Genomic DNA, 60,948 nt, shown 5'->3' with positions numbered 1-60,948 from the left:
ACATTATATATATATATATATATATATATATATATATATATATATATATATATATATATATATATATATATATATATATATATATATATAATTCAATTAACACCATGCATGCTTTCAATTCACCGGATCTTTTTTCTCGTAAAAGTGGGATCTGAGGCAAGAACAGGGGAACAACTACTGCAGGATACCTATGTTTGCGAGTTCATCATGGCGTACTAAAAAAGAACTCCTGAAGAGAACCTCAAAGTACGTTATATAAATATATTCATATATTCATAATTTCTTTTATTGCTCATATATATAAGTAATCACGTGACCAACACATATTTATATATATTAATACTTTTCCTTTAACTTTTATTGAAGACTCTATGGTTGAAGGAAAAAGTCATACGGCGTGACCAACTGAAAGCAATTCAAGAGACCATAGTACAATTTCTTAATGACCAGGTCCTAAACCCCGCCGACGAGTTCTACAATGACGTGAACAAAACATGGAAGCCAAACCAGATGGAGTGAATTTGTTATGCTAAGAATATGATAGAATATACAATGCAAGCTTTATTTGTAATATATATATACATATTATATGTACATAAAATAACGTATAATATATATATATGCATGTAATATATACGTTAGTTTCATACTTTAGTTTGTACAAAATGTTCAAACATTATAAACGTGTAGAATACGTATATTATTAGCAGCGTAGAATGCGTATTCGAAAACCTATTCGAAAACCAAAACAAATCATCAATTGAAAATAGAAACAAAAAAATGAAAAAAAGAAAACCTTTAGTCCCGGTTGGTAATACCAACCGAGACTAAAGGGCCGGCCCACGTGGCCAGGCCAGGAGGCCTCTTTAGTCCCTGACGCGAAACCGAGACTAAAGGTGGGGCCCTTTAGTCCAGGATTCGTTCTCCCGGTTCCAAAACCGGGACTGAAGGGGGTTGAGAACCTGGGAGTACAACCTGTTTCTCTACTAGTGCTTATTCGCCTTGATATACTTCATTCTGAATGATAAACGTTTCGTCTTTTTTCGATACATATTTTTTGTCATACACTTATCAACTCATGCTGGGAAGGACCGAGAGTTATCTTTTTCCATGGGTGTTGGTACATTTATAACTGGGAGGATAACTCTCTATCTTAACAGTCAACTAGCGATATGATACTAATTAATGTTGCATGTTTCATCTTCAATCATGAGCTTTAAAGCGGTCCCTTATTAAAAGCTCATTAGTACTATACTAATGGATTATGTTTTAGCCCACTTCTGTAATGGTCAATTTTTTTGTGAGGTGTTCATAGGTTCATAGAGGGTGTGTACAGCTTAGAGCGTATGTGTCTAGTCTAAAAAAAATATGCAAATATAGTCAGGAGCGGACACAGCGGTGGGGCGGGGGGGCTTAAGCCCTCCTACCTATATCGCAGCAGTGGAACCCCTATAAATTTTTAGGGCAATGTTCTATAGTGTAGGAGGGCTGAGACTTAAGATCGAACAGCAGTGTTGTTCAGCCCCCTGAAATATTTTCTGGGTCCGCCGCTGAATATAGTAGATTAAGCTAAAACGTATGTATTTTGGACGGAGAGAGTATTACGCAGTCATCGCACTAGCAAATAACCGGTGCATGTTGATACTGCTTGGCACTGGCAGCAGCCGGAACATGCAATTTTTGCTAAAGAAAAGAACAACTGAATGCGCAGAACAAAACACATTGCGTGCTGTAGCACAACATCAACAAACATTGCTATAGATACGATTAGGTCACTGCTATCTGCACACCGTCATGCATGCAGATGCAGGCTTGTTATTCCCACAGCCCACAGGAAGGACATTGCGTCCCCCGGCCGCCGCCGCCCGGTGGCGGTCGGCGAGCTAGCACCTGCAATGACATCCCTGCACTAGCGCGAGCCGCCCAGGGGACACGCACCGCCCGCCTCGCCGCCCTCCGTAGTGGCACATGTCCCGGCACGCGGCGTTCGCCGCGGCGACCGCCGGGTCGCACTGCTCCACGGGGATGGTCACCCCTGCACGGCACGCTCGACGGGTAGTCCGAGTCCACCCACGCCGCCCTCGCCGGAGGAGGAGGCGCCGCCGCGAGGAGGAGGACCGCTGCATGCAAAGCCAGCACGCGCGGATCAGATACTCGGATCGATCGGATGAGTGGGTGAGTGCATGCATGCATGCCGCGCCACGCGAGACGGCACTGGCGAGCTCTCGCACGACGGGCTTACCGGTGAGCGTGGCCACGAGGACGAAGTCGACGACGACGCGCGCCATGCGATCTCTGTTGATCCTCTGCTCCGGCGCGCTGGGAATCTGGGAGGCGAGGCGGCGACAACGATGTCGTCTGGCTGGGCGGCCCTGTGGCGTTCGGTCCGCCAAGGAGGATTGGAAAGCGGCGCGGCGAAGGCATGGTGGCATTGGTGGGGACCGGGGGTGGGGCAAGTACACGTGACACGACGTGGGGGTACTGTTCACTCGTATATAACATATACTAGTATGCATATACATACAAATATATATGATCCGACTGTCAACTAATAATTATATGTAGTAGTATCAATTAATTGGCTGGCTAATTAGGACGCGCGTATCACGGCAGGCCTTTTTTTTTGCAAGATATGAGTACGTATCACCACCGATTATTGACTGCTATAAGAATACACATACAGCTGATAAATGGCTGAATTTGTTATACTTATCAAATGTGAGCTACATCACGTTAATTAATAAGTTCCATTTCCGGTGTAATGCATGTACTACTCCCTCAGCCCCGGAGCGAGGGTTAAGATTTATTCTGAACTAGCAAATATGCTGGGAACCACCCGATACGTCTTGGAATTGTAATTGTACTTCGTACTATCGTTGCACGCAAGTTCTAATCTAACCCATATGAGCACGGATCATGAGTCGGGGTCACATATGGAATACATAGGGTGTAAGGGTATGGTAGGGTTATTATATCGGATTGGATTAGGTTTATTGACACGTGGAGGATGAACTCAAGCCCTAAGATTAGTTTCTAGAAGAGGCGGAAATTTCTTTCTCCCTCTTAGACATATATAGAGGGATTAGATTGGATGACAATTGATGGGCCGGCCAGTGAAAAACCCTGTAAATACACTACTCTGCGGACTGTCCGCAGCTCTGAGGTCAGCCCAGAATCTTGCACCTGTACAAGCGGCGAACCGTGGAATTTTGTCCGCATCCACATTCAGTAGTTATATTCAGAAGTCAGAACAGCCTAGCTGACACTCAGCTCCAGAGATGTACATTTGTGGTTGATGAGCAGAAGGTGCTGGGTGGGTGCTATTTATCCAGATGTAAAGCCAAAGCCTATCTCAAACAGCAGCTTGTTGCGCACCTCTTGCTTTTGCCTTTTTCTCGTCCGATAGAATACATTGTACTTGCTCCAGAACATAGTGTCCACCTCCACCCCCGGGTGTGTTTGGAGGTCCCTGATGCCGGCCACTTATACTCATTACCCCCTATTATAGGGACAACACACCAGTGCTGTGTCCTTGATCAGTTTGTTGTGTTTGCAAAGTGTGAATAAGACTATAGGACTGTTGCATTACCAGTACAGCGTAGGGTTTCAGCAGAAAGGGATGGACGATATTTTGTGGCGATGCTGCCTCTTTTTTCACTAGTGTAATTCTTGTTCTTTGTGATTTGTGAACTGTGATGATGTATGAGCTGTGTACTAATTTGTAAACATTGCCTGCCATACGAGTGTTTCTGAGATGTGGTATTATCTGCTGGGGAATAAGCAGCGTAGCTTCAGGGAGGCGCTCTCATCACTCGTTTCGTATGCACTAGGAACATGTTACCATGAGGCAAATTCTCGGTTGGGGTTGAGGAAGATTGCGGCAGATGTTCATGTACCTGCCCTGGCTGGCTCTGGTTGAGAAAGATTGCGGTAGCTGTTCATGTACCTGGCCTGCCTGGAGCCCTAGACCTTGCCTGGCCTGCCCTGATTTGGCTCTCTCAAGCATGCAAGGAAAAACTGGAGTGCACAAGGCGTCAAGGCCCAAGATAGGCAAGAAATTACAAACAAGCAGCATGCTTGATATGCTCGCTCGGTAAGGCTACACAGTGATAATGAGAGAACAGACATTCAGTAAGCACTCTCCAGACAGATGAGGACTTTGGCAACAGGTTGGTTGTGTAAAAGTGAGGGAACAAGATGACCCCTTGGGTCTCTCTTGGTTACGTGTATAGACACGGGAACAACCCCCGTGGTGGCAAGTCCATGATTCACGGAATTACAACAAATCTCAACCTATCAACTCTAACTACCATCTATGACCAAGTACATGGTTTACAATGGTTCATTGAACCTGGAACATGACTAAGTCTAACACCCCTCCTCAATCTCAGCCACTAACAAGGTTGAGATTGTCTCTAAAACTCTTCATCTTTGATACAACAAGTGGTTTTGTGAATCCATCGGCAAGTTGATCATTGGTATGAATATACCTGATATCAAGTAACTTTTGAGCCACTCGTTCTCGAACAAAATGGAAGTCTATCTCAATATGTTTTGTTCTCGTATGAAACACAGGATTAGCAGACAAGTACTGAGCACCAATATTGTCACACCATAATCTTGCAACCGGTTGATGAGGAACCTTAAGTTCACTAAGCATTTTTTGAATCCACATAAGTTCTGCCATTGCATTAGCCAAGGCTTTGTATTCTGCCTCAGTGCTCGACCTGTGAAACCGTGGGTTGCTTCTTGGCACTTCAGGAGATCAAATTCGGCCCTAAGAACACGGCGAATCCCCTCGTGGGTCTCCTGTCATCGACACATCCTGCCCAATCCGCATCAGAAAATGCACTTACTAACATAGAGTTTGACTTCCTAATTTTCAAGCCCAGATGCAAAGTCCCTTTGACATACCGAAGAATTCTTTTCACTGCTGACCAATGTAGTGTGGTAGGTGCATGCAAATATTGACATACCTTGTTCACAGCATAGGAAATGTCTGATCTTGTAAGTGTAAGATACTGCAAGGCTCCAACGAGACTTCTGTACCTCGTGGAATCATCAGATCCTAGACTTGTGCCCTCTGTTGCACTAAGCTTCTCCGAGACCGCAAGTGGTGTATCAACCGCCTTGCTCTTGTCCATTCTGGCCCGTTTCAAAACATCAGTGGCATACCGTGTTTGTGACATCACCAGCCCATCATCAAGTCTCTTCACCTCTATCCCAAGAAAGTAGTGTAGATTGCCAAGATCCTTCAAGGCAAAATCTTTTTCTAAATCTTTGAGAAGAGCATTGGTAGCTGCATCAGATGAACTTGCGACAATCATATCATCAACATAGATGAGCACAAAAATAGTGTAACCATTCTTGTTGTAGAAAAACAATGACGTGTCTCCTTTGGATGGAGTAAACTCAAGTTTAACAAGCTTGCTGCACAACCTTGCATACCAGGCCCTCGGCGCTTACTTTAACCCATATATTGCCTTGTCGAGCTTGCACACATATGTGGGATGTTGACTGTCCTTGTAGCCTGGAGGTTGATGCATAAACACTTCTTCTTCTAGGAGACCATGCAAAAATGCATTCTGAACATCAAGTTGACGAAGAGACCATCCCTTGGAAACAGCTAGAGACAACACAAGTCTGATGGTTGCAGCTTTCACTACTGGACTGAAGGTATCTTCATAATCAATGCCATAGTGTTGCTTGTACCCTTTGGCTACTAATCGGGCTTTGTACCGATCTATAGAGCCATCTGCCTTTCTCTTGATTTTGTACACCCATTTACACCCTATTATGTTCTTGCCTTTTGGTAAAGGTACCAAGTGCCAAGTCTTGTTACTCATCAGCGCAGAATATTCATTGTTCATGGCGGCAACCCACCTTTGATCACTGAGTGCCTCTTGCACGGTAGACGGCTCCTCCGTGTCTACACCAACCACACCAGCCATTCCCCAACGAACCGTGCCATCGGTATGTATTTTTGGTTTGGAGATACCTCGTTGAAGCCGTGTGGTAGGGCATTGAGGTTCTAGAGCTGGAGCAGAGACTGGATTTGCTTGCGGTGGAGAAACCACCACACCGGAGTCAACAGGCGCACCGCTCGTAGCAGATCCAAGCTGAAGATTGCGTGGGTCCACCACCCCCAGTAGCCGGATCTGGCTGTGAAGCCGCACCGGAGCCCGACATGGAGGAAGCAGCTGAGGGCGGTGTAGACGATCCCGAGCTGTTGATTGACTCTGCGTTCACATCCGACAGGAGCGGGGAGCCGATGGCAGGCAATGCCGATCCCGAGGATGCTGGCGTCGTAGGTTTCGGCAGAAGGCAAGGGCGGATCAATCTCGACACCCGCGCCATTTTCATCGTTTGGTACCGGGAGCATGAAGGATGGCCTGTTTAGGCCGATTTGAGCATCATTTTCGTCCAAATTTGAACCTGCAGAGTTGGGATCACCACTAGAACTTGGCATAGCATTAGTAGACGAGCAATCAACCGATGTTTGGTCATGAAGTGTTGCATCCCCAAAAGAAGAATCCAGATTTTTAAGGATGTCCAACAAGAGGGAGAGCTCCACACGAAGACGAGCCCCGGCATTTGGATGCATCTCAGAGAAAGGAAAAATGTGTTCATAAAAAACAACATCCCTGGAGATATAGACACGTCCTTCGGAGAGATCTAAGCATTTGAAACCCTTATGCAAGTTACTATAGCCAAGAAACACACAACGTTTAGATCTAAATTGAAGCTTTCTGGAGTTAAAGGGCCTAAGATTAGGCCAAACAGCACATCCAAAAGAGCGAAGGAAAGTGTAGTCTGGTGGAGAGCCATGAAGGCGTTCATAGGGTGTAGTGTTGTTGATAATTTTGGACGGCAGCCTATTGATCAGAAACACAGCGGTGAGGAAGGACTCGTCCCAATATTTTAGTGGCATAGATGCATGTGCTAAGAGGGAGAGCCCGACTTCGACAATGTGTCGATGTTTGCGCTCTGCAGCACCATTTTGCTGATGAGAGTGAGGACATGAAACACGATGGGAGATCCCAAGACGCTTGAAAAAGGTATTTAGTGTTTGATACTCCCCACCCCAATCAGATTGTACATCAATAATTGTGCGATCAAATTGTCGTTCAACCACACTTTGGAAGTCTTTAAAACACTGAAAAACTTCAGATTTATATCGCAAAAGATAAATCCAAGTAAACTTGGTGAAATCATCTATGAAACTGACATAGTAATTATGCCGGCCAACAGAGGTAGGCGCCGGTCCCCAAACATCAGAAAACACAAGTTCAAATGGACTCGAGGAAACACTAGATGACTTGGGATAGGGCAATTGGTGACTTTTCCCTTTTTGACAAGCATCACACACTACATTATGACTAGAATGTTTGACAAAAGGTAAATTGTGGCGGCTAAGAATCTGCTCGACAACATGCGATGAGGCATGACCTAGCCTATGATGCCACAAGGATGCAGTAGGTTTGAAAGCACCAAGGACTTCTTTATTCTGGATGGTCTTCAAAGGATAGAGGCTGCCCTCACATGGACCTCTGAGAAGTGTTTTCCTCGTGTCCTGTTCCTTAATAGCAAAGTGATCGGGGTGAAACTCAAGAAAGGCATTGTTATCTCGTGCAAGACGATTAACAGAAAGTAAATTTTTGCTAGAGTGAGGAACATGAAGAATGTGATTCAGATTTAAATTGTGTGTGGGGGTTTGCAAAACACTATGACCAACATGATTGATTGCCATACCTGAACCATTGGCAGCATGGACTTGATCATTGCCGTAGTACCGGTCCCTCACGGTGAGCTTCTTGAGTTCACCAGTGATATGGTCCATGGTGCTGGAGTCCACGTACCAATTGGTGTCCACACCATAGGACGAAGTAGTTGCTGAAGAGACGCTCTTCTGGGGGGGACCCGTGACCGAGGCATCAAACCGCTTGAAACAGCGATCCGCTCCATGGCCCTCAATGCCACAGATTTGACAGAACACACCATGAAGAAAGTTGCGGCCACGTTCGCCGCGTCCACGGCCGCCATTGCGACCACGTCCATATCCGCCCCGGCCGCCACCGCCGCGGCGACCTCCACCACGGTTGTTGTTGGAGGAAGGACCGCCACCACGGCCGCCCTTCGCGGCGATGTTGGCAGAGGAGTGCGAGCCACCATCGCGGATCTCCCGGCGTTGTTCATGGCTCACGAGTTGAGCCTGCAGCTCCTGAAGAGTTATGGGTTCAGCACGATTGGACACGCCAGTTACAACCGAGTCGAAGCCCTCCCCAAGCCCCATGAGGATGTAGGAGGCGACTTCATCGTCGTCGAGCTTCTTGCCTGCTGACGCCATCTCGTCAGCGAGGCCCTTCATCTTGGTGAAGAACTCTGCCACCATGGACGAGCCCTTCTGTGCGGTGGAGAGGGCCATCCTGGTGGACATGATGCGTGCGCGAGACTGGGACGCTTGCAGATTCTGGATCGCGGCCCAGAGCTCCGCCGCAGTGGTCTTGTCGGCCACCTAGGAGAAGACATCCTTGGACAAGGAGGAGAAGAGGTAGCTGCGGACTTGGCTGTCCTTAGCGAACCACTTCTCGTGATCCGGATTGGGTACCGGTGCAGCCTTCTTGCCGGCGGCGGTGCTGCCGGCGTCGTCAGCCAGGAATTCTGACGGGGGTTGGGAGGTGGGTTTGGTGAAGGACCAAAGCTGGGCGCCCTGGAGGGTGGCTACAACCTGGGCTTTCCACATCGTGTAGTTCCCCCGGGTTAACTTCTCCATCACCGAAGGAAGAAAACCAAAGGAGAAAGCGGCGGCGGCGTCAGACGGTGTCGCCATGGATCGATCTACTCCGCGAGGAGGTTGGAGGCGTCTGATACCATGTAAAAGTGAGGGAACAAGATGACCCCTTGGGTCTCTCTTGGTTACGTGTTATAGACACGGGAACAGCCCCCGTGGTGGCAAGTCCATGATTCACGGAATTACAACAAATCTCAACCTATCAACTCTAACTACCATCTATGACCAAGTACATGGTTTACAATGGTTCATTGAACCTGGAACATGACTAAGTCTAACAGGTTGGACACTGAGCAAGGCGGCCGTTGTCAACTCAGACCTATCTAGTACTGCTCGGCGTGATGGAGGCGCGGGTTAGTGCCTCTATTTCCTTGGGACTGTTGCTGTGTGAAACAGTGTTCGCTGAGTGGCACTTCATGTAATATATAAGCTTATTCGCCTTGATATACTTCATTCTGAATGACAAACGTTTCGTCTTTTTTCGATACATAATTTTTGTCATACACTTAGCAACTCATGCTGGGAAGGACCGAGAGTTATCTTTTTCCATGGGTGTTGGTACATTTATATAGGGAGGAGAACTCTCTATCTCAGCGTCAACTAGTGATATGATACTAATTAATGTTGCATGTTTCATCTCCAATCAAGGGCTTTCAAGCCATCCCTTATTAAAAGCCCATTAGTACTATACTATGGATTATGTTTTAGCCCACTTCTGTAACGGCCAAATTTTTTTTTGAGGTGTTCATAGGTTCATAGGGGGTGTGTACGCTCAGAGCGTATGTGTCTGGTCTAAAAAAAATGCAAATAGAGTAGATTAAGCTAAAACGTATGTATTTTGGACGGAGAGAGTATTACGCAGTCATCGCACTAGCAAATAACCGGTGCATGTTGATAATGTTGCACTGCATAGCAATTTTGCTTGGCAACTGACGCTGTTAGTTCCATCCCAATTTCAAAAGTGCACGACCTTAACATGAATTTGCAGCCCGTGCATGAGCTTATGTAATGAAAAAAAAACTAATGCACAGTTCGGTGGAAATCGAGCGAACGTTTTGAGAATTACAATGAACACTAATTGCAAATAAAACGCGTGTTACGGTAGCCCCAAATTCCAATTTCTAAACTAAAACCGCGCAGAACAAAACATTGCGGCGTAGCACATCAAACCGAGCTATAGATACGATTAGGTCACTGCTATCTGCACACACGTCATGCATGCAGATGCAGGCTTGTTATTCCCACAGCCCACAGGAAGGACATTGCGTCCCCCGGCCGCCGCCGCCCGGTGGCGGGCGGTCGGTCGGCGAGCTAGCACCTGCAATGACATCCCTGCACTAGTGCGAGCCGCCCAGGGGACACGCACCGCCCGCCTCGCCGCCCTCCGTAGTGGCACATGTCCCGGCACGCGGCGTTCGCCGCGGCGACCGCCGGGTCGCACTGCTCCACGGGGATGGTCACCCCGCACGGCACGCTCGACGGGTAGTCCGAGTCCACCCACGCCGCCCTCGCCAGAGGAGGAGGCGCCGCGAGGAGGAGGACCGCTGCATGCAAAGCCAGCACGCGCGGATCAGATACTCGGATCGATAGGATGAGTGAGTGAGTGCATGCATGCAGCGGCGGATCCAAGGGGGGGGGGGGGGGGGCTGGGGGCTCCAGCCCCCCTAATGACTTGATTTCAAGCATAACCACTGTAGCAAAAGCTTGATTTCACCATTAAATCTTCATGCAAATTAACATATCCATTGTTTTAGCCCCCCTTATTCCACATCGTGCATCCGCCACTGCATGCACGCATGCCGCGCCACGCGAGACGGCACTGGCGAGCTCTCGCACGACGGGCTTACCGGTGAGCGTGGCCACGAGGACGAAGTTGAGGACGCGCGCCATGCGATCTCTGTTGATACTCTGCTCCGGCGCGCTGGGACTTGGGAATTGGGATGCGAGCGGGCGACAACGATGTCGTCTGACTGGGCGGCCCTGTGGCGTTAGGTGCGAACTACGAATATAGGGGGGGTGGTCACGGCCTCAGCGGGTACCCGGTACCGCCGCCAAGCAGGATTGGAAAGCGGCGCGGCGAAGGCATGGTGGTTGGTGGGGACTGGGGGTGGGGCAAGTACACGTGACACGACGTGGGGGTACTGTTCACCTCGTACATAACATATACTAGTATGCATATACATACAAATATATATGATCCGACTGTCAACTAATAATTATATGTAGTAGTATCAATTAATTGGCTGGCTAATTAGGACGCGCGTATCACGGCAGGCCTTTTTTTTTTCAAGATATGAGTACGTATCACCACCGATTATTGACTGCTATAAGAATACACATACAGCTGATAAATGGCTGAATTTATTGTACTTATCAAATGTGAGCTACATCACGTTAATTAATAAGTTCCATGTCCGGTGTAATGCATGTACTACTCCCTCAGCCCCGGAGCACAGGGTATGGAAGGTTCAAGATTTATTCTGAACTAGTAAATATGCTGGGAACCACCCGATACGTCTTGGAATTGTAATTGTACTTTGTACTGTCGTTGGACGCAAGTTCTAAAATACTCATACGACGGATCATGAGTCAGGGTCACATATGGAACACGTAGGGTGTAAGGGCATGGTAGGGTTATTATATCGGATTGGATTAGGTTTATTGACACGTGGAGAATGAACTCAAGCCCTGAGATTAGTTTCTAGAAGCGGCGGAAATTTCTTTCTCCCTCTTAGACATATATAGAGGGATTAGATTGGATGACAAATTGCTTAAGGTATCAGTCATGGTTTGTTTATTAGGCAAGAATAAAAGTTTGAAGATCCACAATACTATATTTAATAGTTATTATTTATTTTCTATTTATAAGAAAACAAGAAGCAAAAAAGTGAAATGGAAAAAGGTCATTGAACCATAAGTAAATAGATATAAATTATTTAAGATTTTAGTCACTTATTATTTATTCTTTCTATTTATAAGAGTAAGAAAAAACATAAACGAAAAGAAAAAACACAAAAGGGCACATAACCATAGCTATATAGATATAGATTTGATTAGATGATAAATATTTAAGATTTCAGTCACGGATTATTTATTAGATTAGAGAAGGATAAATAGTTCATAGACCCATAATACTATATTTGTTATTTATTATTTTATTTATAAGAAAATGGAAAAAGAGAAAAAAAGTCACGTACACAAAGCGAATGTGGGGTTTCCATTAACGGACAAAAAACCGGAAAAACAAAAAAGGAAACGGAAAAAGACACGGAAATGTCTCCCACGTATAAAACTAACGGTTCCGTCTGGAGCAAAAATGGAACCGGAACTTTTGCGGAGCAGATGGTGAGATCGAGCCACTTTAGGATTATTAGGTTGGGCGAAAAAATATTAGTGCCAAAAATTTTGTCCCTTTAGTATTAAGGTATAGATATAAATATAGATATAGATATAGATATAGATATAGATATAGATATAGATATAGAATAGATATAGAGGTATAGATATAGGTTATAAAGTACAATCCAATCCATGTGTGATAGCCTTTTAAACCCCATCCATGCATACATGTCTTTTAAATATGATCTTGCCTAAAATGACTCAATGGAATTGGTAACCAAAATTAATGACATGCATATAATCTTTTTGAAATTACTGTGTCTTATTAGGAAATTATAAGCAAGTTAATCTTTGAGGGATGGTGTTAAATCTGTGATCTTTATGTATAAGAGGTTGCCATATATGTTGCCTCTCTCTATAGTAGTACTAGTATGTATATCAAGTGTATAAATATTTGTCTCCAGACTATAGGTATCGGGCTGGGTCATACGGGCGCATTCAGAACTTCAGAGAGCTCGATCGGGGTCCATCCCGCTGATGCTGTTTGGAGGAAGAAGCTACCTGTCACAAGATTTTGACGTGCCAAGAACATCGCACCGATGAAAGTGTTACTTCCTCTCCTTAGAAGGATGCCATTATGGGAACTCTGCAAGTCAAATTATTCTAAGTTTGATTAAATTTATAGCAAATAATATTAATATTTATGTCTCCAAATAAATTTATTATAAAAATATATTCTATAACCAATTTAATGATACTTATTTTGTATCATGAATATTAGTATTTTTAATATAAATTTAGTCAAAAGTTTAAATTGCTTGACTTTTTAAAAAACAAGAATTGTATTTTTTTTGAACGGATGGAGTACTTAAAAACATCAACTCGATTGATCGCAATAAGCTTAACGTACTACTACGCCTCAGCCCTCAACAAGCATCACCTTTTTTTAATAAAAAATAAAAACCAAGAGGCAGACAGGCAAGCGAGCGAGCGAAAAAGCATCTGACGATTCTCTGTTTCTCTGTACAATCTCTCTCTGAAAACTCGCTTGCAGCAGGCTGTGAACACCAACTAAAGGCAGAATAAGAACAAACAGAACTTACAAAAGAAAGTGATACCCAGCGTAACCGGCTCCGTCACCTACCATACCATATACGACTAGTCGGCTAGTGTATATAAAAAAGCGCACCACCAAGTTCCCTCTGCCGCTGGCCGCTGCATGATCATGCCAAGTGCCAACACAACGTCTCAATCGGGGGCATTTACATATTTACTATTATTACGGATGACATCTTATACTGTGTCACTGACACATGAGTCACTAACATGATACTTTATATACCACTCATATCATAATGATGGTAAACATATAAAAAAATCCCTCGATCGGCCAGCTAGCCTAGCACTTGGAGTGGCATCCCTGGCCCCTAGACCCCGCCCCCCCCCCCCCCCTTCTGTTTGCTTCTCTTGTAATCCGTACTTTTCAGCTTGTTTTTTTTAGCCAGAATAGTATTTCTCTCTCACAATAAATCAGTTAGAACACTATGTCGACTTGTTTTTTCAGCAAAGCGAACGGAGTTTTAACATTTTTAAACTATTTTTAAAACTGACACTGTTTTTTCTTTCTTCAAAACTAACACTTTTGGACGCGCCAACTGACATAGCGCGACCAAACCACTCTACCGCGTCATGCATTGCGGCACGGCCAGGCTGCCACCGTGGCAGCGACCGGTGACGTGGCTCAGCTCTGCCGCGCCACAGATCACGGCGCGACACCGACGTGATATCGCGCACGGCGCGGCAGGCCCCAGTAAAGGCCCACGACGTGACTCTCTCTTCCCTTTCTCTGTCTCTCTCACTCGGCCCTAGTAAAGGCACGTCCGCCGCCACCACCCTCCCCGCCACGCCACGCCACTACCACGCCCGCGACTACCGCCGCCGCGCCACGCACGCCGCCGCCCGCCGCAGCGCCACGCACGGCCACCGCCCCACGCACGCCGCCGCGCCACTACCGTGCCACACACGCCCACCGCCCACCACCACCCTCACTGCCGCGTCGTCGCCCTCACTTCCTCGCTGCCGCTGTACACCGCTCCCCACTGTCGCGCGCCCCTCCATCTATCTCGCGTCCACCCGTCGCCGTCGAGGCCAACGCCCACGCCTCCCCCCCCCCCCGCGGCACCCGCCTCCCGGCGTGGTCTAGCACGCCGCCCCCATGAGAACAAGCGCACGCTGTTGCCGCGAGGATGAGCGCAACCGCCGTGAGGACGAGAGCACGCTGCTCCCAGTAGGACGAGCGCTGCCGCCGCGAGGACGAGCGTACGCTGCTGCCGCGAGGACGAGCGCCGCCGCCGCGAGGATGAGAGCACGCTGCTGCCGTGAGGTACTCCCCTTGTGTATTTGTTGATTGAATCAAAATTGTTGTAACTTAGGGTTAAGATGCAAATTTAGTTTGAATGATTAGTTAGTATAGTAAGTTAGTACAATAAGTAAAGTTAGTATAGTTAGTAAAGTATAGTTAGTATAGTTAGTAAAATTAGTTAGTTTAGTTAGTATAGTAAGTTAGTAAAGTTAGAATAGGTATTAATATTACTATGGATAGTACGTACGACAATTTCAACGTCTTGATGAAGTTTCTTCAAATGCTTTTATAGATGGATTGTTGTGTTAAGAGATTTTTACGGAGGAAGTGTTAGGAGAGAAGATGGCATGTTTGAGGATATGAAAGAAGAATTGGAATGGTTTGATAAACCTCCTAGTTTCAATGACCTTTGTGTCCGTTTGAATGCAAAGGTTGGCGGTGATTTAACACTGAAGGGGAGGTTTGATACTAGGAAGACTAGGGCACACTCTGTCCTGATGCCCTTGCGTGACCCTGCTCACTGGTCCCGCTACAATATGGTGCTCCAAGGTTCCAATGTGCCCATGGCTGAGGTGGTGGTGGAGAATGGGTATGGGATGCAGGGTGTCCTGGACGGACCGTCCATTGACAGTGTTGGAGGCAATGAGCAAGAATTGGGGGTCAAAGGGGAAGCAACTCAGGGTAACATGGATTTGGACAGTCAGTTGACGCATGAGCAGTTTCATTCAAATCAAGTAGGTTGTATAAGCAATGACTTCGATGTGAACAAGTTTGAACTGGAAGAGGAGCAGGAGGAGGACAGGATCGGTGATGTAGTTAGCAGTGATTCAGACGATTCAGATGATGACCAGGGAGGTAGACATGCTATGCCCACACCGGTTGATGCCATGCCAGTACTTGTTCATGGTATGCCATTATCAGTACCAACTGAGGTTTTGCATGCTATCCAGGCTCAGGGTAGACTAGTCACAGATTTACCAGCAAATGATACCCCTATGATTCATGGGGCAGAATTAGCGAAGCATAGCAGTATGTTCCACCACCACCTTACACAGCGACTAAGCTTGAGCAACTATGGTCGATGAACGTACCTTTTAGGGGCGTTTTCGAACTATAGGAATGTCAGCATGATGGATATGGTAGTTTGTGACACCGGTCTCTAGATGTGTAGGAAATCATTATATGACCATGAGAAAGAAATCCTTAGTAAGGGGATGATATTCAATACAATGTCAGAGATGAAGCTCTTCCTTCAGGACTATGCTGTGTATCACCATAGGTCGTACAACTGTCACTCATTCAGACCAGGAGTTGAGGTACCATGTGATATGCAAAAATAGTTGTATGTGGAGGTTAAATACACGAAAGAGACAGAGTGATGGCAAGTGAAGGATAAGTAAAGTGGTCGAACCCCACACTTGCCTAACAAATAGGGGAAGGAAAATCATCAGCAGCTCACTGCGCGTTACCTTGCCCGTCGTACATTGGGGCTCGTTGATGACAATAATGACATTTCGGTGTCTTCGTTACAATAGTCCATATCTAGATTCAGTTAAGTATGATGTGAAGTACGAAAAGGCTTGGCGTGCTAAGCAAATTGCCCAAACGATTCGTTGGGGTAGTTGGGAGGAAGCGTACAACAGGGTGCCCCGCATCTTATGTGCAATGCATTACTACAACTCTAGCTTGAAATGGTTTGTGGACACTGGAGGGATGTATTTTCAGAACCTATTGTGGAATGTCCTCTATCATGTGTTCTGGTCATTCGCACAAACAGAACATGCATTCCAGTTTTGTTGGCCAATCGTACTTGTTGATGGCACTTTCCTGACAGAAAAGTACTGGGGCACCTTGGTGATGGTGGCTGTTATTGATCCTAAGGACCAGATAGTACCTATGGCTTTTGCTTTGGCAGAGGGAGAGAACAATGAATCATGGTCATGGTTCATGCAGCTTCTATGTGTACAAGTGCTTGGCCCATCTCGCACTATATGTTTGATCTTTGACCGTCACCTAGGGCTTCTTAATGCTGCAGCTGAGCAAATAGATGGGTTCCCGCCTCTAGTGCATAGATGGTGCATGAGACACTTTGTCGCTAATTTCTAGCTGACATCAGAGGAAGAAGGAAGTATGTGACAAGGTAAAGGCTCTATGTTGTGTATGTACAGAGCACCAGTTCAAGGAGACAAAGAGAGAACTAGACAAGATGCTAAATGAAGCGTGAAAGGCCTGGTTAGAGGCATAGATAGAACAGAAGGCTAAGTGGGTGTTAGCATATGATGAGGGGGTTTCAAGTATGACATCATGACCACTAATTCCCCGGAGTCTTTCAACCAGTGTATTCACCGGAGTTCGATCATTGCCTATGTCTAGAATTGTTGAGTTCTCCTTTTATAAGTGCAACAAATATTTTGTCAAGAGATGGGAACTTGCACAGAGGAATATAGCTGAGTAGGGGCGTTTTGGAAAGGTTGGAGCAGAACATTTGAAAGAGGCTGAGGAATTGGCCAAGCAGCACACCGTCGAGCCGTATGGACCCCACCACCATATCTTTAGTGTACGGGGCAAGGGTGGCACAAGCTTGGGTGGCGAACGTTATGGTGGACGAAACTACTGAGTTGATCTTAAAAAAGTAGAGTGCAGTTGCAACATCCCTCAGATCATGCATGCCCCTTGCTCTCATATGATCACGGCCTGCAGGGTTCGTGGTTATAACTATGAGGATCTGCCATATATGTCACCCTTGTATATCTGTTCAAACACCGTTAGTATTTGGGAGAGGAGCTTCGAGCCATACCTTGACCTGACACAGTGGCCACCTTATCATGGTTATGACTACGTGCCGCATCCAGATCTAATGAAGGCAGGCAAGGGTAGGAGGAAGAAGAAGCGACTCAAGGGGGACATGGACGCTATGAGAGGGTACGACAAAGACATGTACTGAGGGGGAGACTTCAACGAGACCCATGGCAGGAATCTTTGCTTCATTTGCAAAGAACCTAGTCACGAGGCTAGCAGGCATAGAAGACAAGGGCAACAGGTGCATATAGCGTACATTTTATTACATTAATGTTAATTGTTTGCTATGTTATTTAAAACTACTATGTTAGTACATTGGAACCTTGGAGCTATGTTTATTATGATATATGTTTATTCTCTAATTTTACATAATAGTTTATTCCTTTTACATTTACTTTGTTTTTATGCACTAATGTTCCATCATATTATAGTACTCTTAATGTTTGTTCTAACATATCCATTTGAAATTTGAACCATGATGGGGGATCATCATCCGTAGTACCCCATTCTTGAGGTGCACTATGACAAGGACCACCGAGCCATGCACCTGTTGGAGCTTCAGGAGGACTTGGTACCTCTTAGACTACGCACGCACTAGTTGCACCGCTAGGATGAGCGATATCGACTGTACATACAGCGTGCCGGCTTCCTTGAGATCGTTCGGGTCTTCCACACTGGGCTACCGATCCTCGACCCTGCACTTCTCACTGCTGTTGTCGATAGGTATGATTTGATACACGTTTATGACAGTACAAAGCATTGATTTGTCTCATTGTTTGAATTAAAAAACTTCTTGTATTGAATTAAAAACCAACAGGTGGAGGCCAGAGACCCACACCTTCCACCTTCCATGCGGTGAGATGACTATCATGATGCAGGACATGAAGATGATTCTGTGTCTGTGGTTGGGGGGGTCTTCTAGTGACTCGGGATCCTTGATAACGATCACTGGATGGACTTGGTGGAGCTGTTCTATGGCAGAAGACCACCCGAGGACGAGGATGCTAAGAGAGCAAAGTAAGAATTTCTACGTTCCAAATATTTACTATTTTGACACCAGCACATATTCTGCAAATTATTTTTCTATTTAGATGGAGGGTGTAGTACATAACTTTTATGATGCGTATTGTCTTTGTCTAATTTAATGTTTTTTTGTTCCCTCAGCTCTCATGTAACATCCGATGTTAAATGTTTGCAAAATATTTCAGGAAAACATCCGGTGTCAGTTCGGTCTAGATAACAGAAAACTTCGGGGCGCCGCTGCACCAAAATGCTCCAGAGCAGGAGATCAAGAGGTATGCTAGGGTGTGGCTGTGGCACTTCTTAGGCGCCTTCCTATTCCCCAACGCTTTGGGTAACACCATCAGCTGGGCCTTCCTCAACATACTAAGCCAGTCATACACGAGGGGAGACTAAGTGGAAAGGGGACCCTAGGGAAAAACATATATTGGTACGTAGGACAATTATTTTAATAAAGCACACTACACAGTTCTGCAAAACTCCTCCTTGGTGGATCCGTATATCGAGACACATAAAGGTTGCTCCAATCCGAGTTTCCAGGGAAGTTTGAAGCTTGGATTACGCGTCAACACTGGAAACTTTCAGCGACTGGTTGCGAAAAGAATGTCAGGGTGATGAGAGTATTGATGAGCAACTGTATTTTTTTGTATTTTTTTGCTAATATTTTATATTTTTTTGTATTTTTTTTATATTTCATCTCTACCAGGTCTCAGAATTCTTTTTGTATTTTTTGCTAATATTTTATTTACTAGGCAATTAACAACTCTCTGCATATTTATATAAAATAAATAATAAAAAGGAAAAACTTCTACAAACTGGCGGGAAGCCAAACTATAGCCCACCTTTACTCCCGGGTGGACCAACCACCCGGGACTAAAGGTCAGACCTTTAGTCCCGGTTCTAACCATCACCCGGGACTAAAGAGCCTTTAGTCCCGTTCTAACCATCACCCGAGACTACTAAAGATGGGCTGCATTTTCGTGGGCCGCCAAAATCCCCTTTACTCCCGGGCCGTGGCTACACCCGGGACTAAAGGTCAGACCTTTAGTCCTGGTTCTAACCATCACCCGGGACTAAAGAACCTTTAGTCCTGGTTCTTACAATCACCCGGGACTACAGGTCCCCCTTTATAAACCATGCCCTTCTCCCTTAGTTCTCTTCCTCTCTGTCTCCGACGCCTTCTTCTCCAACCGGATCCAGTAGCCGCCAAGCCTTCTTCTCCGTCGCCTCATCTTCTCCAACCAGATCCACAGCGCCGCCGCCCCCACCGGCCCCACATGCACGCGCGCTTCTTCTTTGGCCAGCCAGCGCACGCCTCGTGTCGTCCTCGTCCCCGGCCCACCTCGCCCCCAAGCGGTTCAAGGTTCTTCGAGGTGTCTATCTCCTCCAATTCATCCCCTTCTTCATTCATCCTCCTCTCCGTGCTATGTTTGAACTTTGAAGACATCGTTCTTGTGTTAGATCCATGAGACGCAGTCTTCTCCAAGATCCACAGCAGGCCACAACATCTGTATTACGGCACGTCTTCTTCAGGTTTGGCCCGGTCTCCCTCTTCCTCTGCACTCTCTTGCTGCTCAATGAATGTATCAGTGCCATTGATCAGTGCCATTGCTCAATGAATGGCCAACTCGTTGATCAGTGTTGTTGCTGAATGAATGTATCGCTTCGATTTGGTGCTAGCTAGTAGCCTTTGCAATTGGTGCATACTTCTGTTTATATGTTAGGCTCCTTGGTGCTAGAATTTGGGCGACTGAGGCCATGAATCATACTGATATTTATGCTTGTGTCTGGCCCTATGTAATATGTATTTGCATGTGCATGTCGATGATCAAATTAAATGGCAAAGATGTGTACCACTGTTATTACCGGTCAATCACCCATGCCACTTGAGGTTGAGGGTAACAATTTAGCTAGTCTGCTACTTTTGCATGGCGATATTTGATTTCACCTAACCATACTTACTGCTCTTAAGAGGCAAAGCTCGGCAAAGCTCGAATGGATGGGCTTTCCTGCAGCCATATGTACCATCGGCCTGTAATGAAATAGATCATTACTGTTTTTTTAGTAAAGTCTAAGTCTCTAACATGTTTTTTGGCTGCAGGAGCTGGACCTCGCGTTTGATACCTTGGATGTGAGCCACCGCTGCCACCATATATAATCCGTTTATGATGGATTAATTGCTCCAACCTTTTGTAATTGGATGGATACGTGTGCCGAGCCCTCATGCCGGCAATCTTGTAATGCGATTTTGCGCTGAGCCATCGAGCTCAGTGGAGCACGGGCACGGCACGGTGTCTCGTTGTTTCCTCCTTTTTGCGCGGTAGCTTATGATGACGCCGGCCTCTAGATCCGAGACGTTCAATGACGTCCATGATGTTGTAGTAGCAAGTCACGTAGTTCTCGTACTCGGGCGGGCATACCTCCGCCTCCTTGGCGCGGACTAGTTAGAAAATTGTAGAAAATCCATACTAGTTGAACTTGCGGACCGTGTTCATCTTGGCTAGCATGTTCTCTATCGAGCGGTAACAGACGTCAAGGAGGAGCTTTGATTCTACGAGGGAGAGCGGCAACAGTCATGGAAGACCGTGTTCCCTTCCTCATAGAATCGGAGCTCTTCCGTGGCCAAGTACGGTGCCGTCCGGTGGAGAAATGCCTGCCGAGATGATCACGTAAGCAAGGTCAACTAGTACGAAAGCTTACGTGATCTTAGAAGATGTGTGAGGTCATGAGAGCATGTGTTTTTTTCTCAATTTTGTTGAGCAGGTCACTTAGAATTAATTTTTCCATGAAACGCCCGTGAGCTCGCCGATGTCGAGCAGGTCACTTAGAATTAATTTTTCCATGAAATGAAATACTTAGAAATCATGCTTTTTATTTTTTAGAATTAATTTTTCCATGAAATGAAAAACTTAGAAAATAGTTAGAAAATTATAGAAAATCCATACTAGTTGATCACGTAGGCGGACCGTGTTCATCTCGGCAAGCATGTTCTCTGCCAAGTGGTAACGGACATCAAGGAGGAGCTTTGATTCTACGAGGGAGAGCGGCAACGGTCGTGGAAGACCGTGTTCCCTTCCTCATAGAATCAGAGCTCTTCTGTGGCCAAGTACGGTGCCATCCGGTGGAGAAATGCTCACCGAGATGATCACGTAAGCAAGGTCAACTAGTACGGATGGTTATTTATTTAAACATGTTTTTGAGCTAGAATTTGATGGATATTTGATAGATATAGTTTTTATTTTTTATAGATATATCTAGTGGTGTAAAAGCTAGATGGCTGCCCCGAGAGACAACATGGATGAAGAAATGATGGATATTATCAACACCGGCACTCAATTGGCCGATGGTGACCAGCAGGATGTAGATGACGGGAGTCAATACATGGCTCTTGAAGATAACCAAGAAAATATTGTGCAAGAAAACACTGGCGAGGTATATATATTTATATATATATTTGAATATTATATATATATATATATTTGAATATCTATCATCTATTATGTGTACACATGATATTTATTTATTCTTTTTTGTACGTAGCCCTCTGGATCGACGACCACAACAGCGAAAAGCAAAAATATTCGAGGCCCAAAAAAGCCATTGGAGGGGCGCTACATAATATCGGAATTCAATATCGAGACAGGCGAACCACTTGGTCCACATGTAAGGAAATTTGTCAACACTGTGGGTGCCTTGTAAGGGACAGACTTCCGATCAGTGCCCGTGAATGGAAGCAAAAGATCAACGAGACTCATGTTAGTTTTGTCTCTGATCTTGATAAGAATTTAATTTGGGATGATATCCTTCAACATTTCACGTTGCAAGAGGATGATTATGATGCTATCAACGATGATGAATTGAAGGAACTAGTTCGAAAGTGGGCTATGAAGAAGATGGCCACACAATTTCAGACTTGGAAGAAATCCCCATACATGAAATACGTCAAGAAGAACCTAACGCCCAATTTCAATACTAGTGGCCCTCTCGCAAAGTTGAGGCCCTACTGGAATGATTTTGTATAGTACAAGACATCGGAAGAGGGTGAGGAACGGGTGAGAAGGAACCAAGAGAATGCCCGACAGAAGGTATACCACCATGGCATGTGATCAGGTGGCTATGCGACTACCATTCCTAAGTGGGAAAAATGGAAGCGGACATTCTTGCCAAGGGTATCACACCAGAATCACTCAATTGGCCCAAACGCGTGAAGAATTGTTTTTTCGCTCATGGGGGAAGACTGGACCTAGAGACCAGGAAGTTGGTTCATGGCCCAAAACTCGAAAGAGCAACACAAAGATTTTCTTATGCTCTACAAGCTAAAGCTATTGGTGCGTTCAGGCCCAATAGAGAGAAGGATGAACTGACGTATGCCATCGGGACTGCTGAACACAGTGGTCGAACGAGAGGTTTAGGACAGAACATTTCTTGGGAGCATGATTTCCCTAACGACAGAGATACCTACAGAAGCCGGCAGAGAAGGAAGGATGAGGAAGCAGCGCGGATCAGCAGGTTGGAGGAATATGTTCGTGAGTCACGGGAGGCGTTGCTTCAAGCACAGGAGCGCGAAAAAGACATGCAAGCTAGAATGCAGGACGAAATCATAAAGCAAGTGCAAATAGCAATGAGTGCTCAAAGATAAGCATTAGATCTAGGAATCAACATTAATATTAGCCCCCCTGATCAGTTGAAAAGCAGTTGCGCTTCGACGGAGTTGCCAAATCAAGATGACACAATGCTACGTTTTCCCATGAATGACATCACTGCACCGTTTACATCATGTGAGCTACATATTCCAAAAGGGAATGCCACAATTATGGTGGCTCTCGGTGTTTTTTCTCCTCTAGATCCTACCAAGACACCAAGAATCCATGGGGCTATAATATCACCTGGATATGTTAGCGTCTCAGTGGATAGAGTTAACAAAGGTTTTAGTGATCTGGCTCTTGACATTCCAGGAGGTAATGGGAAGAAGACTCTAGGAGAAACAGAGAAGACATTCATACTATGGCGCAAGCGCTACATCATTATTCCTAGGGTCTCTAGTCCACCGCCGCTTCCTCAACTGCCAGACAATAGGCGCAGACAAAAGTGAACGAAACAATTTTTTCACTAATTTTCTATTGACATGCAAGATTAATAATAACAATTTCTTATACCTAATTATTTTTTTTGTACTCACACAGCAGGGCCTCCGCCAACCTAAGTCCAATTATTCAATCTCCAGATCATCATAGTGCTTCGGGCAATGATTATGCAACGCCGCCACCGCCGCCACCTCCAAGGAGGTCTCCAACGCCTCCAAGGAGGTCTCCAACGGCTGCCCCTGCCTCCCTTCATGACCAAGAAGCAGCCAGCTCCTAAGAGGTCCGCCCCACAAACGAAGCCGTTGGCCCACCAGCCGGCAAAGAAGAAAGCCTCCTCTAATCCAGTTATTCCCCAAAAACTGGCTTACGAAAAAAGTGAAAAGGAATTAAATGCTGCAGTACAAAAAGATGTGAGCAGTTTCTTAAAAAAAGTAAGAAAGCAATGAGAAGCGAGGGAGAACCCGGAGAAACCGTACTTTTACCTACCTCCAGATCTTCTAAGAAAGAAGGTGGACCAGAAAAAGCGGGAATCTCAAAAGACCCTGCCAAAATAGGACTACGACCGCTCTCTCACTAAGTCATTTGAGGCGAAGCAGAAAAAGACTAGAGCAGGGAAAGGTGTTGCACAACTCGGACAATAATCGCAACAATCAGTCCCCCCTCTTGTCATTCGTAATGAATATGGTTCAAACTTAGACGTACTGGACGTCGATTTTGAGGACCTAGCTCGGTTTTATGAGGATACCGGTTTGGACCTTGCCCAAGTGCTCGCTGAAGGACCATCTGCTCCGAAATTGGATCCTTGGAAGAAATTTAAACATGAAAAGAGTCTATACAACCCTGAGGCTTTAGGTGAACTGGGTACGCAAATGTACCTGCTAAACAAGTGGTACATGGCAGCGTGTGAACGGGGAGAGACCTTTGTTTCTGTCAGAGTTAGAAACCAACATTACTTCTGTGGCGATGACGTTATATATGTCGAGTTTTCAGAATTACACCAACTATGCCACCTGGACTCTCTCGACAAAAGTCTCATTAGCTGCTATTGTCTGTAAGTGTGATTATTTTCTACTATTAAAGTGTGTATATATAAATCTATATGTATATATATAAATTATATATCCTCACACTATATTTTTATATATGCAGATATGAGATGACAGAACTCAGAAAGAGAAAGGATAATGATGTTGGTTTCATTGATCCAAATGTCGTATTCAAGCACCCTAATCCCCCGCCTCAATGGAAAGCTGAACTCGAGAAAAATCTCATGAGGTTCTTAGTGAACCAACAAAACAAGGACATACTCTTCCCCTACAACTTCAAGTGAGTGTTAAATAATTAATGTCGATCATATGGATATTTGTTTAGTTATTTGCTTACTAGCTAAGCTATCTCTCATATATATATATATATGTTGACTCTAGTTAATGTCGATCATATTTGTGTATAAAAACATATGCAACAATCACTGGATATTGATGTTCATCGATATGTGCAATGGTCGGTTGAGCATCTTAGACTCATTAAGAAAAGAGCAAACAGAGTACCAAGACATGATAGATATTATCCAAGGGTAATTTGGTCTCTCTAGCAACTATATATACCCCGATCTCTTAACTGCAACAATTATTAAAGGCCAAATTAATTTTTTATTTTATTGGGCGTAGTGTTTGGAAAAGTTTCATTGAGGAACACCACATGAAACATTGCAAAGCGCCACTGGATGTAATCGCACACAAAGTAAGTACTAGCTATATATATATATATATATATATATATATATATATATATATATATATATATATATATATATATATATATATATATATATATATATATAATTCAATTAACACCATGCATGCTTTCAATTCACCGGATCTTTTTTCTCGTAAAAGTGGGTTCTGAGGCAAGAACAGGGAACAACTACTGCGGATACCATGTTTGCGAGTTCATCATGGCGTACTAAAAAAGAACTCCTGAAGAGAACCTCAAAGTACGTTATATAAATATATTCATATATTCATAATTTCTTTTATTGCTCATATATATAAGTAATCACGTGACCAACACAGATTTATATATATTAATACTTTTCCTTTAACTTTTATTGAAGACTCTATGGTTGAAGGAAAAAGTCATACGGCGTGACCAACTGAAAGCAATTCAAGAGACCATAGTACAATTTCTTAATGACCAGGTCCTAAACCCCGCCGACGAGTTCTACAATGACGTGAACAAAACATGGAAGCCAAACCAGATGGAGTGAATTTGTTATGCTAAGAATATGATAGAATATACAATGCAAGCTTTATTTGTAATATATATATACATATTATATGTACATAAAATAACGTATAATATATATATATGCATGTAATATATACGTTAGTTTCATACTTTAGTTTGTACAAAATGTTCAAACATTATAAACGTGTAGAATACGTATATTATTAGCAGCGTAGAATGCGTATTCGAAAACCTATTCGAAAACCAAAACAAATCATCAATTGAAAATAGAAACAAAAAAATGAAAAAAAGAAAACCTTTAGTCCCGGTTGGTAATACCAACCGAGACTAAAGGGCCGGCCCACGTGGCCAGGCCAGGAGGCCTCTTTAGTCCCTGACGCGAAACCGAGACTAAAGGTGGGGCCCTTTAGTCCAGGATTCGTGCTCCCGGTTCCAAAACCGAGACTAAAGGGGGTTGAGAACTGGGAGTACAACCTGTTTCTCTACTAGTGCTTATTCGCCTTGATATACTTCATTCTGAATGATAAACGTTTCGTCTTTTTTCGATACATATTTTTTGTCATACACTTAGCAACTCATGCTGGGAAGGACCGAGAGTTATCTTTTTCCATGGGTGTTGGTACATTTATAATGGGAGGAGAACTCTCTATCTTAACATCAACTAGTGATATGATACTAATTAATGTTGCATGTTTCATCTTCCATCATGAGCTTTAAAGCGGCCCCTTATTAAAAGCTCATTAGTACTATACTAATGGATTATGTTTTAGCCCACTTCTGTAATGGTCAATTTTTTTGTGAGGTGTTCATAGGTTCATAGAGGGTGTGTACACTTAGAGCGTATGTGTCTGGTCTAAAAAAATATGCAAATATAGTCAGGAGCGGACACAGCGGTGGGGCGGGGGGCTTAAGCCCCCCTACCTATATCGCAGCAGTGGAACCCCTATAAATTTTTAGGCAAAGTTCTATAATGTAGGAGGGCTGAGACTTAAGATCGAACAGCAGTGTTGTTCAGCCCCTGAAATATTTTCTGGGTCCGCCGCTGAATATAGTAGATTAAGCTAAAACGTATGTATTTTGGACGGAGAGAGTATTACGCAGTCATCGCACTAGCAAATAACCGGTGCATGTTGATACTGCTTGGCACTGGCAGCAGCCGGAACATGCAATTTTTGCTAAAGAAAAGAACAACTGAATGCGCAGAACAAAACACATTGCGTGCTGTAGCACAACATCAACAAACATTGCTATAGATACGATTAGGTCACTGCTATCTGCACACCGTCATGCATGCAGATGCAAGCTTGTTATTCCCACAGCCCACAGGAAGGACATTGCGTCCCCCGGCCGCCGCCGCCCGGTGGCGGTCGGCGAGCTAGCACCTGCAATGACATCCCTGCACTAGCGCGAGCCGCCCAGGGGACACGCACCGCCCGCCTCGCCGCCCTCCGTAGTGGCACATGTCCCGGCACGCGGCGTTCGCCGCGGCGACCGCCGGGTCGCACTGCTCCACGGGGATGGTCACCCCGCACGGCACGCTCGACGGGTAGTCCGAGTCCACCCACGCCGCCCTCGCCGGAGGAGGAGGCGCCGCCGCGAGGAGGAGGACCGCTGCATGCAAAGCCAGCACGCGCGGATCAGATACTCGGATCGATCGGATGAGTGGGTGAGTGCATGCATGCATGCCGCGCCACGCGAGACGGCACTGGCGAGCTCTCGCACGACGGGCTTACCGGTGAGCGTGGCCACGAGGACGAAGTCGACGACGACGCGCGCCATGCGATCTCTGTTGATCCTCTGCTCCGGCGCGCTGGGAATCTGGGAGGCGAGGCGGCGACAACGATGTCGTCTGGCTGGGCGGCCCTGTGGCGTTCGGTCCGCCAAGGAGGATTGGAAAGCGGCGCGGCGAAGGCATGGTGGCATTGGTGGGGACCGGGGGTGGGGCAAGTACACGTGACACGACGTGGGGGTACTGTTCACTCGTATATAACATATACTAGTATGCATATACATACAAATATATATGATCCGACTGTCAACTAATAATTATATGTAGTAGTATCAATTAATTGGCTGGCTAATTAGGACGCGCGTATCACGGCAGGCCTTTTTTTTTGCAAGATATGAGTACGTATCACCACCGATTATTGACTGCTATAAGAATACACATACAGCTGATAAATGGCTGAATTTGTTATACTTATCAAATGTGAGCTACATCACGTTAATTAATAAGTTCCATTTCCGGTGTAATGCATGTACTACTCCCTCAGCCCCGGAGCGAGGGTTAAGATTTATTCTGAACTAGCAAATATGCTGGGAACCACCCGATACGTCTTGGAATTGTAATTGTACTTCGTACTATCGTTGCACGCAAGTTCTAATCTAACCCATATGAGCACGGATCATGAGTCGGGGTCACATATGGAATACATAGGGTGTAAGGGTATGGTAGGGTTATTATATCGGATTGGATTAGGTTTATTGACACGTGGAGGATGAACTCAAGCCCTAAGATTAGTTTCTAGAAGCGGCGGAAATTTCTTTCTCCCTCTTAGACATATATAGAGGGATTAGATTGGATGACAATTGATGGGCCGGCCAGTGAAAAACCCTGTAAATACACTACTCTGCGGACTGTCCGCAGCTCTGAGGTCAGCCCAGAATCTTGCACCTGTACAAGCGGCGAACCGTGGAATTTTGTCCGCATCCACATTCAGTAGTTATATTCAGAAGTCAGAACAGCCTAGCTGACACTCAGCTCCAGAGATGTACATTTGTGGTTGATGAGCAGAAGGTGCTGGGTGGGTGCTATTTATCCAGATGTAAAGCCAAAGCCTATCTCAAACAGCAGCTTGTTGCGCACCTCTTGCTTTTGCCTTTTTCTCGTCCGATAGAATACATTGTACTTGCTCCAGAACATAGTGTCCACCTCCACCCCCGGGTGTGTTTGGAGGTCCCTGATGCCGGCCACTTATACTCATTACCCCCTATTATAGGGACAACACACCAGTGCTGTGTCCTTGATCAGTTTGTTGTGTTTGCAAAGTGTGAATAAGACTATAGGACTGTTGCATTACCAGTACAGCGTAGGGTTTCAGCAGAAAGGGATGGACGATATTTTGTGGCGATGCTGCCTCTTTTTTCACTAGTGTAATTCTTGTTCTTTGTGATTTGTGAACTGTGATGATGTATGAGCTGTGTACTAATTTGTAAACATTGCCTGCCATACGAGTGTTTCTGAGATGTGGTGTTATCTGCTGGGGAATAAGCAGCGTAGCTTCAGGGAGGCGCTCTCATCACTCGTTTCGTATGCACTAGGAACATGTTACCATGAGGCAAATTTTCGGTTGGGGTTGAGGAAGATTGCGGCAGATGTTCATGTACCTGCCCTGGCTGGCTCTGGTTGAGAAAGATTGCGGTAGCTGTTCATGTACCTGGCCTGCCTGGAGCCCTAGACCTTGCCTGGCCTGCCCTGATTTGGCTCTCTCAAGCATGCAAGGAAAAACTGGAGTGCACAAGGCGTCAAGGCCCAAGATAGGCAAGAAATTACAAACAAGCAGCATGCTTGATATGCTCGCTCGGTAAGGCTACACAGTGATAATGAGAGAACAGACATTCAGTAAGCACTCTCCAGACAGATGAGGACTTTGGCAACAGGTTGGTTGTGTAAAAGTGAGGGAACAAGATGACCCCTTGGGTCTCTCTTGGTTACGTGTAATAGACACGGGAACAACCCCCGTGGTGGCAAGTCCATGATTCACGGAATTACAACAAATCTCAACCTATCAACTCTAACTACCATCTATGACCAAGTACATGGTTTACAATGGTTCATTGAACCTGGAACATGACTAAGTCTAACACCCCTCCTCAATCTCAGCCACTAACAAGGTTGAGATTGTCTCTAAAACTCTTCATCTTTGATACAACAAGTGGTTTTGTGAATCCATCGGCAAGTTGATCATTGGTATGAATATACCTGATATCAAGTAACTTTTGAGCCACTCGTTCTCGAACAAAATGGAAGTCTATCTCAATATGTTTTGTTCTTGCATGAAACACAGGATTAGCAGACAAGTACCTGAGCACCAATATTGTCACACCATAATCTTGCAACCGGTTGATGAGGAACCTTAAGTTCACTAAGCATTTTTTGAATCCACATAAGTTCTGCCGTTGCATTAGCCAAGGCTTTGTATTCTGCCTCAGTGCTCGACCGTGAAACCGTGGGTTGCTTCTTGGCACTCCAGGAGATCAAATTCGGCCCTAAGAACACGGCGAATCCCCCTCGTGGATCTCCTGTCATCGACACATCCTGCCCAATCCGCATCAGAAAATGCACTTACTAACATAGAGTTTGACTTCCTAATTTTCAAGCCCAGATGCAAAGTCCCTTTGACATACCGAAGAATTCTTTTCACTTGCTGACCAATGTAGTGTGGTAGGTGCATGCAAATATTGACATACCTTGTTCACAGCATAGGAAATGTCTGATCTTGTAAGGGTAAGATACTGCAAGGCTCCAACGAGACTTCTGTACCTTCGTGGAATCATCAGATCCTAGACTTGTGCCCTCTGTTGCACTAAGCTTCTCCGAGACCGCAAGTGGTGTATCAACCGCCTTGCTCTTGTCCATTCTGGCCCGTTTCAAAACATCAGTGGCATACCGTGTTTGTGACATCACCAGCCCATCATCAAGTCTCTTCACCTCTATCCCAAGAAAGTAATGTAGATTGCCAAGATCCTTCAAGGCAAAATCTTTTTCTAAATCTTTGAGAAGAGCATTGGTAGCTGCATCAGATGAACTTGCGACAATCATATCATCAACATAGATGAGCACAAAAATAGTGTAACCATTCTTGTTGTAGAAAAACAATGACGTGTCTCCTTTGGATGGAGTAAACTCAAGTTTAACAAGCTTGCTGCACAACCTTGCATACCAGGCCCTCGGCGCTTACTTTAACCCATATATTGCCTTGTCGAGCTTGCACACATATGTGGGATGTTGACTGTCCTTGTAGCCTGGAGGTTGATGCATAAACACTTCTTCTTCTAGGAGACCATGCAAAAATGCATTCTGAACATCAAGTTGACGAAGAGACCATCCCTTGGAAACAGCTAGAGACAACACAAGTCTGATGGTTGCAGCTTTCACTACTGGACTGAAGGTATCTTCATAATCGATGCCATAGTGTTGCTTGTACCCTTTGGCTACTAATCGGGCTTTGTACCGATCTATAGAGCCATCTGCCTTTCTCTTGATTTTGTACACCCATTTACACCCTATTATGTTCTTGCCTTTTGGTAAAGGTACCAAGTGCCAAGTCTTGTTACTCATCAGCGCAGAATATTCATTGTTCATGGCGGCAACCCACCTTTGATCACTGAGTGCCTCTTGCACGGTAGACGGCTCCTCCGTGTCTACACCAACCACACCAGCCATTCCCCAACGAACCGTGCCATCGGTATGTATTTTTGGTTTGGAGATACCTCGTTGAAGCCGTGTGGTAGGGCATTGAGGTTCTAGAGCTGGAGCAGAGACTGGATTTGCTTGCGGTGGAGAAACCACCACACCGGAGTCAACAGGCGCACCGCTCGTAGCAGATCCAAGCTGAAGATTGCGTGGGTCCACCACCCCCAGTAGCCGGATCTGGCTGTGAAGCCGCACCGGAGCCCGACATGGAGGAAGCAGCTGAGGGCGGTGTAGACGATCCCGAGCTGTTGATTGACTCTGCGTTCACATCCGACAGGAGCGGGGAGCCGATGGCAGGCAATGCCGATCCCGAGGATGCTGGCGTCGTAGGTTCGGCAGAAGGCAAGGGCGGATCAATCTCGACACCCGCGCCATTTTCATCGTTTGGTACCGGGAGCATGAAGGATGGCCTGTTTAGGCCGATTTGAGCATCATTTTCGTCCAAATTTGAACCTGCAGAGTTGGGATCACCACTAGAACTTGGCATAGCATTAGTAGACGAGCAATCAACCGATGTTTGGTCATGAAGTGTTGCATCCCCAAAAGAAGAATCCAGATTTTTAAGGATGTCCAACAAGAGGGAGAGCTCCACACGAAGACGAGCCCCGGCATTTGGATGCATCTCAGAGAAAGGAAAAATGTGTTCATAAAAAACAACATCCCTGGAGATATAGACACGTCCTTCGGAGAGATCTAAGCATTTGAAACCCTTATGCAAGTTACTATAGCCAAGAAACACACAACGTTTAGATCTAAATTGAAGCTTTCTGGAGTTAAGGGCCTAAGATTAGGCCAAACAGCACATCCAAAAGAGCGAAGGAAAGTGTAGTCTGGTGGAGAGCCATGAAGGCGTTCATAGGGTGTAGTGTTGTTGATAATTTTGGACGGCAGCCTATTGATCAGAAACACAGCGGTGAGGAAGGACTCGTCCCAATATTTTAGTGGCATAGATGCATGTGCTAAGAGGGAGAGCCCGACTTCGACAATGTGTCGATGTTTGCGCTCTGCAGCACCATTTTGCTGATGAGAGTGAGGACATGAAACACGATGGGAGATCCCAAGACGCTTGAAAAAGGTATTTAGTGTTTGATACTCCCCACCCCAATCAGATTGTACATCAATAATTGTGCGATCAAATTGTCGTTCAACCACTACTTTGGAAGTCTTTAAAACACTGAAAAACTTCAGATTTATATCGCAAAAGATAAATCCAAGTAAACTTGGTGAAATCATCTATGAAACTGACATAGTAATTATGCCGGCCAACAGAGGTAGGCGCCGGTCCCCAAACATCAGAAAACACAAGTTCAAATGGACTCGAGGAAACACTAGATGACTTGGGATAGGGCAATTGGTGACTTTTCCCTTTTTGACAAGCATCACACACTACATTATGACTAGAATGTTTGACAAAAGGTAAATTGTGGCGGCTAAGAATCTGCTCGACAACATGCGATGAGGCATGACCTAGCCTATGATGCCACAAGGATGCAGTAGGTTTGAAAGCACCAAGGACTTCTTTATTCTGGATGGGCTTCAAAGGATAGAGGCCTGCCCTCACATGGACCTCTGAGAAGTGTTTTCCTCGTGTCCTGTTCCTTAATAGCAAAGTGATCGGGGTGAAACTCAAGAAAGGCATTGTTATCTCGTGCAAGACGATTAACAGAAAGTAAATTTTTGCTAGAGTGAGGAACATGAAGAATGTGATTCAGATTTAAATTGTGTGTGGGGGTTTGCAAAACACTATGACCAACATGATTGATTGCCATACCTGAACCATTGGCAGCATGGACTTGATCATTGCCGTAGTACCGGTCCCTCACGGTGAGCTTCTTGAGTTCACCAGTGATATGGTCCATGGTGCTGGAGTCCACGTACCAATTGGTGTCCACACCATAGGACGAAGTAGTTGCTGAAGAGACGCTCTTCTGGGGGGGACCCGTGACCGAGGCATCAAACCGCTTGAAACAGCGATCCGCTCCATGGCCCTCAATGCCACAGATTTGACAGAACACACCATGAAGAAAGTTGCGGCCACGTTCGCCGCGTCCACGGCCGCCATTGCGACCACGTCCATATCCGCCCCGGCCGCCACCGCCGCGGCGACCTCCACCACGGTTGTTGTTGGAGGAAGGACCGCCACCACGGCCGCCCTTCGCGGCGATGTTGGCAGAGGAGTGCGAGCCACCATCGCGGATCTCCCGGCGTTGTTCATGGCTCACGAGTTGAGCCTGCAGCTCCTGAAGAGTTATGGGTTCAGCACGATTGGACACGCCAGTTACAACCGAGTCGAAGCCCTCCCCAAGCCCCATGAGGATGTAGGAGGCGACTTCATCGTCGTCGAGCTTCTTGCCTGCTGACGCCATCTCGTCAGCGAGGCCCTTCATCTTGGTGAAGAACTCTGCCACCATGGACGAGCCCTTCTGTGCGGTGGAGAGGGCCATCCTGGTGGACATGATGCGTGCGCGAGACTGGGACGCTTGCAGATTCTGGATCGCGGCCCAGAGCTCCGCCGCAGTGGTCTTGTCGGCCACCTAGGAGAAGACATCCTTGGACAAGGAGGAGAAGAGGTAGCTGCGGACTTGGCTGTCCTTAGCGAACCACTTCTCGTGATCCGGATTGGGTACCGGTGCAGCCTTCTTGCCGGCGGCGGTGCTGCCGGCGTCGTCAGCCAGGAATTCTGACGGGGGTTGGGAGGTGGGTTTGGTGAAGGACCAAAGCTGGGCGCCCTGGAGGGTGGCTACAACCTGGGCTTTCCACATCGTGTAGTTCCCCCGGGTTAACTTCTCCATCACCGAAGGAAGAAAACCAAAGGAGAAAGCGGCGGCGGCGTCAGACGGTGTCGCCATGGATCGATCTACTCCGCGAGGAGGTTGGAGCGTCTGATACCATGTAAAAGTGAGGGAACAAGATGACCCCTTGGGTCTCTCTTGGTTACGTGTTATAGACACGGGAACAGCCCCCGTGGTGGCAAGTCCATGATTCACGGAATTACAACAAATCTCAACCTATCAACTCTAACTACCATCTATGACCAAGTACATGGTTTACAATGGTTCATTGAACCTGGAACATGACTAAGTCTAACAGGTTGGACACTGAGCAAGGCGGCCGTTGTCAACTCAGACCTATCTAGTACTGCTCGGCGTGATGGAGGCGCGGGTTAGTGCCTCTATTTCCTTGGGACTGTTGCTGTGTGAAACAGTGTTCGCTGAGTGGCACTTCATGTAATATATAAGCTTATTCGCCTTGATATACTTCATTCTGAATGACAAACGTTTCGTCTTTTTTCGATACATAATTTTTGTCATACACTTAGCAACTCATGCTGGGAAGGACCGAGAGTTATCTTTTTCCATGGGTGTTGGTACATTTATATAGGGAGGAGAACTCTCTATCTCAGCGTCAACTAGTGATATGATACTAATTAATGTTGCATGTTTCATCTCCAATCAAGAGCTTTCAAGCCATCCCTTATTAAAAGCCCATTAGTACTATACTAATGGATTATGTTTTAGCCCACTTCTGTAACGGCCAAATTTTTTTTTTGAGGTGTTCATAGGTTCATAGGGGGTGTGTACGCTCAGAGCGTATGTGTCTGGTCTAAAAAAAATGCAAATATAGTAGATTAAGCTAAAACGTATGTATTTTGGACGGAGAGAGTATTACGCAGTCATCGCACTAGCAAATAACCGGTGCATGTTGATACTGCTTGGCACTGGCAGCAGCCGGAACATGCAATTTTTGCTAAAGAAAAGAACAACTGAATGCGCAGAACAAAACACATTGCGTGCTGTAGCACAACATCAACAAACAGAGCTATAGATACGATTAGGTCACTGCTATCTGCACACCGTCATGCATGCAGATGCAGGCTTGTTATTCCCACAGCCCACAGGAAGGACATTGCGTCCCCCGGCCGCCGCCGCCCGGTGGCGGTCGGCGAGCTAGCACCTGCAATGACATCCCTGCACTAGCGCGAGCCGCCCAGGGGACACGCACCGCCCGCCTCGCCGCCCTCCGTAGTGGCACATGTCCCGGCACGCGGCGTTCGCCGCGGCGACCGCCGGGTCGCACTGCTCCACGGGGATGGTCACCCCGCACGGCACGCTCGACGGGTAGTCCGAGTCCACCCACGCCGCCCTCGCCAGAGGAGGAGGCGCCGCGAGGAGGAGGACCGCTGCATGCAAAGCCAGCACGCGCGGATCAGATACTCGGATCGATAGGATGAGTGAGTGAGTGCATGCATGCATGCATGCATGCCGCGCCACGCGAGACGGCACTGGCGAGCTCTCGCACGACGGGCTTACCGGTGAGCGTGGCCACGAGGACGAAGTTGAGGACGCGCGCCATGCGATCTCTGTTGATACTCTGCTCCGGCGCGCTGGGACTTGGGAATTGGGATGCGAGCGGGCGACAACGATGTCGTCTGACTGGGCGGCCCTGTGGCGTTAGGTGCGAACTACGAATATAGGGGGGGTGGTCACGGCCTCACGGGTACCCGGTACCGCCGCCAAGCAGGATTGGAAAGCGGCGCGGCGAAGGCATGGTGGTTGGTGGGGACTGGGGGTGGGGCAAGTACACGTGACACGACGTGGGGGTACTGTTCACCCGTACATAACATATACTAGTATGCATATACATACAAATATATATGATCCGACTGTCAACTAATAATTATATGTAGTAGTATCAATTAATTGGCTGGCTAATTAATTAGGACGCGCGTATCACGGCAGGCCTTTTTTTTTCAAGATATGAGTACGTATCACCACCGATTATTGACTGCTATAAGAATACACATACAGCTGATAAATGGCTGAATTTATTGTACTTATCAAATGTGAGCTACATCACGTTAATTAATAAGTTCCATGTCCGGTGTAATGCATGTACTACTCCCTCAGCCCCGGAGCACAGGGTATGGAAGGTTCAAGATTTATTCTGAACTAGTAAATATGCTGGGAACCACCCGATACGTCTTGGAATTGTAATTGTACTTTGTACTGTCGTTGGACGCAAGTTCTAAAATACTCATACGACGGATCATGAGTCAGGGTCACATATGGAACACGTAGGGTGTAAGGGCATGGTAGGGTTATTATATCGGATTGGATTAGGTTTATTGACACGTGGAGAATGAACTCAAGCCCTGAGATTAGTTTCTAGAAGCGGCGGAAATTTCTTTCTCCCTCTTAGACATATATAGAGGGATTAGATTGGATGACAAATTGCTTAAGGTATCAGTCATGGTTTGTTTATTAGGCAAGAATAAAAGTTTGAAGATCCACAATACTATATTTAATAGTTATTATTTATTTTCTATTTATAAGAAAACAAGAAGCAAAAAAGTGAAATGGAAAAAGGTCATTGAACCATAAGTAAATAGATATAAATTATTTAAGATTTTAGTCACTTATTATTTATTCTTTCTATTTATAAGAGTAAGAAAAAACATAAACGAAAAGAAAAAACACAAAAGGGCACATAACCATAGCTATATAGATATAGATTTGATTAGATGATAAATATTTAAGATTTCAGTCACGGATTATTTATTAGATTAGAGAAGGATAAATAGTTCATAGACCCATAATACTATATTTGTTATTTATTATTTTATTTATAAGAAAATGGAAAAAGAGAAAAAAAGTCACGTACACAAAGCGAATGTGGGGTTTCCATTAACGGACAAAAAACCGGAAAAACAAAAAAGGAAACGGAAAAAGACACGGAAATGTCTCCCACGTATAAAACTAACGGTTCCGTCTGGAGCAAAAATGGAACCGGAACTTTTGCGGAGCAGATGGTGAGATCGAGCCACTTTAGGATTATTAGGTTGGGCGAAAAAATATTAGTGCCAAAAATTTTGTCCCTTTAGTATTAAGGTATAGATATAAATATAGATATAGATATAGATATAGATATAGATATAGATATAGATATAGAATAGATATAGAGGTATAGATATAGGTTATAAAGTACAATCCAATCCATGTGTGATAGCCTTTTAAACCCCATCCATGCATACATGTCTTTTAAATATGATCTTGCCTAAAATGACTCAATGGAATTGGTAACCAAAATTAATGACATGCATATAATCTTTTTGAAATTACTGTGTCTTATTAGGAAATTATAAGCAAGTTAATCTTTGAGGGATGGTGTTAAATCTGTGATCTTTATGTATAAGAGGTTGCCATATATGTTGCCTCTCTCTATAGTAGTACTAGTATGTATATCAAGTGTATAAATATTTGTCTCCAGACTATAGGTATCGGGCTGGGTCATACGGGCGCATTCAGAACTTCAGAGAGCTCGATCGGGGTCCATCCCGCTGATGCTGTTTGGAGGAAGAAGCTACCTGTCACAAGATTTTGACGTGCCAAGAACATCGCACCGATGAAAGTGTTACTTCCTCTCCTTAGAAGGATGCCATTATGGGAACTCTGCAAGTCAAATTATTCTAAGTTTGATTAAATTTATAGCAAATAATATTAATATTTATGTCTCCAAATAAATTTATTATAAAAATATATTCTATAACCAATTTAATGATACTTATTTTGTATCATGAATATTAGTATTTTTAATATAAATTTAGTCAAAATTTAAATTGCTTGACTTTTTAAAAAACAAGAATTGTATTTTTTTGGACGGATGGAGTACTTAAAAACATCAACTCGATTGATCGCAATAAGCTTAACGTACTACTACGCCTCAGCCCTCAACAAGCATCACCTTTTTTTAATAAAAAATAAAAACCAAGAGGCAGACAGGCAAGCGAGCGAGCGAAAAAGCATCTGACGATTCTCTGTTTCTCTGTACAATCTCTCTCTGAAAACTCGCTTGCAGCAGGCTGTGAACACCAACTAAAGGCAGAATAAGAACAAACAGAACTTACAAAAGAAAGTGATACCCAGCGTAACCGGCTCCGTCACCTACCATACCATATACGACTAGTCGGCTAGTGTATATAAAAAAGCGCACCACCAAATTCCCTCTGCCGCTGGCCGCTGCATGATCATGCCAAGTGCCAACACAACGTCTCAATCGGGGGCATTTACATATTTACTATTATTACGGATGACATCTTATACTGTGTCACTGACACATGAGTCACTAACATGATACTTTATATACCACTCATATCATAATGATGGTAAACATATAAAAAAATCCCTCGATCGGCCAGCTAGCCTAGCACTTGGAGTGGCATCCCTGGCCCCTAGACCCCGCCCCCCCCCCCCCCCTTCTGTTTGCTTCTCTTGTAATCCGTACTTTTCAGCTTGTTTTTTTTAGCCAGAATAGTATTTCTCTCTCACAATAAATCAGTTAGAACACTATGTCGACTTGTTTTTTCAGCAAAGCGAACGGAGTTTTAACATTTTTAAACTATTTTTAAAACTGACACTGTTTTTTCTTTCTTCAAAACTAACACTTTTGGACGCGCCAACTGACATAGCGCGACCAAACCACTCTACCGCGTCATGCATTGCGGCACGGCCAGGCTGCCACCGTGGCAGCGACCGGTGACGTGGCTCAGCTCTGCCGCGCCACAGATCACGGCGCGACACCGACGTGATATCGCGCACGGCGCGGCAGGCCCCAGTAAAGGCCCACGACGTGACTCTCTCTTCCCTTTCTCTGTCTCTCTCACTCGGCCCTAGTAAAGGCACGTCCGCCGCCACCACCCTCCCCGCCACGCCACGCCACTACCACGCCCGCGACTACCGCCGCCGCGCCACGCACGCCGCCGCCCGCCGCAGCGCCACGCACGGCCACCGCCCCACGCACGCCGCCGCGCCACTACCGTGCCACACACGCCCACCGCCCACCACCACCCTCACTGCCGCGTCGTCGCCCTCACTTCCTCGCTGCCGCTGTACACCGCTCCCCACTGTCGCGCGCCCCTCCATCTATCTCGCGTCCACCCGTCGCCGTCGAGGCCAACGCCCACGCCTCCCCCCCCCCCCGCGGCACCCGCCTCCCGGCGTGGTCTAGCACGCCGCCCCCATGAGAACAAGCGCACGCTGTTGCCGCGAGGATGAGCGCAACCGCCGTGAGGACGAGAGCACGCTGCTCCCAGTAGGACGAGCGCTGCCGCCGCGAGGACGAGCGTACGCTGCTGCCGCGAGGACGAGCGCCGCCGCCGCGAGGATGAGAGCACGCTGCTGCCGTGAGGTACTCCCCTTGTGTATTTGTTGATTGAATCAAAATTGTTGTAACTTAGGGTTAAGATGCAAATTTAGTTTGAATGATTAGTTAGTATAGTAAGTTAGTACAATAAGTAAAGTTAGTATAGTTAGTAAAGTATAGTTAGTATAGTTAGTAAAATTAGTTAGTTTAGTTAGTATAGTAAGTTAGTAAAGTTAGAATAGGTATTAATATTACTATGGATAGTACGTACGACAATTTCAACGTCTTGATGAAGTTTCTTCAAATGCTTTTATAGATGGATTGTTGTGTTAAGAGATTTTTACGGAGGAAGTGTTAGGAGAGAAGATGGCATGTTTGAGGATATGAAAGAAGAATTGGAATGGTTTGATAAACCTCCTAGTTTCAATGACCTTTGTGTCCGTTTGAATGCAAAGGTTGGCGGTGATTTAACACTGAAGGGGAGGTTTGATACTAGGAAGACTAGGGCACACTCTGTCCTGATGCCCTTGCGTGACCCTGCTCACTGGTCCCGCTACAATATGGTGCTCCAAGGTTCCAATGTGCCCATGGCTGAGGTGGTGGTGGAGAATGGGTATGGGATGCAGGGTGTCCTGGACGGACCGTCCATTGACAGTGTTGGAGGCAATGAGCAAGAATTGGGGGTCAAAGGGGAAGCAACTCAGGGTAACATGGATTTGGACAGTCAGTTGACGCATGAGCAGTTTCATTCAAATCAAGTAGGTTGTATAAGCAATGACTTCGATGTGAACAAGTTTGAACTGGAAGAGGAGCAGGAGGAGGACAGGATCGGTGATGTAGTTAGCAGTGATTCAGACGATTCAGATGATGACCAGGGAGGTAGACATGCTATGCCCACACCGGTTGATGCCATGCCAGTACTTGTTCATGGTATGCCATTATCAGTACCAACTGAGGTTTTGCATGCTATCCAGGCTCAGGGTAGACTAGTCACAGATTTACCAGCAAATGATACCCCTATGATTCATGGGGCAGAATTAGCGAAGCATAGCAGTATGTTCCACCACCACCTTACACAGCGACTAAGCTTGAGCAACTATGGTCGATGAACGTACCTTTTAGGGGCGTTTTGAACTATAGGAATGTCAGCATGATGGATATGGTAGTTTGTGACACCGGTCTCTAGATGTGTAGGAAATCATTATATGACCATGAGAAAGAAATCCTTAGTAAGGGGATGATATTCAATACAATGTCAGAGATGAAGCTCTTCCTTCAGGACTATGCTGTGTATCACCATAGGTCGTACAACGTCACTCATTCAGACCAGGAGTTGAGGTACCATGTGATATGCAAAAATAGTTGTATGTGGAGGTTAAATACACGAAAGAGACAGAGTGATGGCAAGTGAAGGATAAGTAAAGTGGTCGAACCCCACACTTGCCTAACAAATAGGGGAAGGAAAATCATCAGCAGCTCACTGCGCGTTACCTTGCCCGTCGTACATTGGGGCTCGTTGATGACAATAATGACATTTCGGTGTCTTCGTTACAATAGTCCATATCTAGATTCGTTAAGTATGATGTGAAGTACGAAAAGGCTTGGCGTGCTAAGCAAATTGCCCAAACGATTCGTTGGGGTAGTTGGGAGGAAGCGTACAACAGGGTGCCCCGCATCTTATGTGCAATGCATTACTACAACTCTAGCTTGAAATGGTTTGTGGACACTGGAGGGATGTATTTTCAGAACCTATTGTGGAATGTCCTCTATCATGTGTTCTGGTCATTCGCACAAACAGAACATGCATTCCAGTTTTGTTGGCCAATCGTACTTGTTGATGGCACTTTCCTGACAGAAAAGTACTGGGGCACCTTGGTGATGGTGGCTGTTATTGATCCTAAGGACCAGATAGTACCTATGGCTTTTGCTTTGGCAGAGGGAGAGAACAATGAATCATGGTCATGGTTCATGCAGCTTCTATGTGTACAAGTGCTTGGCCCATCTCGCACTATATGTTTGATCTTTGACCGTCACCTAGGGCTTCTTAATGCTGCAGCTGAGCAAATAGATGGGTTCCCGCCTCTAGTGCATAGATGGTGCATGAGACACTTTGTCGCTAATTTCTAGCGACATCAGAGGAAGAAGGAAGTATGTGACAAGGTAAAGGCTCTATGTTGTGTATGTACAGAGCACCAGTTCAAGGAGACAAAGAGAGAACTAGACAAGATGCTAAATGAAGCGTGAAAGGCCTGGTTAGAGGCATAGATAGAACAGAAGGCTAAGTGGGTGTTAGCATATGATGAGGGGGTTTCAAGTATGACATCATGACCACTAATTCCCCGGAGTCTTTCAACCATGTATTCACCGGAGTTCGATCATTGCCTATGTCTAGAATTGTTGAGTTCTCCTTTTATAAGTGCAACAAATATTTTGTCAAGAGATGGGAACTTGCACAGAGGAATATAGCTGAGTAGGGGCGTTTTGGAAAGGTTGGAGCAGAACATTTGAAAGAGGCTGAGGAATTGGCCAAGCAGCACACCGTCGAGCCGTATGGACCCCACCACCATATCTTTAGTGTACGGGGCAAGGGTGGCACAAGCTTGGGTGGCGAACGTTATGGTGGACAAAACTACTGAGTTGATCTTAAAAAGTAGAGTGCAGTTGCAACATCCCTCAGATCATGCATGCCCCTTGCTCTCATATGATCACGGCCTGCAGGGTTCGTGGTTATAACTATGAGGATCTGCCATATATGTCACCCTTGTATATCTGTTCAAACACCGTTAGTATTTGGGAGAGGAGCTTCGAGCCATACCTTGACCTGACACAGTGGCCACCTTATCATGGTTATGACTACGTGCCGCATCCAGATCTAATGAAGGCAGGCAAGGGTAGGAGGAAGAAGAAGCGACTCAAGGGGGACATGGACGCTATGAGAGGGTACGACAAAGACATGTACTGAGGGGGAGACTTCAACGAGACCCATGGCAGGAATCTTTGCTTCATTTGCAAAGAACCTAGTCACGAGGCTAGCAGGCATAGAAGACAAGGGCAACAGGTGCATATAGCGTACATTTTATTACATTAATGTTAATTGTTTGCTATGTTATTTAAAACTACTATGTTAGTACATTGGAACCTTGGAGCTATGTTTATTATGATATATGTTTATTCTCTAATTTTACATAATAGTTTATTCCTTTTACATTTACTTTGTTTTTATGCACTAATGTTCCATCATATTATAGTACTCTTAATGTTTGTTCTAACATATCCATTTGAAATTTGAACCATGATGGGGGATCATCATCCGTAGTACCCCATTCTTGAGGTGCACTATGACAAGGACCACCGAGCCATGCACCTGTTGGAGCTTCAGGAGGACTTGGTACCTCTTAGACTACGCACGCACTAGTTGCACCGCTAGGATGAGCGATATCGACTGTACATACAGCGTGCCGGCTTCCTTGAGATCGTTCGGGTCTTCCACACTGGGCTACCGATCCTCGACCCTGCACTTCTCACTGCTGTTGTCGATAGGTATGATTTGATACACGTTTATGACAGTACAAAGCATTGATTTGTCTCATTGTTTGAATTAAAAAACTTCTTGTATTGAATTAAAAACCAACAGGTGGAGGCCAGAGACCCACACCTTCCACCTTCCATGCGGTGAGATGACTATCATGATGCAGGACATGAAGATGATTCTGTGTCTGTGGTTGGGGGGGTCTTCTAGTGACTGGGATCCTTGATAACGATCACTGGATGGACTTGGTGGAGCTGTTCTATGGCAGAAGACCACCCGAGGACGAGGATGCTAAGAGAGCAAAGTAAGAATTTCTACGTTCCAAATATTTACTATTTTGACACCAGCACATATTCTGCAAATTATTTTTCTATTTAGATGGAGGGTGTAGTACATAACTTTTATGATGCGTATTGTCTTTGTCTAATTTAATGTTTTTTTGTTCCCTCAGCTCTCATGTAACATCCGATGTTAAATGTTTGCAAAATATTTCAGGAAAACATCCGGTGTCAGTTCGGTCTAGATAACAGAAAACTTCGGGGCGCCGCTGCACCAAAATGCTCCAGAGCAGGAGATCAAGAGGTATGCTAGGGTGTGGCTGTGGCACTTCTTAGGCGCCTTCCTATTCCCCAACGCTTTGGGTAACACCATCAGCTGGGCCTTCCTCAACATACTAAGCCAGTCATGGAAGAATATAGGAGCGTACAACTAGGGCAGTGTGGTCCTAGCATGGATCTATCGTTAGCTCTATGTTGCCTGTCGATGCAGTACAGGAGGTGCCAACCTAGGAGGTTATTCCCACCTACTACTGGTTTGGTGTTGGGAGGATGGCTAGTTGGGAGGCCCGTTGTTCACGGTTTACCTGTAAGTGCATCAATTTTTTATTTTCCTCAAACTTGATGCCACACTTGTGACTGACTATGCTATTCAATGCAGGCATGGAATCACATGGACGTAGGACCGACTGCTCTGTACATCTGGCAAGAAGTAGAGGTAGTTCGAGGGAACTTGAAGCGGCAGTACAGGCAGTACTCGGACACGCTAGATGTCCTAACATAGCACTAGGTAATGACCACTTTGATACTACTAGTCGGTGTTGTTGCTTTTTTATTATTCTAAAAACCTAACTGTAGTTACCTAACTTTTAGGTGAATTGGTGTCCTTGGTCCAGATTCAAGCTAGAGGGGTACCTAAGTCCTCGCACTGAGGAAGAGTTGGACGAGTGGCTTTTTAACGGGCCACTAATTTTCTTCCACGTGGTCGAGATGCACTATCCTATAAGGGTGTATAGGCAATTCAGAAGATTGCAGCCATGCCTACCGCCGCTGTACACAACCAACAGAAAGTTGCATAGGTGCGACAACTAAAACATAATAATTTAGCATCATGTGCATACATACAACCACTAACTTATGTTAAACTTATAGGTACGATTGAAGGAACATGTACAAGGAGAAGAATTGGGCCGTGATGCATGCGACATTCAACCACGACTAGGACAAAGGGTCCTGATCGCCGAGATACCGCCGCACGACCAACGCAACTTCGACCACTACCTCCAATGGTTGCATAGGACTACCCGCACACATATGCAGACCCCCTACACTAACAAGCCAATTGATGAGGACAAAGACGAGGATGACATCGCTGATGTGTACGATGAGGCAACAAGGATGGAGACACAGCTTCAGAGAGCCCCGCTACAGAGATACGTGGTAAGAAATTTGAATTTTAATACAATTGCACATTGGCGTTCCTATGAATTGTAGTGATACGAACTTAGCTCGCTTGTGTATACATGCATCACAGTTGACAAGTCTGTCCAACGAAGTAGCCATGCGACTTCATGAGACTAGAGGGGAGCCACATGACATTCTACATGTCTTCGTCGATGTACATTCTATTCTCAAAGCCATGATAGTGGTTAAATGGTTCCCATGACTCATTCATCCGTGTTTTCTTTTTTTTTGCAGAAAGTGAGGAGGAGATGCAAGAAGCTGGCACAAAAGCTCAACTACGTGGATACTCCGTGGGAGATGCCCTATGACCCGGACCTATCTAGTTCCTTATGCTCGAGCACTATGCCGACATGAGCAGGTTCCTCCGACACGGTGGCTGGTGGGACCTCTTATGTTCGTACTCCCATGAAAGGTCCTTGTTTGGTTTTTGGTAATTGAGTGACAACTTAGGTGGACTAATTGTGTTTATGTGAGATACACAGGTGATTAGTCCACAGGTACATGTGTGTGAGCAACATATGCCATGAAGGTGAAAATGGCTTGGAGATGTTGCAAAGCTCACACATGTGATGATGAAGGAGCTTAAATGCACATGAGACATGACATTGAGTCATGTGATCAAGGTAGAGAAGATCAAGACAAGACTTGGCTTGATGGACCGGTTGCAAGCGTGAAGGGCAAGTCGAAGGCTTTGGAGTGATGGACCGCGTGGCGGTGAAGCTTGAGCAAGACTTGGCACCGATGGACGAAGGCAATGGTGAAAAGCAAGTGATGTCAAGATGGATAAACCAATATGATCACATGATGTTATGAAGTGGATCATATCATTGTTGATCATGTTGGTGCATGTGTTGCATCAACATCGGAGGAGATGGAATGGAATGCGCAAGGCAAAGGTATAACCTAGGGCATTTCATTTCACCTGTCATAGGTGTGTAGAGAAGTTGATGACCGTGTTTAGGATAGATGGTCGTACTATCAAGAGGGGCAAACTTGTTTGCATATCGGTCATCTAGTGCCACTCGAGTGATCTAACTTTGCATCGTCGCTAGGATTGAGTGGCGTGGCAAGTTGAGTGGCTAATCCTTTGAAAAATGATTGTGAAAAGCTAACACACATACACATGGTGGTGTACACTTGGTGGTGTTGGCACATTTACAAAGGAGATGGACTTGGAGTTGATGTGGATCAACTTGGTGAAGAAACTCCACCGACGGAGTGTCCGCCCGTAGAGTGCGGACAGTCCGACGGTGCCACCGGCGCCCTACACAGAAAAGACAGGGTCTCACTGAGTGCATCGGACACTGGCACTGGAAGTGATTGGACGCTGGCAGGGCGTGTCCGGTCAAGGTGACGTATGGTGATGCAGGAGCTGGAGTATGACCGGACGCTGGACTACGTCCGATCACGTGTGACCGGACGTGTCCGGTCAAGGTCGGTACCTTACTGTAAACGACCGGACGCTGAGGTCTAGCGTCCGGTCAGTTGGAGCTGCTGCGTCTGGTCAGAAGATGACCGTTGAGATTGGAAGAATGCCGTTAAACGCAGGTGACACGTGGCTGTCATCGGGCGACCGGACGCTGAGGTCCAGCGTCCGGTCAACACGACCGGAGCGTCCGGTCGACCCGACAGTTGCCCAGTGTAGGGGTAACGGCTAGTTTAGCCCTTGGGGCTATAAATAGAAGTGGCCTTCGACCATGGCCGGAGCTGAGCACCTTGGGGGACTTTGTGTCCATGCTTGTGAGTGCTTAGGAGCCCACCATCTCACACATACTTGATAGTGATCATCCGATTGTGTGAGTGAGCGATTCTAGTGCGATTGCATCATGAGGTTGCATCGAGTGGCACTAGGTGATCGAGTTGCAAGCCGGTGGTGCTTGTTACTCTTGGAGGTTGCCACCTCCAAGACGGCTTGGTGGTGGTCTCCGTCGAAGCCCGCAAGAAGCTTGTGCGGTGCTCCGGAGAAGAGCTGGTGAGGGGCATTGTGCTCGCCCTGCGGGAGTCACGAAGAGCAACTTTAGTAACGCATGTCATTGAGCTACCCTCACCTTTGGGGTAGGTTCTTGCAGTGCCCGACGTGCGGGCTTGGCGGGTGATGCCAATTAGCCGCCGAACCACCAAGTGAGCGGTCGACACAACGGGGACTAGCGTGTTGGCAAACACGTGAACCTCGGGAGAAAAATCATCGTGTCAACCTTGTTCTTCCCATTGGTTTGCATCCCCATTACACAAGCTTGCAATTACTTTTATACATATTAAGCTTGTGTAGTTGCTCTTGTAATTAGTTAGCTTGTGTAGCTTACTAGTTACCTTCTTGCTTGTGTAGCATAGAAGTAGCTCCCTTGCGTGGCTAATTTGGTTTGCGTAACCTTGTTAGTCACATTGCTTAGTTTATGTAGCTAAGTAATTGTGCTCTCTAATTTGGTATTGGTTGCCTTGTTATTGAGCATTGCTAGTGAGCTTAGTTGGCTTTGTGCTTTTGCTTACTAGCGTGTGTAGGAGCTCCCTTGTTGCTTAAAGTACTAGTGGCATAGGTTTGTGTGACCTTGCTTCTAGAATTGGTTAGGAGAGCTCTAGCTAGCCCTGACACCTTTGTTGCTTGATTAGTATCTTTGCAAGGTGCTAGTGAACATAGATAGAGGGGTGCAGTCTTGGCTAGACCGATAGTTTTACTTCCGTGCTTGTTTTCGGTTAGCCAACTGTGATTAAGTTTTAAAAAGGACTATTCACCCCCCTCTAGTCGCCATCTCGACCCTTTCAATTGGTATCAGAGCCCGGTCTCTCATTTGTGGTCTTCACCGACCCGAGAGGATGGCGTCTAATGGGCTAGATGTTTGTGAGGCACATATTTTTGATGACATAAACTTTGCACTTTGGAAAAATCACATGCTTGATCATTTTCGTGCAAAGGGACCTAAATTTTGGTGGGTTGTCACAAGTGGTCTCACCCATGTCTTGGACCATAGAAATCTCACCAAAGCTCAAAGAGTTCTCTATGAATTTGATGCACATGCTTGTTGTTTTCTAATGGATGCTTTAAGCTTTGATTTGATGAAACAAGTAAACATCAAGGGAACCGCTCGTGAGATATGGGAGTCCATCAAGGAAACCTTCGGTGATTCCTCCACATGGGATGATGGCAAATTCAAGAAGGAGGTGCATGAGTGTGTTGAGCATAACCACAATTTGGTGATTGTGGAAGATTGCTCCACCTCATGGTCAAGTGATGATGATGATCGATCTACTACAAGTTCACTTGACAAGGTTGATGATGATGCCACAAGTGTTGCAAGTGATGATGCTACCCCATGCACACTTGATGGTGATGATGGTTCATGCTCAAGCCATGATGAGGCTACTACATGCTCCCCAACCACACCACATTGTCTCATGTCATAAGGTGACACTAAGGTATCAAATGATAATGTGGTTGATCATGTTGATTCATATGACGAGCTTGTTAATAGACTTACTAGCATGACCATGTCTTTATAATATGAGAAAGCTAAAACATTGAAATTAGAAAATAAAAACTCATTTCTAAAGAACTCTTGTGAAGAACATAAGAAATTACTTGATGCTTATAAATCTTCACTTGATGAGCTTAAATTGAATCATGAGACACTACTTGCATCTCATGATGAATTATTAGAACAACATGCTTCTCTCATTAAAATGTTTACAAAGAAACTTAAAAATAATGAGAGCTCATCACATGGATCAAATGATCAATTGCAAAATGTTGCTAACCCTTGTGATGTAGAAAAGAAGCATGTATCCACCTCTTGTGATGATTTATTAGATATGCCATGCTCTTCACAATTAGATGCTTGTTCTACTTCAATGTCTTGTGAGACTAACCTTTTGAAGGAGAACAATGAGCTCAAAAGTGAAGTGAAGAAATTGAGCAATAAGTTAGAGAGGTGCTACAACTCAAAAGTCACCTTTGAGCACATATTGAAGACTCAAAGAAACTATGGTGACAAGTGTGGCCTTGGCTTCAAGAAGAAGATGACAAAGGGCGAAAGAAAGAGAGAAAGGAAGATGAAGAAGCTACAACAAAGAAAGCTCTCTCATACCATGTGCTACCGGTGTCATGAAGCGGGACACCTTGCAAATGGTTGCCCAAACATTGAGAAGCTCAAGAATATAAAAGAAGAAGAGAGGCTAAAGCATGTCAAGTGCTTCAAGTGCCGCACTTGGGGTCATCTTACCTCAATGTGCCCAACCAAGCAATTGGTGAAGCAACAAGTGAAGCCTCAACCAAAGCCACAAGTTGAGCAAGAGAAGACACCCCAAGTTCAAATCAAGATCAACCATGAAGATGGTAGTGATTTGATGATAAAGAAGAAGAAAACAAGAAGGGGTGGAAAGGCAAGGCATCCAATGCAAACTCAAGATGCCAAGATGATGAGCAAGAATGAAGATGAGAAGAAAGATTATGCTCACATCAAGTGCTTCAAGTGTGGAAGTATGGGACACTTTGCCTCTAAGTGTCCTACCAAGCTTGAGAAGAAGGCTCAAGCAATCCATGAGAGGCAAGGCAATGAGAAGCACCACATGAGCAAAGAAGAGAAGGCTCAAGCAAAGAGAAAGTGCTACTCATGCCGGGAAAGGGGACACATGGCACATTCATGTCCCCTAGGTGACATTTCTAAGCCTATTTCAATTGATTGATAATAATGTGCTTAGAAAGGATGGTAATGGTACCTCTATGGTTGCTATTGCAAAGCATCCCGCTACTCATACTAAGGCGTTGCCTAAGTATGTTGCTCCTAACTTGAGAGGACCCAAACTTGGTTGGGTACCATCAAAAAGTGGATGATTGATTGTAGGTACCATCGGCATTGGAGGCTTGGTTCAAATGATATTCATCTTGTTGATTATGTAGTTGAGCCAAGTATTGCTAAGTGATGATCATTATCCCAATGCCATGACAAATTGAACTGAAGTCCAAATGTGCTACAACATACAAGTGTAAATTTCAAGTTAGTGGTGATTCATTGGATATATTTGATGACTTGCAAATAATTGAGTTGAAGCTTGCTAGTTGGATGATCATGAGCTAACCAAGGTATATCTCTTGTTGATCATTTCATTTGGGTGCATATGAGTTGATTGAATTGGATAAATATGCAAAGTTGCTTGCTATAAGTTGATTGAATGGATAATTGCTTAGTAATCAAGTTTGGATTGATTTGTGTTGGATAAATTCATGAGATTACTTTTAGTAAGTGGATTGAATGGACATATGTCTTATGGAATTATTCAAACAAGTTAGTTTCAAGTTTGATTCACATTTGATGAAGTATAGCTCAATTGTTGAAATCTGTCCTATAATTCAGAATCTGAGCTAGCTATGATCTTAGCCATGTTTGAGTGATCAAAACTTATTGGATTGGCATAAAAATTGGTGTACATGCTCTAGACTTATGGTATAAGATGCTGTAAAATTTTCATGAGAATTGGATAAGAAATGCTTCTGTTTTGGAGTGGATTTTGTCAGCTATAGTGCAGCAGTTTTCAGCATATAGCAGTGGTGGAAGAATTGAAATTTGGCAGCAATCTTAGAAGTCAAATGAAGCTCAAATTTTTACAGCTGCTAGATAACTTAGTAAATAACATCTCCACCAAATTTAGTGGTATTTGGATTTGTACTTTGGTGGATATGCTTATTTCTTCAAAAGGTACAAAATCTGTTAGAAAAAGTGACAAATGTTGGATTGATCTAGAGTCACTTTGATTGAAAGGTCCTCAAGTTGGAAATATGTTTACAAGTGTTTGAGGTACCTAAGTTTGGTTTTGAGATAATCTAGAAGAATGACAAGAAAAGAATACAAGGCCATTTGATTGTGGAGTGTATTTTGCACATATTTGGTACTCAAATTGGAAGATCAAGATCAAACTCAAGATGAAGTTGAAGGTTAAGTTCTAGTGACTATTGGAAATCATTTGGTAGAAAGAAAAGAACTTAAACAAGAAGAAACAAAAGGACTTAAAGAAGGAATCAAGGTTACTCACCAAGTTAAGTCCATCACTTGGATCAATCAATCAAGTCATTTCAAGTGAGTATCAAGAATGATTCTTGGAGAGAGGTCACTTCTCCCTAGTGTAGGGGGCTTACCGCCTATGTGTAGGTAAACCAAGTGTGGTACTTGGAAGGCTAACATGGAAGTGGTGATCCTAGGAACATTTGAGATGCTTAGTTGAAGCAATCAAAAGGGTTGATCAAGAAAAGCAAGCAACACCCAAAAGAGAGCTAATCATGATATTTCAAGTGGTATTCTCAAATTAATACTCTCATGCAAGCAAAGATCAAAAGATAAAGCAAGTCAACCACAACTAGAAAGTGCACTTGATCATAAGTGGTATTCATTTCATATGGGTGAAGAATGAAATTTAACATGGTATCTATTGGTCTTCACCAAGCTTACAATTGGACTTCACATTGCTATTGGAGTAATGAATTGGAATCTATGTAACTATCCTCTACTCCAACATAGCAAAGGTATTATTGTAATGTGCCTGATGATTTCATCCCTTACTAGTATGCGGTTAGTGCATATAGTACATGCTTCATAGGGATCATGTATCACACATCAAATGTTTAGATTCATAGCTTACCACTATTGTTTAAATGATTACTTGATCTAGTGGTTAGTATATGAATTTGTTCATGAGCTAGTAATCCCAAGTACTTGATCTAATTTGGATTGCTAACAAGTGACAAGTACAACATTGGCAAGATAACCCTTACAAGATGTGTGAAGAAGCTTGTCATTGGTTCAAACCGGACTTGAAAGCTTAGGCAAATCAATTTAGTTCAAGTCAACTATAGAAGCTCATGATAGTGATAAGAGTACAAGCACAAGACAACAATGCACATGGATATCTAGTTTATTTGTTTCAAATGGTATCTAGACTTAAGTATTTCATCAAGAATTTACAAATGATGACTAGATCAACTCACAAGTGATATCCTATAAGTGGTACTCATAAAGATAGCAAATGTTCAAGAAATGGTCTTTATTGATAAATCAAACAAGTGGTTCCATACTAGAAGATTCTTTCAAATAGTATTCACTTCCTACAAGTGGTATCTATACATAGTATCAACCATGAAAGATGATGGTTCCACAAGTGATCCTCAACTTTAAGTGATCATCAAATGAAGAATGCATCCCTCACCTACAAAAGCTCAAGTGTATTAAATGGATGACCCATGCTATCACATAGGGGGAGGTGTCCCACAAATTGATCACAAGATAAAAAATCTTATGTGTGGTATCTCAAGAAGCCCTAACATAAGATACAAGTGGTACAACCTACAAGTGGTATTTACAAATAGTGTCATTCCAACAATCAAGTGATGTCCATAAAAAATGCAAGATTCAAGCCTCAACCATCTACCCCAAATGTATACCTTTGCATCAATGAGAAGCACACCTTTTATGGAAATTGATGACAAAGGGGGAGAGATTGTACAAAGATATGAAAGCTTGATTGAATGGGGAGAGATTGTACAATGGGAGAGATGAGATATAAAAGAAATAGAGGTTGGACATGGACAAAGAGGGAGCAACATTGAAGAAAAGAGATGGATCAAAATTCTTGAAGAAAAGAGATGGACCAAAATTCTTGGACAAAAGAAGCACACAAGTAGGGGGAGCAAGCTCATGAACTTTGATTGATTGCATTTGATATGTGCATATTCATGTGCTTGCTTGCATTGCATAAGCTTTCAAATTCAATATGCATGCTTGTGTGGTGTATGCTAGTTGTAGAACTTGGATGATGATTTGATAACTAGCATGCATAGGATGATAGCTAGACACTTGGTATGTTTTTCAAGTAATGCTAGTACCTTGCTTTTAATGTTGATCTCATGAGGTATCTAGTGATTTTATTTCCAAGTGACATCTAGCTAACCATGGTGCTAAGGATGAAGTTAAAGGTGCAACTCTGATTGGTATCACACTTCAAAGGTTTATTCTATACACCTTAGCATCATTCGGTAGTAATTACTCTCCCACAATTTCAATCTATGCATATGTGCAAGCTTCAAATTAAATACTCTAGCACATATGTAGGGGGGAGTTAATACTACCATTTCAGGTTTGTGGTACTTGTCCAAAATCATTTTCACATGGTAAAATTGCTTGGGCAAGCAACATGAATCCAAAAGAGCTTAATTTCCATATCTTTGTAGAGTTGTCATCAATTACCAAAAAGGGGGAGATTGAAAGGTCCTTGTTTGGTTTTTGGTAATTGAGTGACAACTTAGGTGGACTAATTGTGTTTATGTGAGATACACAGGTGATTAGTCCATAGGTACATGTGTGTGAGCAACATATGCCAGGAAGGTGAAAATGGCTTGGAGATGTTGCAAAGCTCACACATGTGATGATGAAGGAGCTTAAATGCACATGAGACATGACATTGAGTCATGTGATCAAGGTGGAGAAGATCAAGACAAGACTTGGCTTGATGGACCAGTTGCAAGCGTGAAGGGCAAGTCGAAGGCTTTGGAGTGATGGACCGCGTGGCGGTGAAGCTTGAGCAAGACTTGTCACCGATGGATGAAGGCAACGATGAAAAGCAAGTAATGTCAAGATCGATGAACCAATATGATCACATGATGATATGAAGTGGATCATATCATTGTTGATCATGTTGGTGCATGTGTTGCATCAACATCAGAGGAGATGGAATGGAATGCGCAAGGCAAAGGTATAACCTAGGGCATTTCATTTCACCGGTCATAGGTGTGTAGAGAAGTTGATGACCGAGTTTAGGATAGATGGCCATACTATAAAGAGGGGCAAACTTATTTGCATATCGGTCATCTAGTGCCACTCGAGTGATCTAACTTTGCATCATCGCTAGGATTGAGTGGCGTGGCAAGTTGAGTGGCTAATCCTTTGAAAAATGATTGTGAAAAGCTAACACACATACACATGGTGGTGTACACTTGGTGGTGTTGGCACATTTATAAAGGAGATGGAGTTGGAGTTGATGTGAATCAACTTGGTGAAGAAACTCCACCGGCGCCCTACATAGAAAAGACAGAGTCTCACTGAGTGCATCAGACGCTAGCACTGGAAGTGATCGGACGCTGGCAGGGCGCGTCCGGTCAAGGTGACGTATGGTGACACAGGAGCTGGAGTATGACCGGACACTGGGCTGTGTCCGATCACGTGCGACCGGACACATCCGGTCAAGGTTGGTACCTTACTGTAAATGATCGGACGCTGAGGTCCAGCGTCTGGTCAGTTGGAGCTGCTGCATTCGGTCAGAAGATGACCATTGAGATCAGAAGAATGTCATTGAATGTAGGTGACATGTGGCTGTCATCGGGCGACCAGACGCTGAGGTCCAGCGTCTGGTCAACACGACCGGAGCATCTGGTCGACCCAATAGTTGCCCTAGTGAAGGGGTAACAAGCTAGTTTAGCCCTTGGGGCTATAAATAGAAGTGGCATTCGACCATGGACCGGAGCTGAGCACCTTGGGGGACTTTGTGTCCATGCTTGTGAGTGCTTAGGAGCCCACCATCTCACACATACTTGATAGTGATCATCCGATTGTGTGAGTGAGCGATTCTAGTGTGATTGCATCGTGAGGTTGCATCGAGTGGCACTAGGTGATCGAGTTGCAAGCCGGTGGTGCTTGTTACTCTTGGAGGTTGCCACCTCCTAGATGGCTTGGTGATGGTCTCCGTCGAAGCCCGCAAGAAGCTTGTGCGGCGCTCCAGAGAAGAGCTTGTGAGGGGCATTGTGCTCACCCCACGGGAGTCGCGAAGAGCAACTTTAGTAAAGCGTGTCATTGAGCTACCCTCACCTTCGGGGTAGGTTCTTGCGGCACCTGACGTGCGGGCTTGGCGGGTGATGCCAATTAGCCGCCGAACCACCAAGTGAGCGGTCGACACAATGGGGACTAGCGTGTTGGCAAACACATGAACCTCGGGAGAAAAATCATCGTGTCAACCTTGTTCTTCTCATTGGTTTGCATCCCCATTACACAAGCTTGCAATTACTTTTATACATATTAAGATTGTGTAGTTGCTCTTCTAATTAGTTAGCTTGTGTAGCTTACTAGTTACCTTCTTGCTTGTGTAGCATAGAAGTAGCTCCCTTGCGTGGCTAATTTGGTTTGCGTAACCTTGTTAGTCACATTGCTTAGTTTGTGTAGCTAAGTAATTGCGCTCTCTAATTTGGCATTGGTTGCCTTGTTATTGAGCATTGCTAGTGAGCTTAGTTGGCTTTGTGCTTTTGCTTACTAGCATGTGTAGGAGCTCCCTTGTTGCTTAAAGTACTAGTGGCATAGGTTTGTGTGACCTTGCTTCTAGAATTGGTTAGGAGAGCTCTAGCTAGCCCATCACCTTTGTTGCTTGATTAGTATCTTTGCAAGGTGCTAGTGAACATAGATAGAGGGGTGCAGTCTTGGCTAGACCGATAGTTTTAATTCCGCGCTTGTTTCGGTTAACCAACGTGATTAAGTTTTAAAAAAGGACTATTCACCCCCCCTCTAGTCGCCATCTCAACCCTTTCATCCCTGGCAATGTAGGCAAGGGTCCTATGGAGCACGACATTGAGGGGGACGAGGATGAGGACGAGGAGGACTATGATCAGATTGGGATGTCTTAGCTTGGTGATACACCATTTCCTACATAGTTCGATGAACAAGTACTTGAAACAACCCTTCGCCATATACATCACAATTACCTGAACATTGTAAGTAATGATACCTATATTGTAATTACAGGGTCCTAGTTACACTCAGCTATACCGCTGGGTGTACCATCAGCAAGACCATACCGACATTGGGTTCACCCCTAACATGCTGCCTTCATGTCCAAAGAGGCAGCGACGTTGGCAGTACCCATATACTCCTGGGTCATAGGAGTTCTTTAGGATGACATGTCGAGTAATGTCGAACTTATATATTGATGAACTTGTGTCATAGTTATGGCTTGCTGAACTTTTGCTGAACAGAGGTTTTGTTGAACTTGCGATGAACTTGGGACATGTATAAGTTAGTATTGCTGAACTTGTGTATTGATTGTCTCATGCACTTAACCTTCCTACTGACCAATTCATTAAACTGACACGACAAAATAACTTGGCTCATGTGATAACATAACATAAGTGCCTTATTTCATTTGCCGCCGCTTTGACCGTCATGCCATGTTTGGGGGCACCAAACTAAAAGGAATATGCGTGCCATGCCTCGTGGGTAAAGTTTTATGAGATAACACAATGTTCGTTACAAAAACTAAATAGTTTTTGTTACATGGGTACAATACATAAATAGTTCAAATGAAACACAATGCAGCACCGAGAAAGTTCTACTACAATACAAATACCAAATCTAAAACATTGAATTAGCACACCTGTACCAATGCTGAGTCTAAAACATACCGAGTAAGCAACTCGTCATCTGAGTACCAGTCCTCTACCACAACCTCATTGCTGTGGCTAGGCTCACCTGCATTGCCCTGATCTGCCTATCGCCTGTAGTAAGCTGCCTCCGCTTCACCTGCGGCCTCTGTAGCCTGAGTCAAGAATGTGTCCTCCTCTATCTGGCTCATGTGGCTAGGCTCACCTGCATTGCCTTGATCTATCTGTCGCCTGTAGTAAGCGCCTGTAGTAAGCGGCCTTCACTTTATCTGCGGCCTCTACGGCCTGAGTGAAGAATGCGTTGTCATCCTCCTTCGCCTACAAGCCCACCTCTGCTAGAGCGATGAGCTCGCTCAGTCTGCTAGTGTCGTCCTCGGCCTCCTCTGCCTGCAAGCTTGCCTCATCAAGAGCGATGAGATTGCTTAACTCGGTAGTGCCATCCTCATCCTCGTCCCCATCATCGGCCAACACAATCGGAGATTGGACGGTGTGACCAGCTCGCGTTCTGTGCTCATCTAACTTATTTTCCTCATATCTTGCACGGGCCACCTCTACGGCATGGTCCTTGCTGCATCCAATACCGTCATGTATAAAATGCAACTAGTTAGCAGCGCGATTATATTACATTTAAAATTAGGCAATGAAAATAAAAAGGCTTTCAAACACTCACTAGCACATAATGCAACAACATGGTCATTTAAGACCTGCATCTATACTATTGTCTCCTCCCTTGCCTCCTTACTTGACCTCTTCACCTCTAACGCCCTCTGTCTCTTCAATCCCCATTTGTCAAGCCCAACATTGATCGGGTTACGAATACCGTGCTGGCTAGCAAACTCACGCATCTTGTTTTTGTGATGTTTAATGAATAGGTTGACATAGTCAGGTTTATATCCCATGTTATGTGCAATTACTTGCCTCCCCTTCAGTTCATCCAAGAACTTAGCTTGACCATCATAACATTCACACCTGCATTTCCTAGTGCTCTATTCAAACAAAAAATTATATCATATATGTCTTAGCAAAAGAAACAAAATACGATTTCATGTTTACTATAAAAATAACCAACATCATCATAGTCAACCATATGGCCACTATAATGGTCTATTCTAAGCTCCGAAGGGACTAGACCATAGTTGGATTTAACACCACATTCGCACTTGACTGGAAGTGCTTTGTAAATTAACCTTTCTTTCTTCTTTTTCTTTGCCTTTGGTGGCTCCAGCCATTGATTCTTAGGACCGTAGAGCCACTCATTGAAACGACACCTCGCAAATCCATAACGCTACAAGAGAATATATTAGTACACGCACACATATAGAGATAAACATTTAAATAGATACACTTTCCACTTACTTCGTGTTTGTTTGGACGCATAAACTCCAACGTATTCTCAGAGTTTATCACAGCTCGATCTCCGCATTCGCATAGAGGAGGTTCCTTGAGTCGTCTAACTGTGGCTAGGTGCTTCTCCTTAGCCGTCATTAGCGGGGGGTTAGGGGGGGTGGAACCCATCGCTGAAAGTGCTCACGTGGATGTCTCCCTCTACACCAATCGTCGAAAAGGAGGTACCTAAGGTCAAACTTGTTTGCACCGTCGATCCACTGAAAGAAAAAACACCTCTCATGGGCCTACACAATAAGATTCTAACAAAATATTAGTAGCCTACTTACACAAATGAAGAAAAAAGATAGTGGAAACAATTACATACATTAAAACGACTACATGTGTAGAAGCAACGCGTCGCTGTGTCTGGATGTCTCGATTGAAACACTTCGGCTGGGAAACCACAATCATAGTTAGGGATAGGGAGGTCAGAAGGGACGGGGACATCTTTGCTAGACGCATCAAAGTATAATTCTTGAGGACGACCCCGTTTTCGCCAAAACTCCTCCCGATACATTTCTTGCATCTAACAAAACGGTTGTAATTTAACAAACAAAAATCAAAACATCACAAATTAATGTCAATGAGAACCATTTGTATTATAACTAATAAAATATAACCTACACTTTGGTGCAAACTCTATCTTAGAAGTAAACATGAAAACTATATAAAAACTATACTTTGGTCAGTAAAAAATAAAATTTAGTACATCAACGGTGTGTCCATATATTTATTCACATATAAAAGTTGAGTTGCAAACTCAAACAAGCAAAATTTTTATAAAAATTAACCTTAGAATATATGGTAATTATAATTCTAACTAATCAATTAACTTTAACATTGGCAATCCTAATCCTTCAATCCAACGTTCTAACGAACTCATATTTTCCTCCATACCCTAACTACTCATTCAAATCCTTCGATCCACCATTAAGGCTGTGGAGAAGCTTCATTACCTTGACAAGGCTGAGAAGGAGCTTCGGGGAAGGTAGGGAGGGGGCCGACAAGGGAGGGTGTGACCAACGGCTACCGACGGTAGCAGCCTGGCCGCACCGCCATGCATTGTGCGATAGAGTGGTTTGGCTGCGCCATGTCAATTGGTGCATCAAAAGTGTTAGTTTTGAAAAAAATAGTGTCAGTTTTAAAAATAGTTTTGAAAAAAGTGTTAAAAATAAAAAATTTTGCCCCTGGCGAGCCCCAGCGACACGCACTGCCCACCACGCCGGCACCCGCCGTAGTGGCAGATGTCCATGCACGCGCTGTTCGCTGTCGTGTCCCCAGGGTCTCACTGCTCCACGGGGATGGTCACCCCGGGCCTGCACGGCACCCCCGACTGGGTAGTCCACCCACTGCCACCACTACAAACCACCGCACGCGCGCACGGCATGCGGATCATGATCAGCGTCAGTTTCTCCAAAGCACACAGGAACAATCAGGCTACACAGTATAACAACTAGCAAGGATGCAAAGCTCGTGTCGTCCTCTTGCTGTGTGCAGTATATATATGCATGCTTACCGGTAAAGGTGGTCGCGAGAACCAGCAGGGCGTGAGCAGTGAGCGCCATGGAGACGGCGGTGCCGCAAGCAGCTTCCTGAGCCATTCGGATTCAATTTCTCTCTCTTGTCTGTTCTGTGGGATGGGAACTGAGAGAGGCTTTGGCAATGTGGCTTGATATAAAAAGTGAGGAGAGATGACGAGCTGGCTGGCGACATTACGGCTCTGGTCGCGTTATATAGTGGTGGCGGTCGAGATTTTTTTAACACTTTTTAAACTAATTTTAAAACTAACACTGTTTATTTTTTTTTCAAATCTAACACTTGTGGCCATGCCTATTCGCACGGCTCAGCGATTTAACACTGTCGCGCCATGCATGGGGGCGTGGCGAGGCTACCCACGTGGCAGCGACTAGGGCCCCTGACCGGTGACGTGGCCGGCTCTATCGTGTCGTGCCACCGATCAGGGCACGGCGGTGACGCGCCACGCATCATGGCGCGGCAGATAGAGTGCTCAAGCATACAAATAAAATCAAAAGAGAGACACTCTAGCACTCCACGAGCACATAAAATATTGTTCAGTGATTGTTGGTGTCGGCGTAAGCCGGAACTCCTCACCGTCTAAAGTCATGATTCATGCTGGAAGTCCTGACGTCCAGTCACTTAGCCTGCGCAGTGACTGTGGCCGTCGGAAGTCCCGACGTAAGTCGAAACTCCTGATAGTCAGAAGTCCCGACCCAAGTTAGGAGTCCCGACACCTGAGTTTTTACTGGCCGGCTATTTGTGCAAGTCATGTCGGTTTAACGAATAGGTCAACAGGAAGTTCGACATAAGTTCATTGCAAGTTCATCGCTCGAGTACTATCCCAAGTTCATCGCAAGTTTGACATAAGTTCAGCAAGTCATAACTATGACACAAGTTCATCAATACATAAGTTCGACATTACTCGACATACTACATGTTCCATCAGTATATGGGTGTCCAAGTACAAGTGCAGCATGTCATCCTAAAGAACTCCTATGAACCAAGAGTATATGGTGACCATGGACGTCGCTGCCTCTTTCGGACGTGAAGGCAACACATTAGGGGTGAACCCAACGTCAGTATACTGGTCTCGCTGGCGGTACACCCGGTGGTACTACTGAGTGTAACTAGGACCCTACAATTACAATATAGGCACCATTACTTACAATGTTTAAGTAATTGTGACGTATATGGTGAAGGGTTGTTTCAAGTACCTATGCGTCGAATTGTGTAGGAAATGGTGCATCACAAAGCTTGAGACATCCCAATCTCATCGTAGTCCTCCTCCTCATCCTCGTCCTCATCCTCCTCATCCTCGTCCTCCTCGACGTCGTGCTCCACAGGACCCTTGCCGCGATTGCCTGGGAGTATGAACATAAGAGGTCCCATCAGCCATCGTGTCAGAGGAACCTACTTGTGTCGGCATAGTGCTCGAGCGTAAGGAACTAGACAGGTCCGGGTCATAGGGCATCTCCTACGGAGTATCCATGCAACTGAGCTTCTGTGCCTAGCTTCTTGCAGCTCCTCCTCACTTTCTGCAAAAAAGAAAACACGGATGAATGAGTCATGGGAACCATTTAACCACTGTCATATCTCTGAGAATAGAATATACATCGACGAAGACGTGTAGAATGCCGTGCGGCTCCCCTCTAGTCTCGTGAAGTCGCACGACTGCTTCGTTGGACAGACTTGTCAACTGTGATGCCTGCATACTTAAGCGAGCTAAGTTCGTATCACTACAATTCATAGGAATGTCGACGTGCAGTTGTATTGAAATTCAAATTTCTTACCACGTATCTTTGTAGCGGGGCTCCCTCGTACGCATCAGCGATGTCATCCTCGTCTTCGTCCTCATCAATTGGCTTGTTAGTGTAGGGGGGCTGCATATGTGTGCAAGTACTCCTATGCAACCATTGGAGGTAGCGGTCGATGTTGCGTTGGTCGTGCGGCGATATCTCGACAATCAGGACCCTTTGTCGACTAGCCCATTCGTGGATGAACGGGGCATGTGCCATGGCCCAATTCTTCTCGTTGTACTTGTTCCTTCTATCGTACCTACAAGTTTAACGTAAGTTAGTGGTTGTATGTATGCACATGACTGCTAAATTATTATGTTTC

At 45.0% G+C, this 60,948-nt stretch overlaps 3 protein-coding genes and 1 pseudogene across 3 annotated transcripts; all 4 read right to left on the bottom strand.

The window, feature by feature from the left end:
- Positions 1–1,735: 1,735 nt before the first annotated feature.
- On the bottom strand, positions 1,736–2,424 carry LOC136484397 (uncharacterized; annotated as a pseudogene).
- Positions 2,425–10,007: 7,583 nt separating this feature from the next.
- Positions 10,008–10,760, bottom strand: LOC136484387 (uncharacterized). Its single transcript, XM_066481614.1, has 2 exons — positions 10,639–10,760; positions 10,008–10,335 (listed from the first exon to the last, which is right to left on the bottom strand). The coding sequence occupies exons 1-2, from the start codon at positions 10,679–10,681 to the stop codon at positions 10,103–10,105; spliced, it is 276 nt and encodes a 91-aa protein (XP_066337711.1). The 5' UTR covers positions 10,682–10,760; the 3' UTR covers positions 10,008–10,102.
- Positions 10,761–26,841: 16,081 nt separating this feature from the next.
- LOC136484375 (uncharacterized) lies at positions 26,842–27,561 on the bottom strand. The gene is made up of 2 exons (XM_066481612.1): positions 27,379–27,561; positions 26,842–27,256 (listed from the first exon to the last, which is right to left on the bottom strand). The coding sequence occupies exons 1-2, from the start codon at positions 27,422–27,424 to the stop codon at positions 27,021–27,023; spliced, it is 282 nt and encodes a 93-aa protein (XP_066337709.1). The 5' UTR covers positions 27,425–27,561; the 3' UTR covers positions 26,842–27,020.
- Positions 27,562–34,830: 7,269 nt separating this feature from the next.
- On the bottom strand, positions 34,831–35,578 carry LOC136484366 (uncharacterized). The gene is made up of 2 exons (XM_066481609.1): positions 35,432–35,578; positions 34,831–35,301 (listed from the first exon to the last, which is right to left on the bottom strand). Exons 1-2 carry the CDS (start codon positions 35,472–35,474, stop codon positions 35,069–35,071), a joined length of 276 nt encoding a protein of 91 aa, XP_066337706.1. The 5' UTR covers positions 35,475–35,578; the 3' UTR covers positions 34,831–35,068.
- Between the last annotated feature and the right edge of the window lie 25,370 nt (positions 35,579–60,948).

This window comes from Miscanthus floridulus, chromosome 1 (assembly GCF_019320115.1).
Source record: "Miscanthus floridulus cultivar M001 chromosome 1, ASM1932011v1, whole genome shotgun sequence".
Lineage (NCBI taxonomy): Eukaryota > Viridiplantae > Streptophyta > Magnoliopsida > Poales > Poaceae > Miscanthus > Miscanthus floridulus.
This window is presented reverse-complemented; position numbering and strand designations above follow the sequence as displayed.

Excerpts from the sequence above, each read along its gene's own strand:
- LOC136484375 (XM_066481612.1), bottom strand. The coding sequence starts at position 27,424 with ATGGCGCGCGTCGTCGTCGACTTCGTCCTCGTGGCCACGCTCACCG. Across the intron at positions 27,257-27,378 it reads CCTCGTGGCCACGCTCACCG|CGGTCCTCCTCCTCGCGGCG; the intron begins GTAAGCCCGTCG and ends CTTTGCATGCAG.
- LOC136484366 (XM_066481609.1), bottom strand. The coding sequence starts at position 35,474 with ATGGCGCGCGTCCTCAACTTCGTCCTCGTGGCCACGCTCACCG. Across the intron at positions 35,302-35,431 it reads CCTCGTGGCCACGCTCACCG|CGGTCCTCCTCCTCGCGGCG; the intron begins GTAAGCCCGTCG and ends CTTTGCATGCAG.
- LOC136484387 (XM_066481614.1), bottom strand. The coding sequence starts at position 10,681 with ATGGCGCGCGTCCTCAACTTCGTCCTCGTGGCCACGCTCACCG. Across the intron at positions 10,336-10,638 it reads CCTCGTGGCCACGCTCACCG|CGGTCCTCCTCCTCGCGGCG; the intron begins GTAAGCCCGTCG and ends CTTTGCATGCAG.